The sequence below is a fragment of the Alnus glutinosa genome, chromosome 6, assembly GCF_958979055.1.
Source record: "Alnus glutinosa chromosome 6, dhAlnGlut1.1, whole genome shotgun sequence".
NCBI classification, from domain to species: Eukaryota; Viridiplantae; Streptophyta; class Magnoliopsida; order Fagales; family Betulaceae; genus Alnus; species Alnus glutinosa.
The window spans coordinates 21,178,039-21,250,127 of record NC_084891.1 but is presented as its reverse complement, the minus strand read 5'-3'; the positions used below and the strand labels follow the sequence as shown (position 1 = coordinate 21,250,127).

At 35.4% G+C, this 72,089-nt stretch overlaps 3 protein-coding genes and 1 non-coding gene across 4 annotated transcripts in view; 1 reads left to right on the top strand and 3 right to left on the bottom strand.

The window, feature by feature from the left end:
• LOC133871605 (uncharacterized) overlaps nucleotides 1-719 on the bottom strand; it is a 5,121-nt gene extending 4,402 nt beyond the window's left edge. The window contains exon 1 of the mRNA XM_062309031.1: nucleotides 654-719. Within this exon, the coding sequence (XP_062165015.1) occupies nucleotides 654-719 (66 nt within the window). The remainder of the gene's footprint in view (nucleotides 1-653) is intronic.
• Nucleotides 720-2,618: 1,899 nt separating this feature from the next.
• On the bottom strand, nucleotides 2,619-7,264 carry LOC133870103 (probable 1-deoxy-D-xylulose-5-phosphate synthase 2, chloroplastic). The gene is made up of 10 exons (XM_062307152.1): nucleotides 7,005-7,264; nucleotides 6,570-6,758; nucleotides 6,138-6,302; nucleotides 5,767-5,917; nucleotides 5,393-5,664; nucleotides 4,811-5,084; nucleotides 4,412-4,719; nucleotides 3,736-4,017; nucleotides 3,045-3,329; nucleotides 2,619-2,935 (listed from the first exon to the last, which is right to left on the bottom strand). The coding sequence occupies exons 1-10, from the start codon at nucleotides 7,119-7,121 to the stop codon at nucleotides 2,783-2,785; spliced, it is 2,196 nt and encodes a 731-aa protein (XP_062163136.1). The 5' UTR covers nucleotides 7,122-7,264; the 3' UTR covers nucleotides 2,619-2,782.
• Nucleotides 7,265-12,350: 5,086 nt separating this feature from the next.
• Nucleotides 12,351-12,429, top strand: LOC133872106 (small nucleolar RNA Z199). Its single transcript, XR_009900955.1, has one exon. It is a non-coding gene; the product is annotated as a small nucleolar RNA Z199 (small nucleolar RNA).
• A 40,000-nt stretch (nucleotides 12,430-52,429) lies between these two features.
• On the bottom strand, nucleotides 52,430-69,847 carry LOC133870383 (ADP-ribosylation factor 1). Its single transcript, XM_062307493.1, has 8 exons — nucleotides 69,297-69,847; nucleotides 69,150-69,188; nucleotides 68,928-68,990; nucleotides 68,356-68,374; nucleotides 62,762-62,873; nucleotides 61,943-61,990; nucleotides 61,511-61,641; nucleotides 52,430-52,687 (listed from the first exon to the last, which is right to left on the bottom strand). The coding sequence occupies exons 1-8, from the start codon at nucleotides 69,397-69,399 to the stop codon at nucleotides 52,654-52,656; spliced, it is 549 nt and encodes a 182-aa protein (XP_062163477.1). The 5' UTR covers nucleotides 69,400-69,847; the 3' UTR covers nucleotides 52,430-52,653.
• Nucleotides 69,848-72,089: the final 2,242 nt, after the last annotated feature.

Genomic DNA, 72,089 nt, shown 5'->3' with positions numbered 1-72,089 from the left:
GGAGATAGGTTCAAGACCTAATTTTTCCTTAACTCAGTAGAGAGAAGGCGGAGAGTCTCTCTCTAGGAGAGCAGGGTGTATTTTAACATTTCTGAGTTCTCTATTGGATCACACAAACAATGGCATAAGCCTCCTTGAAAGTTGTGCATAGCACTCACGTCTGAGTGTTTTAGTTAAATTAAAACGCTAAACAATGTACTTATGATGACGGTGTCCGGACAGTTGAGTGAGCTCATCCGGACCATGCTAGGGTTTCATGGAGTCTTGCTTGGCGGCGTCTTCACTTCCATCGATCGTCCAGGTGAACAGGCAACAATGCCTGAATTTAATGTTTAGTTCGTCCGTACCTACCAACGAACAGGCCAGCAATTGAGCAATTCTCTATGTCAACTACTTTTTAGCTCATTTGGACTTCTATGGAACGAATATGAAAACAAGACATATTGTGTAACAGTAAAACCTGCTCGTCCTGACATCCTTCCAACTGAGGTTACGAACGAGTGCTTCTGCTAAACTTTTCCATTAAGCTCGTCTAGATGTCTATCGAACGAGCTTACCAAATGAGTCATCTTACCATCCAACTCGTCAAGACACTTGATTAGATTCTGAGTACAACCTTCAAGAACCACTTGCCGCCAAGTTCAGCCAATGACCTTCGTGGCCCTGCCAATCGGCAGATCCAGCTTTGAAGATTCCACATCAGCCTTGATCTCTGCCATACGAGGCTCCATACACATCCATACGTGTCCAGAAGGTTCTGTTGCTCCGGTCAATCGTAGCATGCACGCACTTACACGCGCCTCTCTAACCCTCCACGTGCCGACTAAAGTTTTCGTGCATCTATCCCTGTGCCACACGTGCTTCACTCACGCTTCCCGGATCTGATCCAAAACCGGGCCAACTGGATTACAGACCAGTTTGAATCTGGGTTTCAGACCCGCTCGGCCAAGTTCAACCCAATTATTCGGGTCAAACCGTCCCGGTGCACGGGGTTCTTGTACAGTTTGATTGGGTTTTCGGCCGGTTCATCTTGTTTCCAGCCTTATTCAATCAGGTTCACTTGGTTTCAAGCAATTCGGCCCAGCTGAGACCAGGTCAGCCATTTTACATGTTGGTTCAAACCGGTTTAGGCCTCCAAAGACCCGGTTCAGTGGGTTTCAGCTTAGTTCCAAAGCTTCCAATGCCGGTTCACTACCGGTTTAGTTGTTTTCTATCCGGTTCAGTGTGTTTCATGCCGGTTCAGTGGGTTTCAAGGCTGGTTCAGCCCCTTTCATACCGATTCTGGCATTTTCTCAGCTAGTTCAAGCCTTTTTTACACCCGTTCCATCTGGTTCAAGTGTTTGTCAGTTTGGTTTAGGCCATTTTCAGTTAGGTTTCATTTGGTTCAGGCCTTTTTCAATCTGGTTCCATCTGGTTCGAGCCTTTTTCAATATGGTTCAGTCGACCAGACCAACCAACTAAAGTTTCAATAGGCTCGGCCGAATAGGCGAGCCTGTCAACTCGGTCCATCAGATTAGACCCGATTCTTTGGCATAGCTGTCCAAGCCGGCCAAAATAGGCAAAACACTGCCCAATCCTTCAACTCAGCTCAACGTCGGGTTAGCCTATACATGGGCCAAACCTTGTCAACATGGTTCAACGGGGCTCCGGCCCAAGTTTGGCTCCCTTTCCTTTTTTTCAAGCACAAGCTTACACTTTGAATTTGAGGGGGGATGTTAAGAATATTATATATTTTCTAAGTTATTGTTTTTTCTATTTGGGTTTATTTCCTACCTTATGCAGTTTATGATTTCTTGCTCACTACTCATTGCTTCGTTATAAATAGAGACCTATGTAATATCATTCTATACAGTATTTCAATAAAATGTAGTCCATTATATACTCTCGCTCTCTCTCTCTCTCCAATATATTTATAACACCTATAAATAAGAGATCCCTCGAGGCATAGACACAATTCACAACTCAGAAAAATGAGAGATAGAGTTCTCAAGAGTTTATGCAGTCACATACACAATAGAATACTATTAGTGTTGTGAAGAGTTAACACACAATAGGATTCTAGTTTTCTCAAGAGTTGAGAAACAGTTTGAGAGCCGGCCTACTCTTTTGGTAACTTTTAGTTATTGAAGAAAAGACTTGAAGTTCCAAAAGATCCCAGAGCCTAGCCATGTTTCACATAAGCAAGGGAGGAAGAAAGAAAAATCAAAAGCCCTATAGCCAATTAAGCAGTGGCTTACTTGACCATGCATGTAAGTGCACTCTTTGTGTAATTTAATTTTAATGCATGACCTACACCATTTATTCTTGAAGCATGGATCCCTCGGATTATTTCTGCTGCGCATATGATGTGGATGATCCCACGGTCCCACCCAACAAATGAAACACCACTGCTTTGGTTAAGTAATCCAAAACCGTTTTCCTCTTATTTTTCAGGTGGAAGATTCAATTGCATTAGGCCCCGTGGTTTCTTCCTTCTCGTTGGAGGGTTTTTTCACGCAAAAATTACAGTGTCTTGCTTGTAGGTTGCTTAATTTATTTTCTGCAACATCTTGTGAATTGATTTTTTTTTTGGTGGTCGAAGTTGTTGTTGTCTATTTGATTTGCATAAAGAAATTAAATAGAAAAATTCTGCTGTGTATTTGTTATTGATATTCACTCCAACAAGGAATGCATTTATTTGAGAGTACTTTCTATCTTTAATTCACATATATATGCTTTAAGTGGACATATTGCTAATAGATTTGGTTAACATGTATAAGGTACGAGGATACAACTTTTGCATCTATACGTTGAGAAGGTGAAGGCCATCCCTCTTTTCCCCTATCAGTGACGAAACAGTGGCTGCTATATGCTTTGAAGTAAGCCCTGCTGCTTCGATCTGGTCGGTCTGAGAACCATGGTCAATATATCTGTCAGGGAGCGTCATAGCCCTCCACTGCACAATCCGAAAACAATCCAAAATTAAGCACTGATTTTTTGGTCATCTCTAACCAACAGAACTGATACGCATTGAGGGATCACTTAAAACAACATAAGATAATTACCTTGAGATTTCCATCAAGTAATCCGTTCAATCCCAAGAATTGGGAAACATGGGAGCTGAATCCTCCGATAGACCCTTCTTCGACAGTGATGAGGACCTCATGCTCTTGAGCTAAACGTCTGATCAAATCTCCATCAAGAGGCTTGCAGAATCGTGCATCAGCCACAGTTGTTGAGATACCAACCCCTTGAAGCAGCTCTGCTGCTGCCATACAGCTTTGTACTATTGTGCCATAGCCCAAGATAGCCACCCTACTTCCCTCCTTTAGCACCTTTCCCTTACCAACCTGTTTTCCATAGTTTTGAGTTAGCACAGTTCAGAAAAGAATGTTTGAAGCATACACTGTAATTTGCAGATGGGGCAATTTTATTTTCTTTTGTGAGGATTGATATAACCATTTAGTTGGGCCAATTTTTTGTGGATACATGAGAAAGCCTGTACTCTCACCCTATATATAAGTGGAGTTAGCCCATTAGACTTCAGTCTGTCAATTGGTGAAAAATAGGGTTGAGGTACTAGTCTCTCTATACGCACAGAACAATATTTTCTTCTGTACTTGGGGCATCCACTAGAGAAACTTGTACTCTCACAATAGAGGTATGTCATTCTCATACTTGATCTATGCAAACAGAGCATAACTATTTAGTGTACTTCTAACATTAACACATTGGAAGAGACTTATATTTAAGTACCTCCAATGGTGACCCTTTGTTATTTGGTGGAAGAATAGAACCAATGCCACTTCCTCTGGGGTACCTAAAGCAGCTAGGCCTGTCATCAATGGCGGCAGCTGTGGCAACCATGTTCATCAGTTCAGTTTCGTTTGAAGGAGCCATGACCACCATGTTAGGCAAACAAGCCAAGAAAGTTGTGTCAAATGCCCCGCAATGGGTTGGACCATCTGCGCCCACAAGGCCAGCCCTGTCTATGGCAAATCTCACTGGAAGCCTTTGTAGGTCTACGTCATGAGCAATCTGCATTAAACCCACAAACACTAAGTAATTTTTCAATTGAATTTACTTGGTATTTTGAAATTAACCGTCCAAAACTTGAAGTTATAAAATCATATCAATTGCAGAGTCAGTCATGTAGTTTACTGAAAGAACTATACACTACAAGAAATTTGACTTTCAGCGACGACGCCGTCGGAGTTGTTCCGTTGAGAAAGGTTATCAGCAACGACTTTAGTGTCACAGCTGATTGCTAATCGCCGCCGATAGTTTGGTCGCTAATGACCAAATTTCTTGGAGTGATAAGTGGAAACGTTCTAAATGATTCAACTTTTTGAACGTGCATTATATGGCGAATCAGATGAATTATGGCAAAAGCAAGTTAAAATCAAATGTTTGAGGGATAACTATAATTCACCTGATCATAACCCCTTTGTAGAAAAGAAGAGTAGATAGTACAGAAGGGCTTTAGTCCTTCAGCAGCCAGGCCAGCAGCGAAGGTAACAGCATGTTGCTCAGCTATTCCAACATCGAAGCATCTATCCGGGAATTGCTTCTGGAAAAAATTAAGTCCTGTACCTCCTCCCATTGCAGCATGAATGGCGACAATTTTATCATCTCTCTCGGCTTCAGCAATCAAAGACTCTGCAAAGTACTGGGTGTATGAGCGAGTACTCGATTGGGTCTTCAGCTGTTTCCCTGACTTGGGATCAAATTTCACAACACCTAAAGATAAAACAAAAACCCGTTAGACCATGTTCAATTCTAAAAAAGAAACGTGTCACATTTTTGTGTGTGTTCTAAGAATGATATTCACCATGCATTTTATCAGATGCAACTTCAGCTGGAGCATAGCCTTTTCCTTTCTCAGTGATAACATGGATAAGAACAGGTCCTGGAGCTGGCATGGCCTTGACCTTCTTCATGATATGGACAAGGTCTTCTACATTATGACCATCTACTGGACCAATATAGTACAGTCCAAGTTCTTCAAAAAAACATGCCCCAGTGCCACCCACCATTCCTCTCATATAGGTATCAACTTTAGCAGCCATTCCGTGCGCTTGGCCTCCAATTTGCTTTGTGATGCCCTGTTTAAGTAGATCAAAAAAGTTATTAGCTCGTCCTAGATAATGGTGAAGATAGAGGAGAAATAAGTGCTTCTTCCACCGAAGAGAATGGGCATACAAAGAGTTGAACTGTCCAATTTCCAACACACGACACTGGGGTGGACAATTTTTTATGCGACTTGCGAATTCAACACGAAATTAACGGGTTTGAATTAAATAGATCGAATTATGATTGACCTCTACAGCCTCGTACACATATCTAAACACAATCCAAATCTGACGGGTGAATACTAATTGCGACCTGTAAGCGGGAGGTTGAGAGATTATACCTTTGCAACTTCACGCAGTTGGCGAAACTTTCTACTTGCTTGAAGCCTTGTTAGGGATCTGCTTAGAGCTCCAACGGGAGGAGCAGGGCCGTCGAGAGTTGCAGTGGGCAAGGAAACTTGTTCATTGTCGTTCAAAATGATGATAAGATTTGTGTCAAGGTAACCGGCATTGTTCATTGCCTCGTATGCCTGGCCGGCTGTCATGGCCCCATCGCCTATAACCGAAATTACGTGGTTCTTCTTCCCCAGCAAGTCTCGAGCAACTGCCATCCCTGAAAGGCATTGTACATAGACAAGTTGTTAATAAGATTTGTAAATTAATGGAAAAATATAAAAAAAAATAAAAAAAATAAAAAATTGAGAATTTGGTGCACCTAAGCCAGCAGAAATACTAGTTGAACTATGGCCAGCTCCAAAGGCATCATAAACACTCTCATCCCTCTTGGGGAAGCCAGCAAGCCCACAAGTTTGCCTAATTGTATGCATTCTCGATCTCCTGCCGGTTAATATCTTATGCGGGTAGGCCTGCAAATTCCCAAATTAATCCAATTAATAAGCAAGAACTTCTGTTGATCCAAGAGAAATGACATTAATAGAAACACTGATGATGATGGCGTCAAGAGCTTGAAATTACAGACACCTTTTTTTGTTTTTTCATAACTGGAAACTAATTTATATATATATATATATATATATAAGACCAGGAAGAAAAAAGGAGGAGAAAATGAAAAATATTGGTGTTTACCTGATGCCCAACATCCCATATAATCTTATCTTCAGGACTGTTGAATACATGGTGAAGTGCAACTGTTAACTCAGCCACCCCTAGGCTTGAACTTAGGTGTCCCCCTGTCTTTGAAACTGTATAAACAACTTCTTCTCGGATCTCATTGGCTAACACATCGAGTTCCTAAAATAACAATTAATTGCTCAAACATCAATTACGAAGCCTTAAAAAGGATTTGAATTCACAGTAATTATCCGAATTGTTAGCAATTTTGTCAAAGTAATGTGAGAGACTTGGTATTCGGTACGGAACGCATCTATCTGGATAAATGGCTAGACAATCCAAAATTTATTTCAACAGATACGGGTAATTAATGTGAATCCTTATCTTAAAAAGTGTAGTATAGTGTAATAATGATAAATTTCGTTGTCCAATTTTGAAGACTTTTACCTCAAGGGAAAGGTTTTTCATGTGCATAGGGTAGTTTACGGTGTCAAGGATTGGAGTGGAGGGCTTCTCTCCTGAGAAATTAAGGTACTTTGTGGGCTGTCCATTCTGCCTTATTATGTGGCCTCTGTTCACCGGGGTTCTCTGGTCGTCGCTAGCATTATTGTCCTGAGCAACTACCACTCTATTGAACTGAAAAATGAAACATACTGTCAAATCATGCTGATCTACCACTTATGTAAAAAGACAAAACAGGTAAAACTTTGTAAAGGGTATTTTTTTACTTTGGTTTTAACTGCGACACGAAAGTTAATATCTAAACAAAACAAAACTGTCTTAAAAAGTGTTGTCAAACAAAATTCTGGAGAGCGACCATTGTTTCCCATGAAAATCAAATTACAAATTTACTTTGAGAGAGAGAGAGAGAGAGAGAGAGACCTTGCGTTCCCTGGGGAGAGGAGGAGTGGTGGTTAAAGCTAGCGAGCTTGGAAAAGATGGCGCATCCAGAGAATAGAGAGATGGAACAAAACTGGTTCTAAGAACAGAAGAAGCCATGGTTTCTGTGTGTGAGAGAAATGTTGAGGATCGGAGCAAAGACTTGGACGAAAAGGTAATTAAGCAGGGAGAAGCAGTGGTGGTGTGGTCTGACGGACTTTTGTTGTAGTGGGAAAAGGGAGAGATCGAGAGCTTTGGAAATGAGCAAATGCTAAGCGGGTTTTATAGGAAAAGTTGTGTGTGGAAAGTGGGGTCTCATACGTTGGAACGAGGAAATTTCGAGAGCCCATTTCTCGCACTTATAAATATATGTCATGCTCCTCGCTCCTCCCTCACATCAGCTTAATTATTAGTCAGATTTCCCTTCCTATATTTTGCTCATGTATTCACATGGAAGCCCACAATCAATATATATTTGCAAGTCCAATTGTGCAACTTTGACAAGGACGTGGGAATATGGTACAAAAGCAATACAAAATTATGGGGTTGGAGTTGAACGGCCTAAACCGTTTGATTAAATGAATCGAGGTAAGGTTAACATATATAGTCTTATATCCATGAAGAATATGAAAATAACAATAGACATGCAGCGGATAAGTTTCCATTTAGTTGAAGTCAGCATGGGGTTAAGAGTAGGACCTATCACTGATGTCCTAAGAAATCATCTGCTTGACTGCCTTTCATCTTTTATATATATATGGCAAAGATTAGGGATGTAATGGAGTCGAGTCGAATTTTAAGATTTCAAGACTGGCTCGTTTATAAGTCGAGGTTAAATAGTCAATCTCGAATTCGAGCTGAGCTATAAAATGCGTGTTCAAGCTCGGCTCGTTTAAAACTCGGGCAAGCTCGAGCACAAGCTCAAGCCGGGTTACTCGACATACTCAGCTCAACTAGAGCTCGAGGTATGCTATTAAATTTTTTAATGTGTGATCAAAGCGGAGTTCAAGCCCGAGTTTATGAACAACCTCCATACTAACTATTAATAACTTAATATGTTAGTTTAACATACTAAATTCTATTATCAAAGTATTATAATTAATATGTAATACAATATTTACTTAGCTAATATACTATATACTTATTGTGTGTGTGTGTGTGTGTGTATATATATATATATATATAATATATAAAAAAATATCAAGTAACATATAGTTAATTACATTTACTTAGTATATGTTAATAATCTAGATAATATGTTAGTTTATGAACTAACTAGCTAGTATGTTAACTAATATATACACACACATAAATATTAAGTAACATATATTACTTAATTACTAATATACATGCTTAAATTTATATAACTTATTTTTAATAATATATAAGAGATATGAACGAACAAACGAGCCGGGCGAGCGATCCAGTCAGCTGTAAACGAGCTGAGCTTGTTCAGCCGAGCGAGTCGGGTATGTATCACTTACTTATCAAGCGGGTTTCTACAGTAACGAGCGAGTTTTTACAGTATCGAGCTTAAGTTCGGATCGGGCTAAACTGAGTGGATATCGAGCGGGTTGTCGAACGGACCGGTTTATTTACATCCTTAGCATAGATAATATCGATCAAATGAAGTTATGTCACTGGGTTGTGAGTCTCTTGCTGAGCTGAAAACAAAATTTGGTATGTTTCTGCTGCCTTGTTACGTACCTTTGATATTCAGTTTGGATAAATATATACGTTAATTTTTTAACTTTTGATTGGTGAGTGACTCATATTATTGTAAATTCAGTGGCTCATATTATTGTCGTTAATTGCAGATAATGATCATGATGAGAGTGAAGATGCAGGTGCTAACTGAAATAATTAAGTAGCAGCTGAAAATGTGTATTGATATTTCTTATTTGATACTCTACTTTTAATTAACATTTTGTTGTACAATTGCTTGTAATTATTTGGAGACAATTTGTATTGATTACATTTAACATTTTACGAAAGAGATCGAGCTGTAACAGCTGTTACACATCTTTGTCGGCGGTCACACAAAACGTTCTTAAAAATGCAAATTAAAAAGAAATTAAATACAAACTAATATAATAAAGAGGCATGTGTTCTTCGCATGTTTTTTTAATAAAAAAAATGTGAAAAGTAAAGACTATTAAAATAATATGTGCTTCTTCTCGTATGCTTTAAAAATACTTGATAATTTATTAAACTGATTTGTAGGAATTTGTAGCTAACTTCTGTCCAATTAAAAAGTGGTGGCAATTTTTCGCCAGCATTTTTTTGGGTTTTAACCACGTTTTTTGGTCTCCAAAAGGTCCCTATCTTTTCTTTTTAAATCGTGTTTTTTTGGCTCATCTTCGAGCTTGGGGAGCTTAGATTCTGCACGTTTTGCATGAGATTGCCATTTATTAAATGGTTGATTAATTTATCTTGATATTGATTGACCAGGGGACCCATGATATCTTCTAATTATTCTATTATATTATGCCACTCTCTATTAAAGAAATTTAAGTTGGTAATCAAGCTAGTTAAATTTGAATAGTAAATTAATTTTAGGTGAATTCGAATTATTTCATATATACACTACAAAAAAATGGCTTTTTGAGTTGTTTTTGTTGGAGTCGTTTTAACAAAATGGCTCTAATTAGAGTCGGTTTTAACTAAAACGGCTCTAATTTGAGTTAGAGCTGTTTTTTTTAAAAGGGCTCTAAATAATTTTGAACCGTTTTGGTTAAAAGGGCTCTAATTAGAGCCGTTTTACTTAAAACGGCTCAAATTAGAGCCGCTTTGTTAAAATGGCTCTAAATAATTTTGAGCTGTTTTGGTTAGAACGGCTTGAAATAATTTTGAGTCGTTTTGATCAAAACGATCAATCACACATGATCATACCACAATCGATCACATAGATCGTACGATGGAACATGATCATACCACGATGGATCACATAGATCGTACCATGTTCCATCACATAGATTATACCACGACCTATCACATTGATCGTACCACGACCGATCACATAGATCGTACCACAATCGATCACATTGATCGTACCACGATCCATCACATTGATCGTACCACGATCGATCACAATCAAATCGTACCACGATTGATCACACTTAGATTATACCACGATCGATCACATGATCCTACCACAATCGATCGCATAGATCGTACCACGATAGATCACATTGATCGTACCACGATTGATCACACTTAAATCCTACCACAATCGATCACATTGATCGTACCATGATTGATCACACTTAGATTCTTCCCAAACGGCTCCAATTAGTTAGAGTCGTTTTGGTCCAAAACGGCTCAAATCTGTTTGAACCGCTTTTACCAAAACGGCTCAAACTGGTTTGAGCCGTTTTTGACAAAACGTCTCTAACTAATTGGAGCCGTTTTAAAAGAACGGCTTAAACTGGTTTGAGCCTTTTTAATTAAAACGGCTCAAATTAGAGTTGTTTTAATTCAAACCGGCTCAAAACGAGATTTTAATATGCTATATGTTGAGCCATTTTGAAAACGGCTCAAAATGTTTTGAGCCGTCTTAAGGCTTTAAAACGGCTTTAAAAAAAGGGCTCAAAACACCTTTTTTTTTGTAGTGATAATTTAGGAGTGGGCATCGGTTCAGTAGGCGGTTAAGTCGGTTAACCGACTTTTGTCGGAATGCAGTTAGTGAATTTATTTCGGTTAAGCGGTCGGTTAAGTCGGTAAAGCGGTTAATAAGCGGCCGGTTAAGTCAGTAAAGCAATTAATAGGTGGTCGGTTAAGTCGGTTAAATCGATTAATATTCGATTAACATAGATAATGAAACGACGTCGTTTTGATTTTTTTTTTTTTTTTTAAAAAAAAATAGGATCAAATGTTTCATTCTTACTAAAACGACGTCGTTTCATTTTATGTTGGCTCGGTTAATCGGTTCGGAATCAAAGGCGGTTCGGTTCGGTTAGGTTACCGAACTGACTTTCGGAATAAAATTTTATACCGACTACCGAACCGAAAATTAGTCAGTAGAGTCGGTAGGCTGTCGATGGCGGTTCGGTTAGATTCGGTAAGCAGTAGGTGGATAATTTGCCCACCCCTAATATAGTTGGTTCTATTCATTCTTTTCCTTCAATAATTTGTTTATTTAATTAACCGGAAAAAGGCATTTGCTTTTTTACTGCATATTGTTTAATTTAATTCACTTTTTTCTTTATTTGATTACAGCCTGATCTCCTACAAATAAATCCCTAAACTGCGGTGAAAGTTGAGTCTCAAGTGTGGATAATCATCAATTGAGGTTCCTGGGAGTTTAAAGTATATATTATAATTCTCACATGGCCAAACTAATACATAGAAAAGTTATAAATTCAAAGCCCGAGTACATTTTAACGTGGTCCAATATATATTATCTTTTCATATTTGAATCAAATTAAGTATGGTAATACTTTTAGAAATTCTGAAACATATAAAAAGAAATGAAGTAATTTCAAAATATTTGAATAATAAATGCCATAGAAAAGGATAAAAGAAAACGGGAGAAATAAAACAATAAAAAAAAATAAAAAAGTAAAAGACCCCAGAGGAATTATTTGTGTTCAAGCATATACAACAATAGAAAAGGATAGGAATAAAAAAAATAAAGATAAAAGAACCATCCATTCCAAGAAATCCTAAACAAAATAGCAAACACACATAAAAAAGTTGATCTTATCCAATTCACTTACAAGTTTACAAATAATAAAATAAAATAAAGCGGCAGGTAATAATGCAATACAATTAAGATAAAACTCACTTCAAAAGGAGCTTACTAGATAAGAGTGCTCAAGATCAAGTTTATATACATATAATTAAAATTGTACTTCAGTCATATATAACGCTAAAGTCGTAACATCATGGTTAGGCCATCCTTTTGCATCGTACTACTACAACCCATTCGTGTGGAGAGGGCCTTCCTATCCCTCCCAACATCAATTCAAATGCATGAGCTGCTTTTTTTCTTTTTAACACTCTATATATATATATATATATATATATATTTTGGTGGCATAATTCAAATTACACGAGATTTCTGTTAAAAAAAGATTGATAGAAATAGAATAGTCATTGGAAGAGCAAAAGAGCTAATAAATGTTCTATAGGAGTGTAATTCCGAACCGGTTATAATCAGCTAGAAAACGGTAACAAGGCAAGTTCTTGTTCTTCTTCCTCTTCGGCATTTCGGCCATACACGGCATACACGAATTTTGTGAAGTTTTTGCCAGTGATTTTGGTAGACAAGTTCTTGCTTCTTTTTCTTTTTTGTTTTTCAGTTTTTGTTATTATTAATTTTGCTATTGTGACGTGGGGGCAAAGTGAGATTCAGGTGATGAGAGAAAAACTGCAACAAAATGATGGATTAATTTCATGATTATTTGTATTTAAGTCTCTAATGATTTACTTCCATCCCGACCTTTTCCCAATTTTTTTTTTCTTTCTTTTCAATGAGTTTTTGTTGTGTTAGTTTTTGTTCGAAATAGACAGATCCATAACTGAGATATGATGAGAGAAATTTTGGTCTGTGTTTCTCAACAAACGGATCCAATACTAAGATATGATGAGAGAAATTTCTTCTTTTCAATTTTTTTGTTCTATGCAGACAAGATCTGGATAATCAGTTTCATCCGAATTAATCGAGGTACCGGTTTCAGAGCCAATTATTGAATTTTAATAACCGAGAACTCTGGAGCCAGTTCTCAATTATTGGCCAAAAACCGAGAACTAACTTCGGATTTACACCCTTACTAGTGTTCCACATTCTATGGCCCCTTCATATATAGCTTAGTGTTTAAATTTTCTATGCCAAGATTTATAACTTTTTAACTTATCCCAAAAGAAAAAGAGGTTGAAAAATACTATTTCCTCAGTAATAAATTAATAATAGTTCGTTAATTGTCACAGTACTAAAGCACAATTTCAAATACACGTCGCATAACTTCCATATTTTTTCTCATTAGCGATATGGTTAGGCTGAAATGTCAATTACATGTCATGAGTTCAAAAACAATTTTTCCACTACTAAAATTTATTGTTTTTTCAGCTATGGTATGCTCAAAATTCGACTTTTTCGTCTTAATCGATGCATCCAGCAATAATATTTTGCATTGAAGTTGTTGATAAAAGGATTCATATAGGAAGCCAGAGCAGAAAGTTGAAGGCAATAATAATATGAAAAAGATCTGTCTGACTGTCTGCCTTTAGTACTAATTATTGTCTTTTCGTTGATATTAATTTGCAGATGATTAGGAGGAAAAAAGAATCTGAGATAAGAAAACAACGTACTTCTTTCTTATCCCAAGCAAGCAAGTAACACCACGTTGTACGTACTGCGAGTAATTCAGTCTCTTTAGGTAAGTTTAAAAAAAAAAAAAAAAAAACACACGAAACTTAATTAACACGTGGTCATTTTTAGCAAAACTTTTATCACGCGGTGACACAGAATATACAATAATTAATCTTCTTATTAGAAAGGGACATTCTATAATAACTTAACTCACTAATTAATGCTCTTAATCTTTTTTATTTTTTTTTTATTATTATTGGTATATATAGTAACTTATGCACCATTTATTTCGACATAAAATGATTTTCGTCATAAAATATTTTCGTTGAAATCATTTTTAAAAAAAATAATTTTCTCAAAAATATTTTCCAGCGTTTGGTTCGCACGAAAAAATTACGAAAAGTGAAAATACAATTGTTGCCGGAATTCGGCAACGTCTGGTCGTCGTTACCGGATTCCGACCGAACTCCTCCGGATCCGATCAGATTCGGCCGGATCCCGGCCATTTTGGCCAGATCCTGTCAGATCTGGCCGAATTCTGGCCAGCTTCTGACCATGGTCGGATTTCGGCTAGTTTCGGCCGGAATCTGGTCCATCGACATCTGGCGACGGTGGCCGGATGTCGCTGGATTCCGACAATCGGATATCAAACGTGCATAGAAGGACGGAAAGTTTAATTTCGGAAAACGATTTACAGTTTTTAAAACTGTAAATCGTTTTCCAAAAATTAAAGAAGCTTTTACGATCAAACTGAAAATGATATACGTTGACCATTATTTTCGCCCCTATTAAACACAGTAAAATACCGAAATCATTTTACGCCGAAACAAATGGAGCATTAATCATAAACCTTATATTAGAGTCATTCTAATCTATAATGGACTTGGTTTGGGTTGGATTTGTAATTTTAAAATAATGATTTGAGTTAATTACTTGTCTTAAAAGGTTAAGCTTACAAAAAAATAATAATTTTAATAATTTTTAATCAATAGATAGTTTAACACTCTCCTTCACGTATGAGTTTAAACTTTATTTTTAATAGATGAGCTCAACATGTGCAATATTTAATTGAATATGGGAGGTAAATGACGGAGTCATAAATCGCAGTTTAATCTTTAAAACCGTATGTTTTTAAAAGCGCACCTCATTCCTAACTTTGGATTTGAAAACATAATTTTTTTTTTTTTATATATTTTTTAAATTTTAATTTTTGAAAATTACCTTTGGTATGCAAATTACAATGACAAACACAACTTACTCACTTTATACATATATATATATGGAAAAACTTCATTTATAATCCCTGATCTTTTATCACTTAAACTTAAAAAAAAAAAAAAAAAATGTTAATTTAGAGTATCCATCTTACAATTTTTTTACAATTTCAACCCTCTGTTAGAATTTTCTGTTAAATCTTGTCAAAATCCCAAAATACCCCTCATTTTTAGAGGAAAAAAAGGGGAAAAAATTTCAAAGATTTAAGTATTGGTCAAAATTTTAAAAAAAAAATTGTAAAAATATCAATGCGTGAATCATTGAAACTTTTTATAATTTTTTTTTTTTTTAAAAAAAAGCATGAATATTTTTAAAATTTTGAGAGGATTTAATAGAAAATTTTAACGGATGGTTGAAATTAAAAAAAATAAAAAATAAAAAAATTGAAACATTGATACCTTAAATTGATACTTTTTAAAATTTGATTAATTAATTATAAAAATAATAAAATATCAAAAATTATAAGTTATTTAATTTTTTTTTTCTACATTTATACAGGTGTCTTTCCATGTTGATTGTTGAACCCTTTTTTATCTCGTTCTATCGCGCTTCTAGAGTAAAGCGACTTGACGCAGTGGTCTGCGAAACGACTTGAAAGCAAACGGTAGCCGGGAGTGGAGCGCGCAATTAATTGCGGTCGTATAGAATATCAGTCAAACTGACCATTTGATTGGTTAAGATTTTTTAATATAGTTGTGTAGTCATACGTGGACTCAACCATGATTTTATGTCGCGCGAGCAAAAGGCAAATTTGACCAAAACACATTCATCCACGATTAGTAATTTCAAATCTCATTTCTATTTTATTGGTTTGATAAGGTATTAAAATAAATATATGTTTTGGTGAAATTGGATAGAGCACAACAAGGCTGGCAGGCATTTGATCTAGAGAAGAAGAAGATGAGGAGGAGGAAGAGGAGACGGAGGATGAGTATCCTAATTTTTTATTTTTTTTATTTTTATTTATTTTTTATTTTAGTGTTGTTTAAGTGTTCAAACGACACTAACAGTAAATGACACTAGTTTTACTATTCAAACAACACTAAATAATTAGTATCATTTGAATATAAGCGACTCTAATTAATGTCATTTAGCGTTGTAAATAGCGCTAATCTAGGTTAAAAACACTATGGTTAGCAATACTTAAAAAAATAAAACTATTCAAGTGACACTAAATGAATAGTACTATTCAAGTGACGCTAAATGAATAGTCCATTCAAATGAGAAAGAAAGAGGATTTTAGGGTTTGAAGACAAATGAGTTTTGCAAGAGGAATTCAGAAGAATTTAAATAGACTTTCAATCCATTATGAGAGGGTGGGTTGGTACGTTGGGATTTAAGGAAGTTAGGTTCAAACTGATTTGGACATAAATTATTTTACAATCCAGGGAAAGTGAGTAAAGTAATAGAGGTTTATTTTCAACCCTAAACCTTAGTTTTAAGAAAAAGTAAGAAATGCTAGATGGCGACGAAAAGGAAGATGGAGGATATTCTTGCAAGAAGATCGTGCTCGATTTATCCCTGAGAAAAGTCCTAAGCAAAAGAGGCTGGCGTTCAAGGCAATTGTAGAGAGGGGTTGAGTGGGGCAATCATGCTGAGAGGGGTTGATCGCAAGAAGTACAACCTAAGCTCGAGGGGTTAAATAGAGCACAAAACAGAAAAGGAAAAAGGAAAAATGAAAGGAAAATGAAAATCAAAAGTAAAAGTATAAAGAATAAGACAATGCAAACGTTCTCTCTTTTCTAGAGAGAGAAGTTCTTAACTTTCTAGAGAAAGAGAGCTACTGTTAGAGTCGTGTTCGTCGGGGGAGGGAGGCTTTTCGCCTCCTTCCTCCCGATCTTTTGTCCTCCAAGCTCATGCTTTAGAGGTTTTTGTCCCTCCCTGGCTTCACCAGTGGAGTTTGATTTTTCTCCCTACCATTAGGGTAGGGAGTTTAGTTCCCCCGAACTTGGTTTCGGTGGTGTTGTTGTTCTTCCGACTCTTCGGGGTTGGGAAGTTCTTTTTTTTTTTTTTTTTTTTTTTTTTTCTGCTTTCTTTGGTTTTTCTTTTTTGTTTTCCGGCATGAAACTTCCTGTGTGTTGTTGGTTTGGTTCCGGTTGTTTTCTTGAGTCCTCGGTGGTTTTCGTTTTCTCTGGCTGTGTTTTTTCTGTTTTATTTTGAGTGCCAGATCTGTGCGTTTCCACCGGTGTTATCCTGTCACGCGCTTCGCAGTCGCTTCCGCCGTCATCCTTCGGTCTGATTGTCACAAACGGAGGTCGCGTCGTTATTCCCTGACCGGCGCGTGGCCTGCACGCACTAGGAACTTGGTTCCTGGTTTGGCGCGTGAGGGCTGTGCTTCGCTCCTTCGACCTTCCTTGTGGCTGTTTGGTGGTGGTCCGTGGTGGTTGGGTGTTGTTGGAGTCTCGGGATATGGCGCGTGTGTCGCACGCGCCGACTCAGGCAGTGACTGGCCCTTTCTGGCGATGGCAGTGGAGTTTTTTGTTTGGATTGTATATTCTGTCTTTTCACAGTGTATCTTTGCAATGAGCTAATATTGTATAGGCTTTTAGGTGGCTTTATGCTAGATCAGGCCTCTTATCTTTAGTTGGGTTGTGCTTCATTGTATTGAGAGGTCCATTTTGTATGTTCATATAATATTAGACCGTTGTAATTGATAGCTGCTTTAAGTCGGGGTTTCCCCTGACTTTGTGGGTAGAGATTCTTTATCTCTACTCACTGCCATGGCCTTCGGCCTGTGTTTCCGCCTTTAGGGCGGTGTTAACACCTTCTGTTGTATTTATGTAGACCTTTTGGTCTCTTGTAATCTTGTGTAATCTTTTTTGGGACTTTTATCGAGCAATGAAGGTGAAGTTTACTGTTAAAAAAATAAAATAAAATAAAATAAGAAAGAAAGTAGACCGCATATATAAGCCAACCAGATTTAAAGTTCTACAGTAACATCGATCCAATGTTTTCTAGATTAGTGTTTTTATGAAAAAGATATATATAATATGTCAGATAGAGAATGGTTTTACAATAAAGGAATTTGTTTTCAAAAGAAAGCATGTTACGAAAGAGATTTATGAAAGAAATTTTCGAGACAATAATTTTTCTAGTAAAATGATTTTATGTTTTCAAAAAAATGTTAAAGTAGTGTTCACAAAAAAGAGTTTTCAGAAATTGATGCAAATTAAAGGTTTCCGCAAAGTAGTTCTTATGTATATGGAGGAGGAGTTATAAAATGTTCACTTATAGAGCTGTTGACTCATCATTCCCCAGTAAATGTTGTTTACAAAGAAAAGAAGTACAAGACCAGACAACAGAGATATGGAGCTTGAGCTAATTAAGCAATAGTAAAGTAAAAGGTCTAAAGTATGATGTGATTTTATGTAGATTTGTATAGTTATTAGTTAGGAGGATTGTTATGTAAATAATGATTTGACAAGATGTTTAAATTCTCACAGTAATATACAGTTGATTAAAGCTCTGATGAATTTAATTGTGTGTATAAAACAGAAAAGTTTTAAATTTATTCGTTGCTCAAGTTTTATGGTTTATATACTTGTTGTATTTCCACCGCAAAATGATAGAATAATATACTTAAAAGTCAAAGAAATAGAGTAGCATGTATGTCCAAATAGTGATTTATATTATGCATTATTATCCTGGGTGTTACAATTTTAGGAAATTTAGTTGAAATCTGATTCCATTCCGGTTTGGAAATTTGGTCATTCTTTTGGTGACACATTCCATTCCAATTTTTTGTATTCTTTGTAATATACTCTTTCTTATTCGTAAATCATCATTATTCCGCGCGACATACCAAATGTACCCTAAATAATTTGATACAAGGTGTGAAAAAAGTAATGACTATTAAGTTACATTACATTTGTATGACATTTAAATTTCTGTTTAATTGTTTATTTATTTTAATGAATATATCAATTAACATTTTTTAAATTATTTTTAAGATAATAGTGTAAATAGGACTAACGTTTCTCTATGTATTTTACGTTACATTTAGTCTTCTTGATCACAAAGATTTTGGCTGTATATTAGACAATCGTGAAGGGAAGATGGAGATATAAATTTGACGTTTTAATGTATATATATATATAGTACCATCAAATGGATCTCGATCATGTCCTTATCTTTGATTGCGTGCAAAAACATTTCACATGAACCCTAATTCTTTGAAAGGCTAGCTAGCTCTTGGTCCACAATGGTTTATGGATTGAGACTTAACGTAATATATATATATATATATATATATATATATATATATATATATATATATATATATATATATATATATATATATATATATATATATATATATCCGTTCTATTCACTTGCTGACCTTCAAGTTTTCTCTATTACTAAATCAAATCATAATTATTGATATATCTACATCTTTCTTACATTTTTCTTAAAAAAAAAATTAATTAATTAATTAATTAATTATTGACATGTGTCCTGATTTAGTATTTTTTTTAAGTGATCATGCTCCTTTAAACTTAAAATGGTTAGGCCTAATTAATAAGAGAAATGCTATTTTTAGATATTTTGAAAAATGAAGCTGATTAGACTACTATGTATATAAATGATTGATGTAATATAAAATTTGAAAATATTTTATAGAAAAGTGAAAAATTTTTGTTTTGTAGTGAGTTTTTTTATTTGAATAGTAATAAAAAATTATTGATGTGATGTAAAAAGTATAAAAAAGTTGAAATGTTTTTGATTTGATTTTTTTTGAGAGAAGTGAAATAGAAATTGAAATTGTTTGGATCGGTTAGGAAACAAGCTAATGGACTAATTAAAGCGAATCTTCTTCCCCAAAAGATGCTCGTCTTTAATAGATGGGCCCCAGTGATTCGTACAGTTTATGAATTATGATATTGTAGTTGTGTATCACGTTGTAGTACTAGGTAGCCCACAATGGCCTTTGAATATTCTCGGTTTCCGCTAAATTATTGACATGGGATGAGTCATGTCCGAACAATTAATCCTCTGCACACGTACTCTCTCAAATAAAAAATCATTTTCAAGACATTACGTCACATTAGCTTTAACGTGACGGGAAAAATTAATAGGGCGATTTATAGCATTATTTATAATGTTCATTTGTTTAAGGGGTGTATTGGGTTTGAAATTATTGCTCGGAATAATGAGAATTTTGTTATGGTTACGCGAAGTGTTTCCTAACATCTACGTGTTGATCCGACAGTGGCCGAGTCGTGGGCAGCCCTCCATGCTGTTTTGTTTTGCAATTAAGGACAAATTTAGTTGTCCACTTTCTAGCAAAAGCGCATGTCACAAATTTAACATGGTCGGAAAAGATTCATCCATAACAAGCTACAGTAGACTCAAGGACATCAAAGTCAAAAAGGTTTTGCATCTCTCTTAGTCTAATAGATTTTTAAACTCATCCATTTCGAACCTAGCATTTACGGTAAAAAATACCATAGGCGTGCGGAAGAGGCCATGGGGCCGATGCGCGGCTGAGATCCGTGAAAAAAAACCAGGGTCTGGCTCGGGACGGTCAACTCGGCGGAGGACCCGGCCAAGGCCTATGATGCCGCGGGGGCCCAAGGCGAAGATCAATTTTTCGATGACAGGTACTCAAATGACCGATTTTCGGGTCCGAGGCGAGAGGAGGGTTTCGATTCAACGACATGCGGCAAGGCCGTGGGGTTGATATGCTGCCAAGATTCGAGATCTGTGGAAGAAAACCAGTGTTTGACTCGGGACGTTCGACTCGGTAGAGGACGCGGCCTGGGCCTTACGACGCCGCGGCGTTGTCGCTACGGGGGCCCAAGGCGAAGATCAATTTCTTGATGACTGGCTCTCAAATGGCCGATTTTTGGGTCCGAGACGAGGGCAGGGTTTTGGTTCAGCGATACGCGGCGAGGCCGACGATAACAACGACGGCATTTGAGATAGATGGGTTTAAAAAAATATTAAACTAATAGAGATGCAATTTTAAAAATATAAAACTAAGAGAGATGCAGAACCTTTTTAACTTTGGTGTCCTTGAATCTACTGTAGCTTGATGGGAAAAAAGGCAAATACAAATATGGGAAATGCTTGCCAAACTGGGCACTCTATCTTGTATCTTTGACATTGTTTGTTAAGGAACAAGTTATTCTTTCTCTTTGAAATCAAAGCAGAAAAATTAGTAGTCTTTGTTGTCAGGTATTAGTAAAATATGGATAAATTTCAGAAAGAGGCCTCTCCCAACGGATACAATAATACCTCTTTTAAAATGAGCTATAATAGGAATCTCTATAAAATAATTAAGATGATAGGTGTTTTATAATATGTCATAGTATACAACATAAATATTGTGAAAAAATTGAAATGACTTCTAAAAGTAAAGTGTGTGCATAAGTGTCAACAAAAATTAAAGTACAGAGGAAAGTAAATGACACAGATATTTTTGTTGACGAAGTGAAAACTCAGTTAAGAGAAAAACCACTCCGGGGCAGCCAAACTCAGAAATTCCACTATTCAGAAGACAAAGCTAGATACAAGATAGTAACACTCACATGTACCGATGCAGTGGTCGTACCTTGATCTCTGACGTGTAACCCAACACGAACGCTTCCCAACCAGGTTCACCTACTTGAAGGGGTCTTCAATGAAACTCCTTACCTTAGAGCCGACCTCTAAGATAGACTTCGGTTTACAGCACAACACACTTGAAAAACGGCTTCAGAAGAGATATCACGTCTTTGAGCTCTAATGGAATTCACACCGAATTCTTGCAGCTCTAAGTGCCCAGAGGCCCCTATCTATAGACTGGGGGTCAGAATGGGCGTCAGGGAAAATAAGCCTGTGAGCCGTCCGGACGGTGGACCATGACCGTCTGGACGGACAACTGTGCGACAGGATTTTTTGAAATTTTCACTGAGAAATTTTTCCTGTATAAGAACATCGTCCGGACGGGATGGCTCGATTGTCCAGACGGACGCACGTCCGCTGCAAGTAATTTTCATAACAGGCTTCGCGCGTCCAGACCAAGGGGCAGGAGCGTCCGGACGGCTAAACTTCAACACGCAATTTCCATATCTGATACACGTGCGTTCGGACCATAAGGGGAAAACGTCCGGACGGTTGAAGTCGAATCGTCAGTTACCATATACGATGCACTAGCGTCCGGACCACAGCTGTTAGATGTCCGGACGGTTCATTTTGAACTGCGATTCTTGTCTTATAGAGATACGCGTCCGGACGGGATACCACATCGTCCGGACGGTTGATTGATCTTCCCTTTCTTGAACTTGGAAAGAATCAGTGAACCGTTCGAGAACTGATAGGCGTCTGGACGTGCTGTTGAAACGTCCGGACGGAGCAAGCTGACACAGAAGCTTCTCGATACGATTTAGGTGTCTGGACGAAAGAAACACGTCGTCCGGACAGATGATGCTTGTCTGTCTGACGTCCGGATAGATGGAACAGTAGACAGATGGGCGTCCGGACGGGATGACACATCGTCTGGACGGCTGACAGGGAACTTTGAAATTCTTCTGACTTCCCTCTGAATAGTAGAATCCTTGTTTGCAGCATCCTTACATATAAGTAATTTTGTCCAAACACAAAATTAGGCCAAAATACTAACATATTGTAATTAAATATGATGAAAATTCCTAAAAATATTATATTCCTCACAAATGTCTAACCGTAAAAAAAGTTACATGAGATGAAAACTTATGAGAAGCATATGTGTTTTTATAATAGTAACATAGTTGGATGAAAAATTTATTAAAAAAAATATGTACTTCTCAAATATTATTAAAAAAACAACATATGTATTTCTTATATGTTCAAAAATACAAGACAATTTTATAAATAGATGTTTAAAAAAAAATTATTTCAACCTAGATTCGGTTTAGAGGAATTAAAATTACATCCTTATGATCTATATACTTAATCATGAACAGAAATTTTTTACAAATTAAATTATAAAAACTCCTATATCCAAGCTTCTTAAAATTGACATGTGCTCGATCTTTAAGCAAGTAAAAAATAATTGTTTGTTATTAATGATATTAAAAGAGCATAGAAAAAACGCATGCTTTAAAAATAAAAAATAAAAAAAAAAAAAAAAAAACTTTTATAACACTATTTTAACTACAGAATTTCTACGTTGGAGTTTCTAAAATCCAATTTATAAGGAATTTTTGTCCATATCTAATTATGAAAATGCATGCACGTGAATGTCACAAAATGGACACATCCATGAATACATATGACAGCTAATATGCACGGTTGCGTACTCTTCGACAAAGGATTGGACGCAGACATCACGCGAATCGCGTGCTTTAATCGATTCTTTGAAGCACGTTTTTCACCTTCATCTTCAAATTACTGATAAATTAATAATTGTTCGTATTTTAACTTATCCCAAAAAAAAAAAAAAAAAAAAAAGGTTGAAAACTACTATTTAATTTGCTCAGTAATAAATTAATAATAGTTCGTTAATTTTCACAGTAATAAAGCACAATTTCAAATACACGTCGCATAACTTCCATATTTTTTTCATTATTTTTTCTCTTTAGCAATATGGTTAGGCTGAAATGTCAATTACATGTCATGAGTTCAAAAACAATTTTCCCACTCCTAAAATTTATTGTTTTTTAAGGTTTGGTATGCTCAAAATTCAGCTTTTTCGTCTTGAAAGATTGTTACTCGATTATATATATGTGTTGAGTTTCGCATGCATGCAGCAATAATATTTTACGTTGAAATTGTTGATAAAAGGATTCATATATAGGAAGCCAAAGCAGAAAGTTGAAGGCAGTAATATGAAAAAGATCTGTCTGCCTTTGGTACTAATTATTGTCACATCAAACTAATTAATGCTCTTAATCTTTTTTATTTTTTATTTTTTATTATTATTGGTATATATACAGTAACTCAGTAACTTTTAATGTTTCCACGTGGGATAACGTAAAGCGATCGACTTTGTTGTAAAGCGAAGTGATTTACTCACACGTAAGCAATGGCAGTCGGAAAGAGTAGGGCTTACGAGGCCTACATGGACTATCAATAAAATCTTTACTTTTTATTTTAACAGGCAATATGAGTCATCATATATTATTAAGAGAAATGCTACAATTCCCACCACCATCCCACCCCAATCCCACCAACACTAAAGTGATTTTACTTTTTTATTTAATAAATCAATTTTCAACTTCTTACACTTAGGAGTGGTGGGATTGAGGTGGGATAGTGGTGGGAATTGTAGCATTTCCCTATTATTAAAGAACGCTCGAAAGTAATTATAAAAAATAGAAGTACAAGACTTCATATACCCTAAGCTAGAGAAATCTGACTTAAAACAATTATCTAAACAACACACAAAATTACATGAACAACATTTGAGCCGCTCTTTACATTTAAGCACAATCTGAACAAATAAAAAGAGAGCTAATCTAGTTACTATGCCAACAAATAGTCCAATAACAATTAAGCATTACAAATGCAGACTTTGAACAGAAAAACAAACAAAAAACCCAAACAAAAACCAACGAAACCAGCTTCGGGAAAAAGCTGTCACCGACACCCGCGTGTGTAAACACAGGCCTTCACCGGGGACCTCCTTCTGCAGCAGACGACCACCGAAACCACCGATCTCCAACGATCTCCACCATAAAGAGGAGCGTATCATGAAAGACCCAGCCAAAGAACACAGATCTGGTTCTAAAGAAGACATCAAAAAAGCACAGCTAAAAAAACTCGCCAGAGACACACCAAAAAAAAAAGCAACTCCCCAACACAGACGTACCGCGTAGCCTTCTGCCAGGAAAACCAACAGAAAAAATCACAAGGAAAAACTAAAAAATAACCTTCATAGCCCTAGAAGGACTAGGAGAATATCAACCATCACCGGATCTAGTTCGGAGGAACAAAACTCCCTAGAAGGGATAGAAGGTAAACCAAAGCAAAGAAAACAGGAAAAAGCATAAAGGAAATGAGAGAGGAGAGGAGAGGAGAGAAGATACCCTTCCCTCCTCCCTCACCGACTGCACGAAGAAGAAGGATATCAAGAGAGAGAAGAGAGGTTTTGAGAGAAGAAGGGATAAACAAAATAAAATAGTTATGAGATTATTTCAACTTAATCATAAACCTTATATTAGAGTCATTCTAATTTATAATGGATGTGGGCCTATTTGGATTTATAATTTTAAAAAGTAATTTAAAAATATCGATTTGAAACACAGTTAATTGCTTGTCTTAAAAGTTTAAGCTAATAGAAAAAAATGTAAATTTAGTTATTTTAATCAATATATAGTTTAACAGTATTATTTCTCACATGTAGGCTCAAACTCCGTTTTTAATAGGAGATGCTCAACACGTGCAATATTTAATTAAATATGAGAGGTAAATAACGGAGCCAAAGTTCGAACTTATGACATTTGACTTTGATACCATGTTAAATCACCACTTAACCTAAAATATTAAGCTTTATAGGAAGAAGTAAATTTAATAATTTCGATCAATATTTTAACAAGTGCCAAGTAAAAAATGTTAAAGCATTTTCATAATTATATGTATATATATTTATTTTGTGTCTTGGAAATGTTTTAAAATGAAGGTGTTAAAGAGCATTAAATGAAGATAGTCCCACATGAAAAAAATAAAAAGTGTAGTTAGCATTTATAAGGCACTACACACTTTAAGCATTTAAAGTAATGCTTTGGTGTATGCACTTACGTGCATACTCTAATACGGTCCGAAGCACCGGACGCAAGCGAGTGGCAATGGGACACTAGTAGCACTTTGACGGTGCACTTGGCACAAAACATCGAAACTCGGAGCGATCTAATCATGACTTTTCAATTTTGGATGGTCATGATAAATCGATCCGGTGGTTTGATCTAAACCATATGATGCTTCTTAGGTAGATCCAATAGTTGGATTTATTGGACCATCATTAAAATAAACTGTAAGGTCAAATCACATTTGATCTACCGGTTGAGATTAATTAATAACGATTTAATAGTTATTATTAAATAATCATTGATAGTTATTTAATCTGATGGTCAAAATTAAGTGTCTGTTAAAATAGCAGTTATGACTGTTACTTAAATAGTTATATGCAGTTATAAATATAATACAGAAGTAATTGCTGCTGTCCTGTTATTTAACAAAAGATAACAAAATTTCTTTGATCTTCAGTGTTTTCTGATAACTTCTGTATTTTTAAAATTATAAAAGTCTCTATCTGTCTCTTGATATAATAGAAAAATCTGAAAGTGTTCGGGTTTAATTTTCATTTGTGCAAAAATGAATTAAACAAACAGAGGATTCTGGACTCCATTGTATTCTGGAGAAATATTTGTTGTAACTCTTTGCATACATTTATGGTGGGGGCAAATGATTTCTTAAGGAAAGCGACGTTGTAACGCGCCTTAGGAGCATTTCATTTTTCTGTTTTCTTTTATTTTTTCTAATAAAAAATTTCAATTTAGTCTTTAAAATTAACCGCGCGTCTTTAAAAGCGCACCTCATTCCTAACTTTGAATTTGAAAAACACAAATTTTTTTTTTTATATTTTTTAAAATCACCTTTGGCATGCAAATCACAATGACATGCAAACGCAACTAATTACTCACTGCTTTTTTTTATTATTATTTATTTATCTATATATAAAAAAACTTCATTTATAACTCATAATTTTTTATCACATTTGTAATTAAGAACTTAAACTTTAAAAAGTGTCAATTTAGGATATCCATCTTTCAATTTTTTTCAATTTCAATCATCCGTTAGAATTTTCCGTTAAATCTTGTCAAAATTCTAAAATATCCCTCATTTTTGTAGAAAAAAAAAAGGAAAAAATTGAAAAGATTTAGGTGTTAGTCAAAATTTAAAAAATTTACAAAAATATCAATGCGTGAATCATTTAAACTTTTTATAATTTTTGTTTTTTTTTTTTTTTTTAAAATCATTAGTATTTTGAAAATTTTGAGACGATTTAATGAAAAATTCTAACGGATGGTTGAAATTAAAAAAAATTGAAAGATTGATACCTTAAATTAATATTTTTTAAAATTTGAATACTTAATTATAAAAATAATAAAATATCAAAAATTATAAGTGAATTTTTTTTTTTTTTTTTTTTTTTTTTTTCTACATATATACTGTTGTCTTTCCATTTCCATGTTGAACCCTTTTTTATCTCGTTCTTTCGTGCTTCTAGAGTAAAGCGACTTGACGCAGTGGTCTGCGAAACGACTTAAAAGCAAACGGTAGTCGGGAGTGGACCAATTAATTCCGGTCTTATAAAATATCAGTCAAACTGACCATTTGATTGGTTAAGATTTTTTAAGATAGTTGTGTAGTCATACGTGGACTCAACCATGATTTTATGTCGAAGCAAAAGGCAAATTTGACCAAAACACACTGATTGACGGATAGTAATACGATATGTTTATAATTTTTTTTTTGTATAATTTTAATAATTATTTTAAGATCAATTATTGAATATATGGGACTCAAATGTAGAAAAATAGATCTATCGGTTAATTTTTAAAAAAGTTATTAGAGTTATACAAAAGTTGTGTCAAGAGTTATAAAACAATCATTTCTTATATGCTAATTATCTCATCTATGAGAAATGATCCCTACACTCATTTCTCACAACAGCCCCACAACAAACTGATGTGGTTGGTAATATTTTATTATTTTTTTACAAAAAGAAAACAAAAAAAAACAAAAGAAATAATAAAATATTACCAGCCACGTCAGCTTGTACGTTGTGAGGCTGTTGTGAGAAATGAGTGTAGGGATCATTTCTCCTCATCTATTATCTCAATTTTTAGATATGGTAGTGTCATTAGTCTTTGGATCAGTCTTTATTAAAAGAATAAACAGAATTTAAAGATTGATGGTCATTGTCACATCAATCCAATAATGAGAAATGAATATTTAGAATTACTCATAGCTGTTAATATTTATCGTAAAAAGTTGCAAATTCGTCTGACCGAAAAGTTTGGATAAACTTCAGGAGCATTTTAGGAAGAGTGGTAGGATTATTTTTTATGTAACCCATACCAAATTGAACTGAATTCATATTCAAGCAAGTTTGACATGGATTATGAGAAGAAAAAAAAAATAAACACATTAAAGGACGAGAATTAGTTTTTGTAGGAGTTCTTTTAGTGCCAAATAGGGGGTGCAAAGTTATAATTGAACTGAATTCCAGAATTTTCAAGATTGCAAATGGGCTTTAACCCAGAAAATTTAGTTATGGTATTGACTATTGAGAATAAAAATATGTTTTCTGGTAAGTTGCTGGTTAGAGTTTGTATGCGCATAGTTATATACGATAGCTATTTCTTATGTATACGGATTATGATTTTTTCACAATCACTTATCTGAATTCTTTTAAATTCAAGCAGACAATTTGAGAGTATAATATATATCTACAATAGTTCTACATTGGTTTATTCATACTTTTAGCAATGAGAAATCGATAATTCAGTTTCCTTGGTTTTATCCACGGAATTTTGCAGTAGCTGTAGTTCAAGTCATGCCCTCTAGAAAAGAAACCCTCAAAAAGATTTGACACCTAGCTTGCTGAAAAGACATATAGATTTTTTATTTTTATTTTTTTTTTAAAAAAATGTTTTATATGAATTGATTTACTCATTGGTAACATTAGTTTTGATCCTAGATGCTACTTGTGATCCTAGATGCTACTTGTAAAAAATTCTGTTAAAAAGGCTTCTTTCTTTTTCTTTTCTCTTTTTTTTAGGCTTCTTTCTTCTTTTTTTTTTTTTTTTTTTTAAAACAAATTGAAAATCGTTCGATGAATGATTGCTATATTGAGAAAGATACATTCAATACCGTGTGTGATGAATGATTGCTATATTGAGAAAGATACATTCAATACCGTGTGTGTGTGTTTCAATCGTTCGATGAATGATTGCTATATTGAGAAAGATACATTCAATACATACACATACATTCAATACCGTGTGTGTGTGTTTTCAAAATATGAAAAATCATTGAGGAGAACTAAGAGCACGTTTAGTTTGTAAGAATAGACTCAGAAATAGAATATGTTGGTTTATTTTTATTGGCTACATTTTGATCGATAAAACTACTTCCATATCAGGGACTTCTATTTTAGGGACTGTTATAACAGGGACACCGTAGTTCCAGAAGTTTTATTGCAGAATATATTTTCCATTATGAAAAGCTCGGCTGAATAAGAAAGTATATGCGCAGAATAATCACTGAGAAGGCAATATTCTGAAAATCTCAAAATTTTGGAGATTTTGCAGCTTAGAAAGTTGGTTTTCCCTTCAGCCCGTCTAGACTCCAAGATGCCAGACTCCGAACGCTCAACACCGAGAGCAAAAGTCTTATGAAGGTTCGGACGGCCCAGCAGACGCGAGCCATAGAGAGCATCTGTCTGCTGGGCCGTCCGGACACAAATGCAATGAGTGCGGACGTTGGAAGTACTTTGCGCAACTGTCTAATCATGCTTCTGTTTTTGCTTGAAGTTTTAGTTGCAGATCCGGACTCTAGAGATTAGGTTCAGATGTTGCCTAGAGAAATCAGATTTTATGTAAAATTAGGTTTTTCATAGCCTATTTAAAGGGGCTCCTAGGCTGTTGTTTTGTAAGAAATTCAGTGTAGAATTATGAGTGTGCTAAGAGAGGGTGTTTAGACAGAAATTGTAATATTTGCTAACTCTCTTAGAGTTTTGTGTGTGATTTGATCAACAATTTAAGTCTACCTTAGGGAGGAGTTCTAAGTTAAAAGAGTTTATTAAAGAACCCTTCAGACAGATGGTCTGGTTGGGAGACGCTTAAGTATAAGTATGTGTTAGAGTTTAAGGTACGACTACTACAATGAAATTTGTGAGTATGACTGTCTTATAACTAGCTATTTCTTCTTAATAGTAGATTTCTTGTGTTTGGCTGCCCTAGAACGATTTTTCTCTTTGTTTAAAGCGTTTCCACTTCGTCACAAAAATATCTATGTTTTCTTATTTTTCGCACTTTAAATTTTGGTTGCATGTTTGGTTAATGACACACACACACACACATTAGGAGTAATATTTATTTTTCCAAATAACGATTAGTTATTTAGTTGCGCCATCATTATTGAGAATAACTACTCTTTAGGAATAGCTATTACCCTAAAATGAGGAATAACTATTCCTCTAAAAAAATCATACTGAATAGGTATTCCTCCATGAGTGAAATAGCTTTAAAAATAATACCCCAAAAAACAATTAGGTTTTTTTTTCATAAAAAAAGCTCCCATTTATATATTGCATAAAACACTTCCCAACTTTTTTTCTTTATACATATATTTCTCGAAATGTTTTACAAACTAATTTTATATCAATCTTATAATATTCTCTAAGTAGCTAATAGTGTTTAATGAAACCCCAACAATATATTATTTCATTAGAGAAAAGAAGATGGTTTACCAAAAGTTCAATAAAAAGCGTTAGAGTGATTAAAGAAAATACAAACACCGATTCCCAAAAGACCAAGCAAGTCTCTCCTATTTATTTATAATTTTTTACAAAAAATAAAAATAAAAATTGACAAGCATGTAAGTGCCATTTTCAAAAAATTTCATATAAATAATTTTTTTTAAAAGGCTTGTGGCGGCCACAGCCTCCGGTGGCCCTAATGCGGCTTCGCCACTGTATAGTCGACTATCATTAGCTTGCTAGCTTGATTATTAAGTTGTTGACTCATCATTCCACTCGTAAATGTTGTTTACAAAAAAACAGAAGTTTGAGGCCAAACAACAAAGATAGCTTGAGCTAAGCAATAGTAAAGCAAATGGTCTAAAGTATGATGTGATTTTATGTAGATTTTATGTAGTATGTAAAGTTAGTAGTTAGGAGGATTGTTATGTAAATAATGATTTGACAATATGTTTAAATGCTTAAAGTTGATTAAAGCTCTGGTGAATTTGTATGTAGGAAATAGAAAAAAGTTTTAAATTTACCCGCACTTCAAGTTTAATGGTTTATATACTTACTCTATTTTCGCTGCAAAATGATAAAATAATATACTTAAAGGTCAAAGAAATAGAGTAGCCTGTCCAAATGGTGATTTATATATATTATGCATTAATTAATATCGGGGGTGTTACAATTTTAGAAAATTTGGTTGAAATCTGATTCCATTCCGGTCAGAAAATTTGGTTATTCATTTGGTGACACATACTATTCCAGTTTTTTGTATTCTTGGTAATATACTATTTCCTATTCGTAAATCATCATTATTCCAGTGTACTAAATGTATCTTAAGTAATTTGATAAAAAAAGAAAAAAGTAATTTGATACAAGGTGTGAAAAAATTAATGACTATTAAGTTACATTACATTTGTATGACATTTAAATTTCTGTTTAATTATTTATTTATTTATTTATTTTATTAAATCTATCAATTAACATTTTCTAGATTACTTTTGCTTTCAACCTGGCATACTAAAATTACCAGTAGGACATAAAAATTACTAGTAAGATACGTACTAAGATTGCATTTATTTATTTATTTTTCACTTTCTTTGGTTTTCCATCCTTAAACTAAACACATTGAAAAATAAATGAAATCCAATGCCTATAATTTTAGTGTAACACTTCGGTCCCATATTGAAAACAAATAAATAACTCACATGAAATGAGTGGTTTATAAAAATTCTTATGTGATGTTACATTTAGTCTTCTTGATCACAAAGTTTTTGGCTGTATAGTAGACAATCGTGAAGGGAAGATGGAGATATAAATTTGACGTTTTAATGTATATATATATATAGTACCATCAAATGGATCTCGGTCACGTCCTTATCTTTGATTGCGTGCAAAAACATTTCACATGAACCTTAATTCTTTGAAAGGCTAGCTCTTGGACCAGCATGATTTATGGATTGAGACTTCGCGTAATTTTTTTTCTTTTTTTCTTTTTAGAATGGTAGTATTTTCAAAATGAACGGTATATATGGATTCAGCCGTCTAAAACACAAAATAATGAAAAATAAAAAATAATGAGTAAGAGTGGTTTAGTCTCTCACTCCCAAAAAGATTGGTCATCCACCCAAAGATATTATTAGCGTATGCTGACCATTTTCTCAATTTTTGAGAGAGGTGGTCGACTATGTACCCAAAGAATAAGATTGGGTTAAGTCGACCACTCTTTAAAACGGGGTGATCAGCCTACCCAACTATCGTTAGGAGGTGGCCGATCGTTCCTTTAAAGAGATGGCTAGCTTAGTCGTCAAAAGATAATGCAACTAATCTTTTATTTTTTTGAAAAATAATAATAATAATAATAAGTGGATGAGGATCGATCAATACAGACCATTGATTATAAATTATAAATAAATGGCTGGAATCTTCTTGCAATTTTTGGGATCCGAGTATCCATGATCTCAATCCATGATGTAAAAGTTACCCAACCACGCCAACCATCTCATAATACTGTACGTTGGATCCTACCATCCGGACCGACCTCGTTGAAACTCAACCGCGCAAACCCAAGGGTACAAAACAAACTCTGACGCCTCTTTTTGTCTTTAGGTTCGGCATATCTAATCAAAATGCTTAACAATTAGTCTCATTTTCGCCGAGCCACAGTGAACAATTTTGTCCTGTCGTTTTTCCTTGTTTTATTGAGGTTACGATATTCAACAATTATTTAATTGAATTTGAAAGAATTTTTTAACAATTGTTTAACTATTTATTCAGTCAAATAAAATTTATAAATAGTCTTTTACGGTTATTTATTTGAATTTTTTCAAATTCAATTAAATAATTATAAAAAATCCAAAAGGATTTTATTGGCTTGCCGACCTTCAAGTTATCTCTATTAGTAAATCAAATCATAATTATTGATGTGTCTACAAGTGTCGTGATTTTTTTAGTATAAAAAAAGTGATCATTTTCCTTTAAAACCCTAATTAAGGCGAATCTTCTTCCCAAAAGATGCTCGTCTTTAATAGATGGGCCCCAGTGATTCGTACAGTTTCTGATAGTAGTTATGTATCACGTAGCCTACAATGCATGGCCTTTGAATATTCTCGGTGTCCGCTATATTATTGACACATGTCCGAACAATTAATCCTCTGTACACGTACTCTCAAATGAAAAATCATTTTCAAGACATTTCTTTTCATTAGCTTTAACGGTAAAAATTATTTCAATTTTTATTTCACTTCTTTAAAAAAATAAAATAAAAAATATTCTAATTTTTTTACACTTTTTATATCACATCAATAATTTTTTATTACTATTTAAATAAAAAAACTCACTACAAAACAAAATTTTTTCACTTTTCTATAAAACATTCTCAAATTCTATATCACATTAATCATTTATTACTACTATTCAAATAAAACATCCTGTTTTCCACAACTTACCAAACAAGTCCAATGTATACCATTATTTATCATGTTCATTCGTTTAAGGAGTGTAATGGGTTTGAAATTATTGCTTGGGATAATGAGAGTTTTGTTATGGCTACGTGAAGTTTTTTTCCAACATCTACGTGTTGATCCGGCAGTGGCCGAGTCGTGGGCAGCCCTCCATGCTGTTTTGTTTTACAGAGAGATCTGATTGTTTGATGTTGTTTTAAGCAGCGTTCTTAAATCTCAAAATAAAACCCGTTAAAAAAAAATCAGTTACCTTATTTATAAAATTATCATATATTCTTTAAGCAAGCGAAAATCATATAATTTTTTAAATATAACTCTCTTTTAATTACAGAATTGTACGTTGGAGTTTCTAAAATCCAATTCGTAAGGGATTTTTGTCCATATCTAATTATGAAAATGCATGCAAGTGAATGTCACATGATTTATAATTGACAAATGGACACATCCATGAATAAAGAAAACGACACGTACATATGAAAGCTAATTATATGATTTCGTACTCCTCGACAATGGATCGGACGCAGACATCACGCGAATCGCGTGCTTTAATCGATTCTGTGAGCACGTGTTTCACCTTCATCTTCAAATTACCGATACATATTCTCAAATTACGGATTATCATTCAAATTGTAAATTTATAAATTAAAGAATTTTGGTCCTTTTTTACATCAAAATTCTTGAAAAATATTATCAATTAAAACTGTGGCATATTATCAAGGCAACCAGAAAGCAGAGACGGAGGAGAAAGGTGGCCGGTATAAGCCATGGCCCTCCCAAATTTTTAAGAACAAAAATTGTTCTTATTTTTTTTAGCCTAGTAGCCCCTAGTAACAAATTAAAATTGTTTAGCCTCATGCTTCTGCTCATTATGGTTTCTGGTTCCGTTCCTGCCAGAAAGATTTTTTCTCCAAAAATGTTTTTATTTTTACTTTTACAAATACCCTTCTTCTTAAAAAACTAAAACACAACTTTTTGTTAGAGTTTTTTTACAACATAGAGAGTAAAAATTTAATAAAAATATATTCAATTTTTAACTGTAACATGCTACCATTTTAATAAGCGATGTTTTTTCAAGCAATCCTAATCATGAATTTATACAACTTCCATGGCACGTGGCACAAGCTGAGCCATGCTTTTCGTTGTAGTCGTGTAACACGTACATTGTTAAACCTTGACTAGCCTTCCAAGATTCGGAGTCGGCTAAAATGACATAGGATCAGGATGGGTCATATATACTCGGTGGCTTTCACTAAACTACAACCAAAACATAAATATAAGAGAAATGATCCCTACACTCATTTTTTACAACAGCCCCACAACAAACTGACGTAGCTGGTAATATTTTATTATTTTTTTTTGTTTTGTTTTCATTTCTTTTTGTAAAAAAATAATAAAATATTACCAGCCACGTCAGCTTGTTGTGGGGCTGTTGTGAGAAATGAGTGTAGGGATCATTTCTCTAAATATAAACCTCTCCCAATTAATCAGCATTCATTTTTTTTTTTTTTTAAACAGATCTTTTTTCCATACAAAATAAATCCCTTTGCATAAAGAGGTCAATATTCCTAATTCCTAAACATGTGGTTCGGATAGTTTAAAAATAAATTAGCAATTGATTGTAAGGGAAAATGGTACAATCATGATCAACATGAAACTCATAAACTAGTAAAATTATATTTTAAAAAAAAATTATGGATCAATACTAATAATAATAAAAAAATAATCGATAGCTTATTTCTAGTGTTACATTATCCCAATAATTTGACAGTCATATAATAGTGTACCAAATAGTATTACTTTTAAGTAGAAAGTCTGGTTTTGGTGCTTTACAAAACAATTGAGTAGTGTAAATCTATCAAATAATTAGGGTGTTATCATTCCCAAAGCCCATACAAGCCAACGATAGGGCCTGTGGGCCCATCCGGTCCATTAAGCCTAATAAGAAGTCACATTTCGTCAAAGACCCATAAAGGCTCGAGCAGTCATAAATGCTTCGGATAGTAGACATCTCGAACACTCCTTAGAGAAATTTATAAATATCCCTCGATTGCCAGGACCGAAAATAAACGCAATTGACTTCGAGTCTCGGGATATCACTAACCTAGGAATACGAGAAGAATCCGTACAGAATGTCCATATCCAAATGGTCCCGTGACCAATTTTCTCAGAACTATCACAAATTAATTGTGATGGAATATGTGGGAATCCTTATCCCAAAATTATTGCACGAAATTATTGGAAGATCTTATCATTTATCCCTGAAAATGCGGAGGAAGGTCTCCTGTGATATATTATAAATTACAACTGCATTTAGTTATTGTAAAAATGGAGTAAATTTTGTTTAAAAAAATAATTAACGAATATCTAGTACTATATATACATACAATCTTTTATTCTTGGCCACAAATTTCTGTCTTGTCCATTTGCTATGAAAAAATGCATGCATGTGGATGCAAAGGGTCTTTTTATTGGGAGATGAACATCAATCAATTACCTAATATAATTGCATACGTTTCCTGCTAAAGGATTAGACAAAGAGATCACGCGAATCACGTAGCTCAGGATGAGGATCCCTCTCCATCTCGTTGTCTTGAAAAATGCATGCCTACTCGTGCTACATGGTTAGATGAAATAAAATAAACAATTTGACATGCATTAAAGTGCAAGTTTATTTATTGGATGAGGGAATTTAATTATTTAATCAATATTTTAATAATTATGAAACTTATTTAATGTGTTTATTAAAAATATCTCTCACAGAATAGATAAATAATTTATAATAGTTAAATTTAATTATTATGAATTATTTTTTGTGTCCAGAAAAATAACTATTTTAACATTTTATTTTTCTCATAGGATGAATAGTGTATAGGTTGAACAGCCTATTGATCACTATTCATTGTAGAAGGAATAAACAATTAAGAGAAAATATCACATTTATTTGTTTATTGGTTTCTCTCTTCTTTTTTTTCATTAATTGATCACACTTGTGGCTTTATTTTTTTCAGTTTAACGAGGTTATTTGTTATATATGCTTCATTGATCACACGTATGCTTAAAGATGCTTGAGAATAACTGAATGATTTCAATGGCAATTAAGCGAATAATTTCAATGAATTTCCACCCTATTGTGCAGCGAAAAGAATGTGAAATCCACTCTCCGTTAATGTAAAAATCTAGTATTTTCCCTTTAATTGAGTATTGGTAAGAACATAATAAAAAACGAATGAAAAATAATAATATTTAAAAGCAAATAAAGAATCTATAGGAGATGGTCTAGAAAAAGTAGTAACTGGAGTATAGAGTTTAGGGGTGAAAAGACGGTTACAGTTAGCGGTTATTGGCTAAAACCGTTAACCCTAAAACCGCTAACCGCAACAGCCTAGGCGGTTAGTGAAAAATGCCAACCGCCTCTAGGAGGTTGGTAGTTTATAACCAAGTGGTTGGCGGTTATTCGATAACCGCCAACCGCGAACTAGAAACCGGTTTTTTTTTTATTATTATTTTATGAATATTTTTCTGTTCTTATTCTTAGAATCAAACAACCAAACACAAAACAAGCTAGATCCATCTAAAGCATTATACAAGCATAACCCTAGCAGAATAATTATAGTAAGTAACCGTCCATATTTGCAATTACCTGCAGTAATTAGGACTTGGTCGACTAGACAAGCTTTTGTTTGTTTGTTGAGAGGAACTTTCTAGTCCAAGGAAAAAGGGTTGGGCAAAAAAGCGAACACGGCTAATTTTTTTCTTTATACATACATTTCTTGAAATTTTCTACATACTAATTTTTTTATCAATCTTATAATATTCTCTAAGTAGCAAATAGTGTTTGATGAAACCCAAACAATATATTATTTTTGCCTTATCTACTCATTCGAGAAAAGAAGATGGTTATCGGGGTTGTTACAATTTTAAAAAATTTGGTTGAAATCTGATTTCATTCCGGTCAGGAAATTTTGTCATTCATTTGGTGACACATACCATTCCAGTTTTTTGTATTCTTGGTAATTAATATACTCTTTCCTATTCGTAAATCATCATTATTCCAGTGTACTAATGTACCCTATAAGTAATTTGATACAAGGTGTGAAAAAATTAAAGACTATTAAGTTACATTACATTTGTATGACATTTAAATTTCTGTTTAATTATTTATTTTATTGAATATATGAATTAACATTTTCTAGATTACTTTTGCTTTCAACCTGGCATACTAAAATTACCAGTAGGACATAAAAATTAGCAGTAAGATAACAATTTTTTTTTTTTCACTTTCTTTGGTTTTCCATCCTTCAACTAAACACACCGAAAAATAAATGAAATTCAATGTTTATAGTTTTAGTGTAACATCCTGGTCCCATATTGAAAAAATAAAATAAAATGAATAGCTCACATAGAGTGAGTGATTTACAAAGATGCTTAGTTGTAAGAAAGTTTCAAATTGACCAACCTCTTTAAAGTGATAGTGCAAATATAACTAACATTTTTCCGTATGTTATTACATTCAGTACTCTTCTTGATCACAAAGTTTTTGGCTGTATAGTAGACAATCGTGACGGGGAGATGGAGATATAAATTTGACGTTTTAATGTAGGTACCATGCATGAATGGGACCTCATGTCCTTATCTTTGATTGCGTGCAAAAACATTTCACATGAACCCTAATTCTTTGAAAGGCTAGCTCTTGGACCAAAAACGAGGTAGTTGTTAACACACCAAGCATCTTGGGCGGGCACAAAAATACCTCTCATAATACTGTACGTTGGATCCTACCATCCGGATTCCGGACCGACCTCGTTGAAACTCAACCGCGCAAACCCAAGGGTACGAAACAAACTCTGACACCTCTTTTTGTCTTTAGGTTCGGCATATCTAATCAAAATGCTTAACAATTATTCTCATTTTCGCCGAGCCACAGTGAACAATTTTAACAATTTTGTCCTGTTGTTTTTTCTTGTATTATTGGGATTAGGATACCCAACCATGATATAATTAAATTTGAAAATTTTTTATACAAGTGATTGTGAGAGAACACTTGTAAGATTTATTTAACTAAATAAAAATTAGGTTGTCCAATCACTTATTCGGTCAGAGGAAGTTTATAAGTAATTTTTCAAAATTATCTGTCTAAATTCTTTCACATTCAAACAAATAATTATAAAGGTTATGATGGATTTTATTCACTTGCGTAACTTCAAGTTTTCTCTATTAGTAAATCAAATCATAATTATTGATATATCTACATGTGTCGTGATCTAGTGATTTTTTTAGTATAAAAAAAAGTGATCATGTTCCTTTAAATACCTAATATGGTTAGGCCTAGAGCAAAAGCCGAAAAAGAAAAAAGAAGTGAGAGCAAAAATCGGATGCTTTGTTTCGCCCGGCCGGGGTTTTTTCTTTTTTTTTTTTGTTGTCTTGTTGCTTTTGTTTTTTAGATGCAGTTTTTCTGGCCATCTTCATTGGCAGGGTGTTTTTTTGGCTGTGTTTCTCTTCACATGCTCTGTTGATGTCAACAGAGACATGCTCTGTTGATGTCAAATCTGTTGTCGGATTTTGTGTTCTTTAGTTAGATCTACAGGCTGCTTGATAGATGCTCGGATATTATTGAACTTTTTTGCTTTATAGCGTAAATCAGCCATCTTTTATTTTTAGTAGTGGTACTTATTTGTTTAGAGTGGCTTCTAATGTTTATTCTTGTAATCTTTGGATGTTTTTAGGTAGTTTGCTCTCAAATCAAAAATTAGTTCTAATTTTATGTCTAAGAAATTTTTGTATTCATTAATGATGTAATTGGACCTTTGAGTCTTTTAATGAAAGCATGTACTCTTTGTTTAAAAAAAAAAAAGTAAAATAAAAAGGTTAGGCCTAATTAATAAGATAAATGCTAATTTTAGATATTTTGAAAAATGAAGCTGATTAGACTACTATTGTCTATGTACTAAGGCTAGTCTTCTTCCAAAAATTAAGCCTTCGTTATGCGGGGCCCAGTGATTCGTAGAGGTTATGAATATGAATAATATTGAGAATAGTTGTGTACCACATTGTACTAGCCTACAATAGCCTTTGAATTTTCTCGGTGTCCTCTAAATTAATGATGGACATGGATGAGTGACGTTCGAATAATGCTCTACATAGTACACACTCTCAAATGAAAAATCAATTTACAAGAGATTAAGTCACATTAACTTAACTTTAATGTGATGAGAAAAATTAATAGAGTGTATAACATTATTTATCATGTTCGCTCGCTTAAACGGTGTATTGGATTTGGGATTATTGCTTGGGATAACGAGAGTTTTGTTATGATTACGTGAAGTTTTTTCCAACAGACAGTGGCCAAGTTGTGGGCAGCCCTCTATGCCGTTTTGTTTTGCAAGAAAATCGGGGTGTTTGATGTTATTTTAAGCGGCATTCTTAATTCTCAAATAAAATCAGTTAAAAAAAAAAATCATTCACTTTATTTATAAAATTATCATATTTTCTTTAAGCATGTGAAAAATATATAATTTTTTTTAAATATAATACTCTTTTAATTACAGAATTGTACGTTGGAGTTTCTAAAATTTAATTTATAAGAAATTTAAATTTTTGTCCATATCTAATTATGAAAATGCATGCACCTGAATGTCACATGATTTTATAATTGACAAATGGACACATCCATGAATACATATGAAAGCTAATATGCATGGTTGCGTACTATTCGACAAAGGATTGGACGCAGACATCACGCGAATCGAGTGCTTTAATCGATTCTTTGAAGCACGTGTTTCACCTTCATCTTCAAATTATCGATACATATTCTCAAATTATGGATTATCATTCAAATTGTAAATTTATAAATTAAACAATTTTGGCCTTTTTTTTTTTTTACATCAAAATTCTTAAAAAATATCGTCCATTTAAATTGGGACATATTATCGAGACAACCAGAAAGTAGAGACGGAGGAAGAGGGTGGCCGGTATAAGCCATGGCCCCTAGTGACAAAATTGTTAGGCTCCTCGCTCCGGCCCATTATAGTTTTTAACTCCGTTTTTTTTAGAAAGTATTTTTCTCCAAAAATGTTTCTTTTTTACTTTTACAAATACGCTTCTTCTTAAAAAATTCAAAATACAAAAATAAGAATATGATAAAAATATATTTAATTTTTAACTGTAACATGGTACAATTTTAATTATAGGATCCTAATCATGAATTTATACCACTTCCATGGGCCCATGGCACGTGGCACAAGCTGAGCCATGGTTTTCGTTGTAGTCGTGTAACACGTACATTGTAAACCTTGACTACTGAGCCTTTCAAGATTGGGAGTCCGCTAAAATGACATAGGATCTGGATGGGTCAAATTTCTGTCTTGTCCATTTGCTATGAAAAAATGCATGCATGTGGATGCAAAGGGTCTTTTAATTGAGAGATGAACATCAGCCAACCCAATATAGGCCCCGTTTAGTAACTCCCTCATCTTTCCTTTCCTTCCCTTCCCTTCCCTCCCCCTTACTTTCACCTTTTCTAAAAAACATCAAATTTAAAACATTCTTTACTTTTTAACTTTTTATATCACATCAATAATTTTTTATTATTATTTAAATAAAAAAATTCACTACAATACAATTTTTTTTTTTACTTTTTCATATAAATTCTCTCTACTTTATATCACATCAATCACTTTTTATTTTCACTAACCAAAAAGATTCTCCCATAAGAAAAGGGGAGGGGAGGGGAGGGGAGGGGGAGGGGGAGGGGATTACTACGTTCCCTGCTGAAGGATTAGACAAAGAGATCACGTGAATCACGTAGCTCAGGGTGAGGATCCCTCTCCATCTCGCTGTCTTGAAAAATGCATGCCTACTCGTGCTACATGGTTGGTTAGATGTAATAAAATAAAGATTTTGACATTAAAATGCAAGTTTATTTATTGGATGAGGTAATTTAATCATTTAATTAATATTTTAACACTCGTAGAACTTATTTAATGTATTTATTAAAAACATTTCCTACAAAAGAGACAAATAATTTATAATAGCTGAATTTAACTGTTATGAGCTATTTTTTTTGTGTCCAGCAAAATAGCTATTTTAACATTTTATTTTTCTCATAGAATGAATAGTGTATAGGTTGAACAGTCTATTGATCACTATTCATTGTAGAAGGAATAAACAATTAAGAGAAAATATCACATTTATTTGTTTATTGGTTTCTTTTTCTTTTTTACCCATTGAGGGAAAACGGTTGTTTTTTGGTTCCTTCTTGTTTTTATTTTTTAAAATGATAATTCATTGATCACACTTATGGCTTTATGTTTGTCAGTTTAACGAGGTTATTTGTTATGTATGCTTCATTGATCACACGTATGCTTAAAGATGCTTGAGAATAACTGAATGATTTCAATGGCAATTAAGTGAATAATTTCAATGAATTTCCACTCTATTGTGCAGCGAAAAGAATGTGAAATCCACTCTTCGTTAATGTAAAAATCTAGTATTTTCCCTTTAATTGAGTGTTGGTAAGAACATAACAAAAGACGAATGAGAAATAATAATATTTAAAAGCAAATAGAGAATTTATTGGAGATGGTCTAGCAAAAGTAGTAGTTGGAGTATAGAATTGTATTTTTTCGGTTGTCATTTTGACTATTACTATTGGAGATGCTCTAACATAAATGCAAGAGCTTACTCAAAGTGATAAGACACCAATTCTTAGCACCACAAGTTTATGAAAAATATTGATAGGACACGGTGGTTTTTTTAACTTATCTATTTATTTTTTTTTAATGTAAAGCCCTCCATGCTTTAGGATACAGTTTTTTGGGTTAGGGCGGTAATTGAGCCGAGTATTAAATGTTCAAGCTTTATTCAATTAATTTTATTGTGAACACGAGTTGATGTCGATCGAACTTATCACTTACCTAAATAATTTGTTCATGCTTTGCTTATTTATTTTTTGAGTGAACTCAAACTTTTTCATGAGCTGCTTGTTTAATTATTCATTCCTTATATAAAGTAAATATCATGATTTTTTTTTTTCATAAATCCATACTACTTATTAGTTAATTAATTATTGTTAAGGTTTTATAATTTGAGTTAATTAAACAAATTAACTTAAATATTAAATCATCCAATATTGAGTTTATGTGCATATTTTATAAATTCATTATGTACACATACACATAAACACATTATGTACATACAAACACATACATATCTATATCAAGACTCACAATAATAATAATTGAAGCTATATCTATTGTATTAGGAAAATAATATCTCTTTACTTAAGATGTTTTAATTATGAAATTAAATTAATACTACCAAAAATGAGAAAAATAAAGTTATACGAGTTGAACCGAGTTATATGAGTATAAATAATTTAATAATCGAATTTAATTTTGTGATCATGATCTGCTCATTTATTAAACAAATTAAATTCGAATCAAATTTATACGAGCGGGTTTTCGAACAGTCTTCGATCCTATTTTGGGCTATGTTGGGTAGCCATGAAACAATACCATTAATATTCCTCAGATGAAGATTAATGGAAATGACATGGATGCATTGACGGTAGAGAAAGAACATAAGTCAAACTCATCCATAAAGACTCGATGGAAGAAAGTTGAGAACAGTTTGGTAGAGAAGGAAACGAAAAGATGAGTGCACCAACAAAGTTAAGATTTAGATTCCAGTTGGAAGTCTATACAAAAAAAGTAGAATGGGAGTAAACGGTGAGATAACTAGTCAGGTGATACAAATAAACAATGGTAGGACAACCAATGATTTTATGATATCGTGATATATATATATATATATATGGTAGCTGTTCATTAGTGTCAAGGGAAGAAATCACTACCATAATTTCCTGTCTCAATCTCATAATTTCCCTATAAACAGTGGATAATTATTGTTAATTTAATTGCATGTTTGTTTATCAAACGAATGTGATGAACGATGTATTACAAATTATATAAATTTATAATATATCACATTTTGATTTCAACATGTGATATATTATAAATTACAACTTCATTTAATTATTGCAAAAATGGAGTAAATTTTGGTAAAAATAAAAAAGGCAGTACTGAAATAATTAACAAATATCTAGTACAATCATTTATTCTTGGCCACAAATTTCTATCTTGTCCATTCGCTATGAAAAATCCATGCATGTGGATGCACAGGGTCTTTTAACAGAGAGATGTACATAGATCAACCTAGCTAATATAATTGCTTACTTTTCTACTGAGGAATATCAAAGAGATCACGCGAATCACGTGCTAGCTTGCTTGTGCCCCATGATTTCCGAGCCTCATAATTGGGATGAGGATCCTGATCTTCGTTAGATATTAAGATCTAATGGTGTATATGTTGTTACACATATACATTGTTATACATAAATATATATATATTTTACGATTTCCTTTAAATTGGGTTAGAGGACTTCCTTCAACTCGATCTATAAAGATGTCATGTGTCTATTTTGCACGTGAGAAGAATATGCTTTTTAAATAGCAATGATAAGTTAGAAAAGACACATGCTTTTTAGATAAAATTTCATTCAACTTTGTTATTACTATTGAAAAAGTATGTACTTCTCACATGTAAAAGACACAGATTACAATTTTATACACTAAATTAAAACAAGTTTCTTGAACTCGGTTAGGAGGAAAACTCTATCCCTAAGAAATACATGATAATTTGCAATACTCTCGTTATAAAGCTCAAGAAAAAATTGTGACCACCAGATTGGTCCCTATATTTGCCACTTTTTTTTTTTTTTTTTTTTTTTGCCCTATATTTGCCACTTGCAAGGTATATAGGGATAAATAAATAGATCAGATCTAGAACCAGTAATTGTTCAACATAAATAAAGGAAAAATAATAATAAATAAACGAAGAGAAAAGATCGGATTTTAATGCCATGCCAATCTACTACATGTTCAAGAACTATTTGCTGAGTAATTATATATATATATATATATATATATATATATATATATATATATATACATATTAAGTGTCAATCAAAAATTAAGGTGGCTTTTTAAAATGATCACAATTTGATCAATCACACGCCCAATGATGATTTTAAAAGCCACCTCATTTTTTTTTATGGACACTTAATGTACATGTAAAATTACTCTTATTTGCTCTTTTCCTGAGTAATTCTACATGTACATTAAGTGTCCATCAAACATTTATCAAAAAATGAGATGGCTTTTAAAATCACAATTGGGCATGTGATTGATCAAATGTTAATTTTAAAAGTTACCTCATTTTTTTATAGACACTTAATGTACATGTAGAATTACTCTATTTTCCTACCTCTCTTTAGTTATAAAAATTGGACTTAGAATTTGGGGTGGGTGCGTTTCATGATAGAGACGTTTGAGTCTCTCTTTGAATGAAGAGTGAACTGTAAATGTAGAAAATAGGAGATTGGTAAGATTATGGGTTACAATTAGTGTTGGTATGTTAGGTTTGAATCGTGTCAAATCATGTACATAAAATTATATAGATCAATGACTATAGCTTAAAAGTGTCTATTTGTCCTATTAAAACAAGCATTATCTTACTCTATTATGTTCTAATTCATGCATTTTTTACTTAATTGTGAAATATTGTTTAAATATTAATCTTGAGGGATTCGGCTTGTGTGCTGTACTTTAAAACGGTGACATTTTTACTTTAAAAAAACAAAACGGTAACATTTTAAGCCATGAAGAAAATTAAACAAAACGTGTTGTTTGACGCCGTTTAAGAAAATAAACTCTTCTCTCTCACATTTCTCTCCCTTTCGTCTCTCTCTCTCTCTCTCTCTCTCTCTCTCTCTCTCTCTCTCTCTCTCTCTCTCTCGAATCTGCATCAATGTTGCAATCAGGGTACTGGGGATTGCTGCTCCGTCCTTGGCAACCATGGGAGGTGGGACCCATTTCACTCTTTCAGGACCATCCCCATCCGTTGATCTCCTTCACCTCAGCAAAGGCAAGAACTTTCTAGTTTTCTTTTGGGTTTGATTACTGTAAACCATGGCAGGTGGGACCCATTTCGCTGTTTCAGGACCATCCCCTTCCGTTGATCTCCTTCACCTGAGAAAAGGCAAGAACTTTCTAGTTTTCTTTTGGGTTTGATACTGTAAACCATGGCAGGTGGGACCCATTTCGCTGTTTCAGGACCATCCCCATCCGTTGATCTTCTTCACCTCAGTCAAAGGCAAAAACTTTCTGGTTTTCTTCTGGGTTTGATTACTGTAATAACTGTTCCACTAAATTTATTCGGAGCTTTACTGTAAATTAATATTTATCAACAATCATCCTCCGCAAGAATAGCACTCCCAATCAGCCAAACCAGAAAATTAAACAAAACTAAAACTCCCAAATCCCTTCTTCTATCATTCGGCCATAGCAGACCAACTAGCCATTTGACATCCTCAACCAAACCAACAGAGAATCGTACCAACAAAATCAACCATAAAATTTACCACAATCGGTTACTTCAATAACCCAATCAGAAATTACAATCAAGTTTCCTTCAACCCAGAATTTCAGCAAACTTCAACCAATCAATTTTAATATTTAAGATTTACCAAATTTCAGTTAAACCAACTAATGGGTATAACAAAAGCAACAAATAATTAATTTAATTTCAATCCATGTCAGAACCCAAAATCTCATAGGAAGAAAATTTGAGAGAGAGAGAGAGTGACAAGAAAGGGAGAGGCAGATTCGAGAGAGAGAGAGAGAGAGAGAGAGAGAGAGACGAAAGGGAGAGAATCGTGACAGAGAAGAGTTAATTTTCTTAAACGGCGTCAAACGGCTATTTTGGTTTAAATTTCTTTTGGCTTAAAACGTCACCGTTTTAAAGTATAGCATCTGGACTGTACTTTTCAAGTACAGCACCGAAGCCGGATCCAATCTTGAGCTTAAATGCTATATTAATGCAATGGATTATGTTTTTGTAGGAATTAAAGAATTGGATGAAAAAAAAAAACAAAAGAAATGAAGAATTGTTACTACCCAATTTCATACGTGACGAAGAAATAATAATACATGACATATGTACAAGTGGCCCCCAAGTTGAAAAGTTGAAGAAGAAGAAAAGTTGCTATTCAACTAAAAGAATAAAACAAAGGAATAAAAGCAACGTGAAATACAATGATACCAGAATTTCAGGAAACTTCAACCAATCAATTTCAATATTTAAGATTTACCAAATTTCAGTTAAACCAACTAATGGGTATAACAAAAGCAACACATAATTAATTTAATTTCAATCCATGTCAGAACCCAAAATCTCATAGGAAGAAAATTTGAGAGAGAGAGAGAGAGAGAGAGAGACGAAAGGGAGAGAAACGTGAGAGAGAAGAGTTAATTTTCTTAAACGGCGTCAAACGGCTATTTTGGTTTAAATTTCTTTTGGCTTAAAACGTCACCGTTTTAAAGTATAGCATCTGAGCTGTACTTTTCAAGTACAGCACCGAAGCCGGATCCAATCTTGAGCTTAAATGCTATATTAATGCAATGGATTATGTTTTTGTAGGAATTAAAGAATTGGATGAAAAAAAAAAACAAAAGAAATGAAGAATTGTTACTACCCAATTTCATACGTGACGAAGAAATAATAATACATGACATATGTACAAGTGGCCCCCAAGTTGAAAAGTTGAAGAAGAAGAAAAGTTGCTATTCAACTAAAAGAATAAAACAAAGGAATAAAAGCAACGTGAAATACAATGATACCAGAATTTCAACAAACTTCAACCAATCAATTTCAATATTTAAGATTTACCAAATTTCAGTTAAACCAACTAATGGGTATAACAAAAGCAACAAATAATTAATTGAATTTCAATCCATGTCAGAACCCAAAATCTCATAGGAAGAAAATTTGAGAGAGAGAGAGAGTGACAAGAAAGGGAGAGGCAGATTCGAGAGCGAGAGAGAGAGAGAGAGAGAGAGAGAGAGAGAGAGAGAGAGAGAGAGACGAAAGGGAGAGAATCGTGAGAGAGAAGAGTTAATTTTCTTAAACGGCGTCAAACGGCTATTTTGGTTTAAATTTCTTCTGGCTTAAAACGTCACCGTTTTAAAGTATAGCATCTGGACTGTACTTTTCAAGTACAGCACCGAAGCCGGATCCAATCTTGAGCTTAAATGCTATATTAATGCAATGGATTATGTTTTTGTAGGAATTAAAGAATTGGATGAAAAAAAAAAAACAAAAGAAATGAAGAATTGTTACTACCCAATTTCATACGTGACGAAGAAATAATAATACATGACATATGTACAAGTGGCCCCCAAGTTGAAAAGTTGAAGAAGAAGAAAAGTTGCTATTCAACTAAAAGAATAAAACAAAGGAATAAAAGCAACGTGAAATACAATGATACCAGAATTTCAGGAAACTTCAACCAATCAATTTCAATATTTAAGATTTACCAAATTTCAGTTAAACCAACTAATGGGTATAACAAAAGCAACAAATAATTAATTTAATTTCAATCCATGTCAGAACCCAAAATCTCATAGGAAGAAAATTTGAGAGAGAGAGAGAGAGAGAGAGAGAGAGAGAGACGAAAACGAGAGAGACGTGAGAGAGCAGAATTCGAGAGAGAGAGAGAGAGAGAGAGAGAGACGAAAGGGAGAGAAACGTGAGAGAGAAGAGTTAATTTTCTTAAACGGCGTCAAACGGCTATTTTGGTTTAAATTTCTTTTGGCTTAAAACGTCACCGTTTTAAAGTATAGCATCTGAGCTGTACTTTTCAAGTACAGCACCGAAGCCGGATCCAATCTTGAGCTTAAATGCTATATTAATGCAATGGATTATGTTTTTGTAGGAATTAAAGAATTGGATGAAAAAAAAAAAAACAAAAGAAATGAAGAATTGTTACTACCCAATTTCATACGTGACGAAGAAATAATAATACATGACATATGTACAAGTGGCCCCCAAGTTGAAAAGTTGAAGAAGAAGAAAAGTTGCTATTCAACTAAAAGAATAAAACAAAGGAATAAAAGCAACGTGAAATACAATGATACCAGAATTTCAACAAACTTCAACCAATCAATTTCAATATTTAAGATTTACCAAATTTCAGTTAAACCAACTAATGGGTATAACAAAAGCAACAAATAATTAATTTAATTTCAATCCATGTCAGAACCCAAAATCTCATAGGAATAAAATTTGAGAGAGAGAGAGAGAGAGAGAGAGAGACGAAAAGGAGAGAGACGTGAGAGAGCAGAATTCGAGAGAGAGAGAGAGAGAGAGAGAGAGAGAGAGAGAGAGAGAGAGAGAGAGAGAGAGAGAGAGAGAGAGAGAGAGACGAAAGGGAGAGAAACGTGAGAGAGAAGAGTTAATTTTCTTAAACGCTATTTTGGTTTAAATTTCTTCTGGCTTAAAACGTCACCGTTTTAAAGTATAGCATCTGGGCTGTACTTTTCAAGTACAGCACCGAAGCCGGATCCAATCTTGAGCTTAAATGCTATATTAATGCAATGGATTATGTTTTTGTAGGAATTAAAGAATTGGATGAAAAAAAAAAAACAAAAGAAATGAAGAATTGTTACTACCCAATTTCATACGTGACCAAGAAATAATAATACATGACATATGTACAAGTGGCCCCCAAGTTGAAAAGTTGAAGAAGAAGAAAAGTTGCTATTCAACTAAAAGAATAAAACAAAGGAATAAAAGCAACGTGAAATACAATGATACCAGAATTTCAGGAAACTTCAACCAATCAATTTCAATATTTAAGATTTACCAAATTTCAGTTAAACCAACTAATGGGTATAACAAAAGCAACAAATAATTAATTTAATTTCAATCCATGTCAGAACCCAAAATCTCATAGGAAGAAAATTTGAGAGAGAGAGAGAGAGAGAGAGAGACGAAAAGGAGAAAGACGTGAGAGAGCAGAATTCGAGAGAGAGAGAGAGAGAGAGAGAGAGACGAAAGGGAGAGAAACGTGAGAGAGAAGAGTTAATTTTCTTAAACGGCGTCAAACGGCTATTTTGGTTTAAATTTCTTCTGGCTTAAAACGTCACCGTTTTAAAGTATAGCATCTGGGCTGTACTTTCAAGTACAGCACCGAAGCCGGATCCAATCTTGAGCTTAAATGCTATATTAATGCAATGGATTATGTTTTTGTAGGAATTAAAGAATTGGAAGAAAAAAAAAAAAGAAAAAGAAATGAAGAATTGTTAATACCCAATTTCATACGTGACCAAGAAATAATAATACATGACATGTGTACAAGTGGCCCCAAGTTGAAAAGTTGAAGAAGAAGAAAAGTTGCTATTCAACTAAACGAATAAAACAAAAGAATAAAAGCAACGTGGGATACAATGATACATGAATTGAAGCAAAAAAAAAAAAAAAAAAGCCAAAAAGGTGGGGGCCATCTGCTTGTTTGTTTGTGAAAGACAAATGAAACTCAAAGAAGTTGAATAGAAAGGGACTACCGGTCGTTTCTCGTCATTGGTTATTTTTCTGTACGAGCCAAACACAAAAGAATATTTTTCGATGGAAAATATTTTTCGTCGAAACAAATGAAATATTAGAATTTCATATTATGGTAAGAGTAGATCAAGGGGGCAGCAAAAATGATCATCCATAGATATCCAAAAGGTTATTATTTTCCTCACGATAGTCCATTTTTTTTTTATAATACTAGAGCAATGTTTAATGAAATACATGATTAGAAGTGCTATGTAATTGTAGTATTGACAATCAAAATACAGAAATATGTATATATGGGAATTTTCCTTTGAAGTTCTTGTCAAAGTTAAGGAATCATGAATGACTAAAAGTTGCATTTTGGTATCCAGGCATCAATATAATCATGATAACTATAGGGTATTGTGTGACCCTTGAAGAGTTTTAGGAGTATGCGAATGGAATCCCACTCTTCTTGGTTGATCATTTTGAATATAGAGGGAGTGATAGATGACTCGGCTTTGATCATTCCTGTCGGTGAGATATATATATAATAATCAAATGTAAAACTAGTGGTAGGTAGGATCCGATCCAGTTGGGTCAAATTTTCACCCTTTTTCAATTACCAACCCAAATAAAATATATATATATATTACCAACCCAACCGGGGCCTATAATGGCGTTTTGTTTCTAACCTTGAACTCGGATTCGAACTGAGCCAAAATTGTTGACAGTTGACTTGGTATTGGCCTGGTGCTAAAAAAATTGAACAAGTAGCAGCAAAGGTTCAAGTTCTCCAATCCCACAGCCCTAATCGCTAGATCTGGTGGATTTTTCAGATCTGACAGGTCAGTTCGGGTTTCCGACCCAACCTTTGCTAGTCATTACCCGAAAATTCGGGTCAGCTTAGGGTAGAGATGACATGGATGCATTGACGGAAGAGATAGAATGTTTAAGTCAAACGCATCCACAAGGACTCGATGAAAAAAAGTTTACAACATTTTGGTAACGAATGAAACGAAAAGATGAGTGCACCAACAAAATTATTTGTTAGATTCTAGTCGGAAGTCTATACAATAAAGAATGGGAGTAAATGGTGAGATAATTAGTGAAGTAAAGGGAGTAAAGGGCATCGCAACCGATGCTTTTCTCATGTCGCATTTAAGAGTGTTTGGCATTGTGATTTTGCAAACCAAAATGTCTAAAAGTATGATTTGATTTCTTAAACCAAATCGGGAAAAAAATATATTGTTTATGCATTTTTTGCGATTTGAAAACATAAAAAAATGTGTTTTCAAATCGCAGGAAAATGAGTGCATTTTTAAAAACACGCAATTTAAAAGTTGAACTGCAATTTTAACAAACGCTTAACTGCATATTTAAAAATTGCATTCTCAAATCACACATTTAAATCGCGCATTTTGAAATCACAAACCCAAATAGACCTTAAGGCCTCGTTTGGTTCGCGAAATGTCTATTTCATTAGAAAAATGATTAACTATTCCTAAGAATAAATGAATGTGGAATAGAATAACTATTCATATTCTTTTGTTTGGTTGTAACGGTAGAATAAAACATTGCATATGTATTCTTTTGTTTGGTACAATGCAATATATTAGTGAATAGAATCATATTATAATCAAATTTCCTAAAACACCCTTATAATACAAATATAATTTATATTCTTAAGGACATTTTTTTCTTTATTTTACAAACATAAACAGTCATATTATGACTTTTTTTTTTCTTTTTTTAATTTTAGTGTTCATGGCTTTATTTTATTTATTTTTTTTTTCATATACAATTACTCTACAAAATGATTTATAAGAAAAAAAAAACACACACACACACATAATCATCATATCACCATCATAAAAAAATAAAAAGAAAAAAATAGATCTGCAAAGCCCTTTTTATTTTATTCTTTTTTATTTGTTTTCCTGCAACAAACATTCGTTTTTTTTGCTTACAAAGTAAAATAATTTATAAGTAAAAAAAAAATAATCATCATATCACCATCATAAAAAAATAGATCTGCAAAACCCTTTTTATTTTATTCTTTTTTATTTGTTTTCCAGCAACAAACATCCGTTCTTTGCTTACAAAGTTTTTCCAAGCCTCCGCAAGGCAATTGGAGTCCCTCCCGATATCAAGAGGTACTCGTTTTACTACATCTAAGTACATTCTATAGGCTACATCACAGGAAAAAAAAAAAATGTAACCCACAACAAATTAAGTTGGGTTGAAAATCAGAGAGAGGGGGATAAGAATATAATTGCAAAGATGGAGAGAGATACTGATGGTGTATTTGAGTATTGAATTTTTGAAATCAGAATTAAATTCTTATTCTGTTTGCGAATTTTGAGGTTTGATTTTTTTGAAAAAGTTGAATAAAATATGATATGTTTATAAAAAGTTGAATAAAATATGATTTATTTTTGAAAAAGTTAAATAAAATATGATTTATTTTTGAAAAAAGTAGAATCAGAATTATATTTTATTTTCAAAATTTCGTATTCAAACACACTATGAGTTGAAAAATAGAGAGAGAGGTATAAGAGACTTGGGTGTTGAGAGGGTTAGGACTTTTGGGCAAAAAATGAATTTTATTTTTTCCACAAGAAAGGAATAGGTATTCCACTCCTTTTTGAGTGGAATACTTATTTCTCTTCGTAAAGAAATAGTTATTCCGTGAAAATAACTATTCCCTTAAATAATATACAACCAAACAAAAAAATAGCTATTCCGTAAGAATAACTATTCATTTCTATGGGTCTAATTCGCGAACCAAACGAGGTCTAAGAGTTCAAATTCTTTCTTCAGAACTAACATAGCAAATGAATGTGCAATGAGGTAGATGGTCGATTAATGAAAGTCAGCTTGAACCCCAAGAACACAAAAATTAACGCATCAAAGTAAAAAAGAAAGATTAAAAAAATTAATAGGATAGAAGAAAGTATCCAAAAAAAAAAAAACAGAGAGAGAGAGAGAGAGAACAGAAACAAGCTGAAAACAAAATGTAAGCAATTAACAAAGAAAATAAAGAAAAGTGACACAGCAAAAAAACACAGCCAAATGGTGATATCTATGATGACAAATTTTACATGTATATTAATCAGAAAAGTCCATGTGACATGAATAAAATCTCTATGACTAATCATTAAGTGGTGACGCCCCTTCTTGGTTCTGCTCATCAGGCCATGCTTCTGTTGTTTACCGGAACTGAAAGAGTTAGGCACCTCCAGACTTGAGTGTGTTACTCAACCTACATCAACAAGTTGTTTATTTCCACTGAAGGACTCTCAAAAAGAAATGTTAAACAGGAACTGGTTTTCATTATGAGTTTTACTAATTTTGTTGCTACTTTCTACTTTGCCAAACAGTATAACAGGTGAAACAGGAAATGAACTTTCTATAAAATTTCAAAAAATGAAGAAACAAAGCACTACAAAACAAACAAACAAATGCCAAAAAAGAAAGAAAGAATTGGAGTAATCACGTGGCTGCGGAGGAGTAGATTCAGAATTCTGTAACATCTACGAGTGAGCTGTTACGGGTAGTCTCTAGGGGACGGAATGGGCTATCTTGACTATTGCTACGTGGACTCGAAGTCCTTTGAATTCCGATCAGAGGTTAGAGGCAGGGTTAGACTGGCAAAGAGGAGTAGACGCTTGTTCCGGGCAGTTATTTTAGGCTGGTCCAGCTTGGTTTGGCTAATGCAAGTAGTGGAACGATTCTCCAAGGTAGAAGAAGATAATGACAAGTGGAGAACGATCAAGATGGATAGTACTGTCTACGTGGTACTGCGCAGAAAAAAACAAGCATGGCCAGTTCATTGAATTGTCAGAATATGATGGAGGAGGACGGCGAAGTTACGTGGTGCTTCCGGAAGGTAGCGATGGGAAGGGGTGGCTGGATGTCTGGGTGCAACTCCAAAAGTTGACAAACTACCATGCAAAGCAACAGGCCAATGGGACAGTTGGTGGAAGGAAAACCGGGGCAGCACCGAAAGCAATACCGGAAGCCACTGGTTTACGTCAGGAAGGCAAGACATATGCGGCGGTGTTAGGAGGACAGTTGCCGGAAGGAGTTCCAGCTGAAGGCAGGGGCAGTAAGGTCATTCAAACGGAGCCAGAAAAGGAAGAATCTTTACTTGGGGCTGGCAATCACCCAGAAGGAAGGGGAGTTACAATTTCAAATCGGCCAGCTGGTTCTATTATGGGAAACGACTTGAAGCAGACTCTGGACGAGGCGAAGAATCAGGATGAATTGAAGACTTTCCTTCGAAACTTTAAGGAAGAAGCTGAGAGATGGTTGGGCCTATTGGAGTTGGGCTGCGGGAATGGAAAAATGGGTTTAAGTGGGCTAGAAGTTGGGGGGCAGTGGAATAAAGCCCATGGCGACCATTTTAAATCCAAGGATCCTGTTATCACAGACAGACGCGATGGCGAGTTCACGTGCGTATATTCTAGACATTCGCCACGCAAGGTGACAACACAGTGGCAGCAAGTGTCCAGGCAACCGCTACCATCGACTCCTAAGCCGGACAGGGGGGTGTTGACAGAGAAGGTCGGTTGTTCACCTGGTGTCAAGAAGGATAAGCTTGCTGGAAGGGTGCTCTTGGCTGGGTTGTGTTCCACAAGTTTGCCGGAGATGTGTATTGGAACAGAACACGCGTCCCGACAATCTCTGGCGCTAAAGCTCCAGCCGGACAGGGTGGCGTGGATAGAGTCGGAGGTTCTGGCACCTGGGAAGGTCGGGCTTGATGAAGAGCTAGTGACAGGGTCAAGTTCACCCGCTGGCCAGGAAACATACACTGTTATAGGGTCTGAGCTGGAAGCGGAGAGGAAAGAGATAGATTATGTGGTGGAGGAACCTAGCTGTGAGGAGGATACGTCTACTGGTCCTGTGGCAGAGAATGGGGGATCGGGTCTACTCAGCCAAGGCACAGGGGAAGAAATGAGTCGGGTGGATGTGGAAAAAGTTTTAGGAGAATTGGGGAGCAGAGAAGGTACTGCCGAAGAACCTGAGGGGGAAAAGGATAGCTTCTATCCGAATATTTCAGACCCGGTGTTCCAGATTGAGCCTAGTCAGAGGTTTGAACTTAAGTTGAGAGGAAGGAAAGGCCTTGGATTTTTTTTTGGGGGGGGGGGGGGGGGAGGAAGTTTCTCATGTATGTAATTCTAGAGAGCCGAAGGGTTTAAAGGAGTTGTCATTTGCTATTATCCAATCCGATCTCAGTTCTGAAATTGTGGAAGGTGGTGTAGGCGATGAATTGGAAGGTATTGGCCCGATATCAGTTATGCCTTTGGCAGTGGAAATGGATAAGGACTCCAGTTCGAATGTGTCTCCTAGATGGGTGTTGGAGAGGGTTAAGGGCTACTACAAATTAGTAGGGAGTGTCATGTGATTAGCATGAAGATTAGTTGTTGGCATTGGTTTTTTTTTTTTTTTTTTTTTGGAACAAATTGAGGCCAGGAGGGTCCAATCTTTGGCTATGGTCACCACAGTTTCAGGGGTGAAGGGTCAGAGGGAGATTAAGCGACTGAATTGTTCCATTAATTATGACAAGAAGGGGGAGAAATCTAATAGAAGGAGATGGAAGGATAGGGCGTGACGTGTGTTAATGAAACTTAAAATACTATCTTGGAATGTAAGGGGGATAAATGAGATGGACAAAAGATTGTGTATTAAAGGGTTCATTAGAGACTGGAATGTTGATTTGGTATGTTTGATGGAGACAAAAATATAAGTCATTACTAGGGCGGTGGTTCGCAGTTTGTAGGGTTCCCAACAATTGGTGTTATATGGGGGCTAATGGGGCGTCAGGTGGAATTTTGATTATGTGGGATAGGAGGGTGGTGGAGAAGGTGGACGAATATGTGGGTCGCTATACCTTAGCTCTCTCATTACGTAACGCTGAGGATAATTTTACATGGGCGTTTGGGAGTGTGTATGGGTCTAATGATGATAGGGAGAGGAGGGTGTTGTTGGATGAGATGGCTGGATTGATAAGTTGGTGAGATAGGCCGTGGTGCTTTGGGGGTGACTTCAATGTGGTGCAGTTTCCGAGTGAGCGATCGGGAGCAGGTGATTTTTCTGCGGCCATGGAAGACTTCTCGGAGTTTATTCGTGTGCAAAGCTTGGTAGATATTCCTATGCATGAAGGGCAGTTTACTTGGTCCAATAATTGGGTATGGTCTAAAATTGATAGGCTTTTGCTTTCTCCAGAGTGGGAAGAACATTACCCAGATCTGTCTCAACAACGTTTGCCTAGACTTTTATCGGACCACTTCCCTTTGCTGTTGGATTGTGGTACACATAGAGAAGCAAAAGACATTTTAAATTTGAAAACATGTGGCTCAAATCCGATGGTTTTGTGGAACAAGTGCAACGGTGGTGGGAGTCTTATGATTTTCAAGGCCTGCCAAGTTATGTACTGACGAAAAAATTAAAAGCTTTAAAAGCGGATTTGAAGAAGTGGAATGAAGTGGTTTTCGGTGATGTGGGGAAGGAGGAGGAGTAGTTATTGGAAGGTATTAAAGAGTTGGAGGGATTAGAGGAGTCTCGAGGGCTAGTGGTGAAGGAGCAGGTACGGAAGTTCGATATGATAAGGGAGATGGAAAAGACACTCCCGTTTGAGGAGGTTAATTGGAGGCAAAAATCTCGGGCTTTGTGGTTGAAGGGGATAATAACACAAATTTATTTCATAGGGTGGTAAATTCGCATCGGAAATACAATCATGTGGGAGCTCTGAGGATTCATGGGGCTATGTCTACTGATCCGGTGGAGATTAAGGAGCACATTGTCAATTATTATAATACTTTGTACACCGAGCAAAGTTCGTGGAGGCCTAGGGTGGATGGACTTTCTTTCTCTTCCATTGATGCGAATGAGCGTTTCTGGTTGGAACGTGTCTTTAAGGAGCAGGAGGTATGGGAGGTGGTGAGGGAGATGAATGGGAATAAGGCTCCGGGACCAGACAGTTTCTCTAGGACTTTCTTTCAGAAATGTTAGGCGGTTCTCAAACAAGATATTATGGCGGTTTTCTCAAAATTTCATAATAGTTGTCAATTCGAGAGGAGCTTGAATGCAACTTTCGTCTCCCTTATCCCTAAGAAGGCAGATGCAGAGGAGATTAAGGATTTTAGGCCTATCAGTTTGGTGAGAAGGGTCTACAAAATGATTTCTAAGGTCCTTGCTAATAGGCTCAAATCGGTGTTGGGGAAAATAATTTCAAGCTCTCAGAATGCCTTCATTGGTGGTTGGCAAATGTTGGACTCAATTCTTATTGCCAATGAATGCCTGGATAGTCAGTTGCGGTCGGGGGAGGTGGGGTTACTATGCAAGTTGGATTTGGAGAAAGCATATGATCACGTGAACTGGGATTTCTTACTTTATATGCTTCAGAGGTGTGGGTTTGGGGAGAGGTGGAGAAAATGGATTAAGTTTTGTGTTTCTACTGTAAAATTCTCCATTTTGGTTAATGGTGCGCTAACGGGTTTTTTTCAGAGTTCGAGGGGATTAGACAAGGCGATCCTCTTTCTCCTTTGCTGTTTGTGGTGGTTATGGAAGCGCTTAGTAAGATGTTGAATGAGTCTATGCTCCAAGGCTTCTTGTCTGGTTTTTCAGTGGGTATCAAAGACAATGAAGCTCTAGTGGTGAATCATTTGTTGTTTGCTGATGATACATTAATTTTCTGTGGGGCACAAGCTGAACATGTTCGAAATTTGAGATGTACTTTTTTATGTTTTGAAGCGGTGTTAGGGTTGAGGATTAATTTAGGAAAATCCGAATTGGTCCCTATTGGTGAGGTGAGCGATGTGGAGTCTTTGGCACATATTTTGGGTTGTAGAATAGGATCTCTGCCGATGACATATTTGGGTCTGCCGTTAGGGGCGTCGTTTATATCTCGTTCTATTTGGAATGGGGTTATTGAGAAGGTTGAACGAAGGTTGGCTAGTTGGAAAAAGCTTTATTTATCCAAAGGTGGTAGGGTGACGTTGATTCATAGTACACTGTCCAGCATTCCTACTTATTATTTATCTCTGTTTCCCATTCTTGTGAGTGTAGCCAAGAAATTGGAGCGGCTTCAAAGGGAGTTTCTGTGGAATGGTATGGGGATGAGACTAAATTTCATTTAGTCAATTGGCATCGGGTTTGTTCTCCAATCAAGGTTGGTGGTTTGGGAGTTCGCAATATTATTAAGTTTAACCAAGCCTTATTGGGGAAGTGGATATGGAGGTTTTCGCAAGAATGGGATGCGTTATGGCGATCGGTGATTGAGGTGAAGTATAGGAGTGTGAGGGGAGGTTAGAGTTCATTACCGGTGACGAGGTCTTATGGTGTGAGTGTTTAAAAGTTTATCCGAAGGGGGTGGGATACTATAACCAAGTACTTGCGTTTTGAGATGGGCGAGGGGTCTCATATTTGCTTTTGGCATTAATTATGGTGTAGGAACAGGCCTCTCAAGCTATGCTATCCAGATTTGTACTCTATTGTTCGTTTTCTAGATGCTTGGGTGGTGGATAATTTGTCTGTGGTAGGAGGTGTGGCTCATTAGAATGTACTCTTTACGCACTATGCTCAGGATTGGGAGGTAGAGATGGTGATTGTCTTCTATGAACAGTTATACTCTAGTCGAATTCGGCATGGAGAAGTTGATAGGGTGGTGTGGAATCTTTCTAAGAAGAGAAATTTTGAAGTGAAGACTTTTTATAAAGCTTTAGTTTGTCATGAGGCGGTTAATTTTCCTTGGAATGGTGTATGACGTGTTAAAGCTCCGAAGCGGGGTGGCGTTTTTTGTTTGGACAACTGCTTTAGGAAAGATTTTAACTCACGACAATTTACGTAGGCGTGGTATTGTGGTAGTAGAGTGGTGTGTTATGTGCAAGAAGCATGGGGAATCTGTTGATCACCTTCTTCTACATTGTGACGTGGCAAGGGCTGTTTGGAGTTATTTTTATAGCTTATTCGGGGTGGAGTGGGTTATGCCTAGTAGTGTTTTGGATTTATTGAGTGCTTGGGGCACCTTGCTGGGTCGTGGTTCTGCTATCTGTATTTGGAAGCAGGTTCCTTTATGTATTTTGTGGAGTTTGTGGCATGAGAGAAATACTAGGCTTTTTGAGGATGTGGAGGTTACGGTTGGGACTCTTTGTAGAAATGTGCTTAATATGTTATATTTGTGGGTGTCGACACATAGCTCGAGTCGTTTGTTGTTTGCTGATTTTCTACTTTCATGTTTGTTTATCTCCTCTGAGTAGAGGCTCTTTTGTATACTTCCTGTTTACTAGGGTTGCACCCCTTTGCGCTGTTCAATGAAATTATTTATCAAAAAAGAAGTAATCATGTGGCCTTTAATCTTACATAAATGAATCTAAGCAATTATTAAAGCCTTCTAGTGATAAAAACCAGCTCTTTAAGAACTTATTTCTCTCCATCTAAACCGCCCACATCCAACATGAAATTGCATTTTTCCAACCCAAAAGTCTCTCCAAAGCTCCCAAATCCGCCCTCTCATTCGATTCAATCTTTCAGACTAATTTTGGCAACATGCAAACGAGCCTGATCAAAAGAGAGAGATGGCACAAAAGCTACCTCACCAATCAAGAATAACCAACCACTATTAGATAGTTTTGTTCACATTTTCAATTTCCATTGCATAAAAGTGGCGCCTTTTCCTAAATTTTTTAGCCACACCTGAGGCATGTAATGCAGAAAAGAGAGAGGAAAGAGTTTTGGAGGATGGGGGCTACATCTTACGTAATAAGAATACAATGTATATGTTTCTGTTAGAGAGAAACCTTTTAGGGCCTTCAAATGTTAACAGCCAAAAAGGACACCAGAATGTATGTTTTTTTTTCAATAAGCCAATCTCAGAAAAAGCGTAACGCGCTCCTTAGTACCAGAATATATGTATAGACATGAAAGGCTTCCTCCCTGCCTTTAAGAGGACACCGTTGCCCTCATACTCTTCATTTGATCACAAAACAAAATGGGTCCCTTGGGAATTAGATATCCTTCTTGTCCAAGCCCGCCCTTGCACCAGATTACTGTGTGTCACAATTCACTCAGTCGCTCTCTCTCTTGCCAGTCCACCAGATCACTGCCAGCACTCTATTGCTGCCTTCATTGAATGTCTACATCCAATCTAAATCTTCACTCCCACAAACCACTGCCCTCACAATCAATCCAAGCCAGGTGGCTAAGTGAGCCCATCCACCACGGTTGGGCATGACCAAGCAACGACCATGGCTTGGTCTTTTTTTCTTCTTTTTTTTCTCCTCTTCTCTTTTGTTTTTATATCTTTTTCAAATTTTTTAAAGGGGCATAATTGAATTTTTCATATCATTTTTTGTTATTAATTTGACGGAAAAGTGGATGAACCTCTCGGATTTAAAATTATTGTAAACCTAGATCTTAAATTTGTAAAATTGAAAATTGGAGTCTGAAAGTGAAAATCAGGTAAAGCACAGGAAGGTTCTATCATATTTTCCCATATTATTAACCTATATAGGGTCCGAAAACCTATTCCCCAAATAGCCAATATCAAGATCCAGCCCATATGCTATAATGCATTCACATCTTTGCCACAACCATCTGTACTTATACACAACATGGTTTAGCAGAAAAAAACAATCTCAAAATAGGACCAATAATGAGCTGCACCCTGATGAGGTAACATCATCATAGTTGGAATATGTAAAGTTGTACCCACCTCTTTTATGAAATTGGATACATGAAAAGCTCAAACGATAAGCACAAATATGCCAAGTATGAAAAGGAAGTAAACAAGTTTGTAGAGCCATTGTGGTGCAGATATCAAGTAGGGCCTACCACACAGCATACAAAGTTGAAACCAATGACTTGTATCAATGCACTTGCATGCCCAAGCACCTTCCTCCAACAACATTTTAGCAAAAAAAAAGACTTTAAACGTCTGAAAACATATCTATGGTACTGAAAGAGTTGATTGATCATGACAGCGAAGTCCTTTCATCCTTACATATGTTTCACAAACACTACCTTTTAACTTCAGTAGGAAGAAAAGTTGGAAAGAAAGGAGCAAGGAGAGGGAAAATGACACTTTCCTTTTACTTAATCAGAAAGAAAATGAGTTGGAAGAAAGAGTGGCAGAAGGGCTTTTCCCCAGAAGGCACACCTCAAAAGTGGGGATAAAGGTGGAAAGAGAAGCGAGTCAATAGACTATTATAAGGAGCGATTTTCTATGAATACAAACTTTTGCTAGGCCAACTTTTTTCTTTTTTTTTTTGCTTTGCGGGGGTGTTCCACTTGGATGGGAGCTAGTGCTACTTCAATATGTGGAATAAACCAGGAACAATAACAAAGACTAGCAAATGATATACACAAATAATTCCTCATCAAAAAAGAAAAGAAAAAAAAAAAATAGAGAGGAAGATAGGCAGGCAGAATAATTATTATCATCGTTGCTCTTGTCAAAGTGAATTTCCTACTTGAATCAGGCTTTCTGTAAAACATTGTTCACCCAACCTTGAATAGCCACCTAATGTCATTTGGTCTGACCTTCCACTTATTATGATTGGAGATGGAATCCATACTAAAGACATCCCAAATTGGGGTGTTATAACCAGCACTGTACTATAAAGGTTCTGCAGTCATCTAACTTACCTTATAGCCCAATCAACATCCAAGCATAGATTTTAGCTAACCACTCGCTGCATAAATATTCCTTTAACTACAAATCTTTGGGCAACTTCATCCCTAAAAATATAAGGGATCCATCCTTCAAACCAATAGAAAACTAAATACTCCAGTCAATATCATACAACATAGGATCCAGGTCAACTTGTCTGATTCCCACTCCATATCAGGCTCTAAAATGCATTCCTACTCATCTAAAAAGCAAGTGCACTGAAAATGGATTGAAGCAAAATAACTTTGAAGCTCTTGTTAATTCGCTCCACATTACTAGAGCCATGGAGAAGTGTGGACCTAGTATGATGCAATGTGTGTAAATTTGAAGTCCGTGGAAAGTCTAGAAGCAATAAAATGTGATAATTTCTGACCAAGACCAAAACTTATACCACTTAACTGTAACTTAACTTACCAGTCCAATCCCTCAAAGAGGCCTTCTCCCTTTATAGCAGAAGTTTTGAAAATAGCCCATTGACGGTTTTTTATCTTGTGCAACTCCAAAGCCTCAGTAACAGCAGCATCATCAAGTGCACCTGGAAGATCCTGCAAAGACCAAAAGGATATATCAAACAAAACAAAACAAAAAGGAAAGAGAAAGTAAAAACCTAGAAGTTTAGAAAACATTAGTATGCAGAAGGCATATAGAGACATGAAGATATAATAAAATGACCTTAACTCCTTGACCAAAAGATAAAAAAGGCATCCCATTTCTTTTTGGCACATGCAATAATGGATTATAACACATTGCTTTTCTTTAAGATTTTATTTACAACCTAGTTAAACACGAGATCTTTTCCTGTACAGACAAAACCTTCAGAATAAATAATACGGCAGCAGCACAAACCTGCTTGTTTGCAAAAATGAGGACAACAGCCCCTCTTAATTCTTCTTCCTGCCAAAAGGTTAAAAGTGTAAACTGACATTGTAAGATCTCCAATAAATGCATAAAAACTGCATCACTACAAGTAAACCATAATGCAATAGCAGCGTAGGCAAAGGGGTTGAGAGGCACTGGTAATTCATTTCTCATTGATAGTATAAAGGAAAGAGAAGACGAAAAAAAAAAAAAAAGTACCCCCAAAATCTTTGATAATTTTTTTTAAGAGAAGGCAGAAGAAGATTTTTTATATTTCATTATGATACCATATAATTTTCAAAAAACAAATTCTCTTAGAGAACAGAATTGAGGGGATGAATCCAGGTACAGCATCAATGGCTGTGTTTGGTAAAGATTGTTGAGTTGAGTAGTAGTAAGAAGTGATTAATGTGATATAAAGTAGAAAGAATTTGTATGAAAAAGTGAAAAAGTATTGGATTGGATTTTTTTATTTGAATAGTAATAAAAAATTATTGATGTGATATAAAAAGTGCAAAATGTTAGAATGTTTTAAAGTTGATTATTGTTGGGAAAAGTGAAAATAAATGAAGGGAATGGTATGTTGCTTACCAAACACCCCTAATACCTTTTCTAATGTCAAATTTCGATGTTAACAAAGTTATAAAATCTACTGAGCTCAAGCTTCATATAAACAGCTAATCAATATATCTGATATTTAGAATAAATAAGCAAATGGAAGTCATAGATAGAGCACTAAAATTTTATCCATCAACTTTGTCAAATTAACCCTATAGTCCTGTCAGCATAGATCCAAAATAAGTGTACCTCCAAGATTGCATGAAACTCCTCTTTGGCGATGACCAGTCTGTCCGTGTCACTTGAATCAACGACATAAATTATGGCTTGCGTATTTGGAAAATAGCATCTCCAATATGGCCTGTGGCATAAAGCCAAATAATTGGGGGTGGGTGAGCATGTAACATTAATCAATCAATTAGAGGAAAATTATACATGTCCTGTGCACCAAATTGGCAGAATGTGCAACATAAAGTCAACCAAAAAATAAAAAATAAAATCCATGCATATTCTTAAGATTACAAAAAGATGAACAAGCAACATCATGTTAAATAAGGATATTTTACGGCACAAATTTATTAAACATTCTACTAATCGCTAAAAGAAGCTCCATTTAGAAAAAACTTAGAAGTCATTAAACTTTCACTCGTAAGGCAATCTTTCAAACAAAGTAGAAAAAGTCGGTGCTATTTTCTGTATAACTCATTAATTGAACGTAACATTTATATAAATGAATCACAAATACTTAAACACTTTATTCATAATAAATAAATAAAAAATACTTAAACATTAATTGAACATAACATTTATATAAATGCATCACAAATACTTAAAACACTTTATTCATAAAAAAAAAAAAATATATACTTTTTTTTGATAGGTAAGAAAAGATTTATTAAAAAAGCGTAAAGACGCCCCTTGGTACACAGGAAATATACACAAGAAACACCAAAAGCTAACCCGCAACAACTGACAGAAAACGAAAAAAGAACCCCAGAACCCAAGAAAGAAAGCCCAATATATATATATATACACACACTTTTCTTTATATCACCATATGGATTGTTATTCATTTCTTTTTAGGATAATGCATTAAATTTTTGTGATAAGTAATCGAAATATAATTAAAAAAGCGCAAAGGTGCAACTCAGGCACACAAGAATACAAGAGACACACCTAGCCAGAAAGAGAAATAAGATAAAAATAAATAAATATGATGAAAATTAGGCAAATTAAGATAGACTAACGCAGTTGTCCAGTGGTAAAGAGTATTAAAGAATAAAGACTTTAATTCCACTATCGTCCTCTCACGATTTTCAAAATTTCTATTATTTCTTTCCCTCCAAAGACACCATATTAGGTAGGACATAACCATCTTCCACACTACTGAACTCTAAAGACTGCCACCCAACCCTCTCCAACAAGCAAAAAAGTCTTAACACTCGTCTAGGCAAAACCCAAGCTAACCCAACATGACTGAAAAATAGCATTTCATAAGGCCCCACCAATCTCAGTAGTAGAAGATAATCCACACTCCCCACCAATTAACGACTAAGACGTGCTGCTTCCTTAAGTTATCTGTGGTGTCAGAATCTTTCCTAGGAGTAGCAGGGTTCTCGAACACCTGAGAAGATTGACCTATGTCCTCTACCGCCGACACCATGAAGGTATCTTTTGTGGCCACCAAAGCAGAATCACACCTATCTTTTGCCAAACATCCTCCCCTGATCCTTTGTTTGCTGCTGTTGGGTTCTCTGCTACGGCAAAGGAGATGTTGTCTTCAGCATCACTGGAAGGTTCCTTCAGGTTTGAGGGGCCATCTCCAGCACCGGTTAGCAATGGTGTTGGGTCTCTTGAGCTCCGGATTCAACCCACCTCCACCAAGCAGAACTCGCTTTTATTCGGTGACTTATACTCAAGGGCGACAGAGTTGGGAGAAAGGATACGTCTCTCTATTCCAGCGCCGTCGGTATAGGAAGGCTAGAGAAGGCAGAGCAGTGCATTTGGATGAGAGTTTAGTTGCAGAGTCTATGGCAGCAATGAGGATATATATTGACAGTGAGACTAAAACTTAGCAGCGCTCGAAGGGGGTGGATCCTATGCCTATCGAGGAATCCTTGGTGGCTATGGCGCAGCCATTGCTGGATTCTAGTGGAGTGGCAGCTTCTTTGAAGGTTGTTAAGCAATCTGATCCAGCGAGGGGAATCCTTCGAAGGGGGTTCCTCAATCCGAGTATGTCTGTGCAACCCCTTCTCTTACCTAAAGTGTCGACCGCGTCGTCATCTTCTCTTGTTGCTAAGGAAGTTGGGGTGGAAGGGATTCCAACCCTTTTGGGTGGTTGCAACACTCCAAATGATGAAAAGGGTGAGGAATCCAAGATTAATGGCATGATACAGTCTCAAAAGTGGCCGGTAGGCGTTGGCCCGGATGGTGAGATTGTCGTGTGCGATCATGGTGACGAGATTTGGAATGGGGAGGATGGAGAATCCCCTTTCCCTTTGGGTATTTTACATCTCGACATGCCCTTGGATTGGGCGATGGATGGCGTTCATGGCGAGGTTTCGTCCTTGGCAATCCTGGATGCCATTGAAGAGGAGTTTCATCGGAAAAAAATGATAGCGCACCAAAAGACCAAAGGTAGGAGGGAGCTGTTAAACTTGAAAAGCTCCATTAACTACGGTGATGCAAGCACACCCTCAAGGCATTGGAAAGGCAAGGCTCACATGACGTAATGTGTGAGCCTTTTGTGGGTCTTGAGGTTTTAAGGTTTGGTGGGTTTGTGGGTTTCTTTTTTCTTTTTCTTTTTTTGCGGCTCGTTTGGTGGTTTCTGTGTATATTTCATGTGTACTTAGGGGCGCCTTACACTTTGTTTTAATAAAAGTTTTATTACTTATCAAAAAAAGAAAAAATGATCTTTCCTAGGGTGGCCGACCAAGGGAAAGGAGTGTTAAGGTTGGGTGACTTGAAAATCAAGTCGGTGGACCCACCTATTTGCTCTTTCCTTCTCAAGTGTTTGAAAATCCTGTACAAGTTACTTTTTTGGATTTGGTCATTTATGTGTTGACCAATTACTTGTAGGAGAGGGAAAGATTACACCTCCTATTGATTACTTTTCCAAGTTGGGGATTTCTTTCCTTCCTTGGTTGATTCCTTTTCAAGGAAGAAAAGGAAAAGGTGTGGTCCTCAACCACTATAAAAGGAGAAGTGTGCAAACAAGGATATTAGAGAACAAAAGGAGAAGAGCCACACGGTGAAGTGAGGGCTACTGTGTTCTCAAGAGGAGTGAGCAAAAATTTGAGAGAAAAGGAAAAGGTGAGAGCTCCATAAAAAGAGAGGTTTTTCTTTTTTGTTATTATTCTCCTTTTGGGTTGAAGTGGAGAATTGGGTGTATTGGGGCTTTGGGTTTGAGTGGTTTTCTCACCCTGTTATTTCCTTGTACTCACCTTTTGATAGTTGATTTTCTCCGGGATTGCCTCCGCCAGTGGACGTACCTCAATTTGAGGGAACCACTTAAATCTGGTGTCGTGTGTGATTGCTTATCTTTGTTATTTCGCTTTCTTCTTATTTTTCGCCTCTCACGTTCTGGGGAAATAGGACAAAATTTCCCAACAAGGAGTACTATCATGGGGAACAAGGACATTGTGGAAAGATCTAATGTCAAACAGCCCTCTCTTGGAAGGGACCCAACAAAGCTTGTCTTTACCTACCCGTCTCAATCTAAAGGAATAGAAAAAATTGAAAAACAAAATAAAGACATCCCCCTCTCAATCATGTGTCACTCTGATAAAGCTTACATTCCACTTATGAGAGCCACAAGATAACTCCAAATGATCGACCACGAAAGCATCCTTTACGCGAGCACTATTGTACAAATTTGGGAAAGCTTCCTTAAGGGCATAATCCCCACACCACTTGTTATGCCAGAATCTAATCTTGGAGCCATCACCTCAAATCTTGTATGACTAGAAAACTCCCCCCATCCTCTCCTAATATTTTTCCATAACTCCACCCCATACGACCCATGAAACTCATTTGAACACCACCCACCCTACGAGCTGCCATATTTAGAATCCAAAAAGCCTCTCCCTCATGCAAAGAGCGCCATAGTCACTTCCCCAAAAGAGCACGGTTGAACTAAAGCAAGTTTTGGACTCCCAATCCTCCCTCAGAGAGCGAAGAACAAACCTTAGACCAGCTTACCAAGTAAAACTTGAACTCTTCATCGAACCCAATCCATAAGAAATCCCATTATAACTTCTTTATGCGATTGGCACCACCAAGAAGCAGGGAAAAAAGAGATATGAAATACGTAGACAAATTGGGAGTCCCAACGGAAAACCAAGATATTTCAAACACAAAGAAGAAATCAGGTAAAGGAACCCGCTTCCCCCATTTAACAACAATGCCCACTCTGAACACGAAGGAACTGTGATGACACCTAAAGAGTCCAGATTGAGAACAGGGATCATCTAACTCTACAAGAACTAACTTGGCCTTCAAATCATCATTTCTCAAGCAAACAGTATCGACCACATTACCATTGTTAGAAACAACTTAGGCAATCCTCTAGACCTGCAAACGATACCACCAATGTCCAAACCAGAGAGCTCAAGGTTCGGGGGGACCATTGCAGCCTCATCACCAGCAAATTATGAAGGGGGAGAGATAGGTGTTGCGACTGGACATCTGGAGGCTCCATTGTGGACAGATGTCCTCTGGCGAGCATAAACACAGCGCCTGCACCCCTAAAAGATTGTGAGCATCTCCGGCTCCAACATCTGTGACATGGAGGGTTGCCAACAAGTCCATCAAAGGACCATTGAGCTAGGTGGAGCTAGCCACCGCTTGACACGCATCTGTGGCCTCTTGACACTCCAAATAAAGAATATATAATGCACCAAAATTCCTAAGCCACCGGTTGAAAGAATGCCCTTCCTTTTTATCAGATTATCAGTACTTAAAAATCTTATGATGAGTAGCTCTCTAGGAAAAATTACAAAGCCACTTTGATGGAACCAAGAACACCAAATCTTTTTCTGGAAAGAAAACCTAATACAAACTAACTTTGATTAGGAAAACGGGTATATTTAATCAAATATTAAATCTGCAACAGCCATTGTTTACTAGAATCACATCTAAGAAAATCTAAACATTGAACAGTAAAGCTACAGTAGAAGGGCAATACTAACAAATGATCCTCACAGATCTCAGTACATATAGCATTGAGCTGTAAATATTATATTGGTCTAATTGACTCAGACCAAGCCCTAAGGTGTGGCTAAAGTCCTAACAAAAAAAAAAAAGGTACAGAAAAAATACATGCTCAAGCTAAAATCACAATTATAACTGTTCAGAAAAAACATATAAATGGATCCTACAAAACCTTCAAATTCCACAATAATAATAATTCTTTTAGAATATACATTCCAAGCATCATGTTGTCCAGATTTAGACACTTTTGAGTCGAATTGAGTTCAGAAATTATTTAAAACTTGAATTCTCACAACAGGTCAAAGCATGCACATAAAGAAGTCATTTTTGAAATTACTGCATCATTTCACAAGTTCTATGGCAAGATTAAGCTGATTTTTTTTTTTTTTTTTTTAAAAAAAAGAGAGAATATATTAACAACATAGAGTCACAGAACCTCTCCAAAGCTCCAACTACTCTAAGAGCTAAATTTAATAATTTACAAGTGCATAATTGTTTTCTCATGATTCACATTGCACAACATCAGAATGCCGTATATTTTAGATCTCTCTTACCAATAAAAATCAACTAATAAATAATTTTAAAAAATAAAAAATAAAAAAAGATTACAAGAAAGAGCAAAAACTGCGTACCTGATACTTGTTTGTCCACCTGCACAAACAAAGGGCAGACATGCCATCAGAACAAGCAATTCACGACTTGTAATTCCTAAAACTTTTAATAACATTAGATCATGCAGTCCTAATTTTCAAATATGTGCCTATTTGTGTGTGCATATTTTATATTAGCATTTACAAAATGATTGATAACTGCTGACCATTAAACTTTCCACATTGCGTATACATATAATATTTCAAACACATAGTTCTTTAATTAGGTATAAATGATGAAGCTCAAACAAGTTCAAGACAGCAGCTCCTTTACATATATCAACAGCCCAATTCATGACCCCACGCATAGACACCATAAATCTATCACCACATCCACCAAATATCCAAAATCTATAAAATAAATAAAAATGCATACAAATTACAGATTAAGCTATTCTCTATTCAATGTTGGTCACATAATTAGCTGTCGCTTCAAACTCAATACTATTTCTAGTTAGCAAATCTCAACAACTCTTTTTTTTCGGGTTCCAGTTGACAAATTGTGTTGATGGTAAATTTAAAGATACAGATCAAGGGGAGAAGAGATAGCATACCCAGATCCCATACTTGGAATTTGATGTTATTATACTGCACCGTTTCGACATTAAATCCAATTGCTGCACCCAAAAAAATGAACAGATTTAACTGCAGAAACTCTACCATACTTGAAGACTTAGGAAAAGCATAATAAAACCACAATTTGCCACCAGCTAAACAATGAATAAACTGGGGGGAAAAAAGAACCATAAATGTTAGTACTGGGAAAGAATACCAACTTGGAATCGTAGACACAACCTCCCCCATCTGAAGCCGATCTGCACAAAACACATACCAAAACCGTTGAATTACCCAAATTGGCCACAAACCCATCACTCAAAAGCGAAAAATAAGAAATGGGTAATAGTGAAATTAGAGAAACTTACAGAGGATTGTGGTCTTTCCGGCATTGTCGAGGCCGAGGACGAGGATCCGAGCTTCTCTGTTGCCAAAGAGGGACGAGAACATTTTCGTAAACAATATACCCATCTCGAGAGACTCACTCTCAGAGCAAGCAAATTGAGAACAGATCACAAGTGATTTAATTCGGTCTCGTTCGGTTTAGTTTTGGCCCTTCGAGTGGGATGGAGATTTAAGATCTCAAAGCAGAGCCCTCTGGTTCTAAAAGGAGAGGGTCTGCTTCAAAAGAATTTTGAGAGTTCGGGGACGAACTGAGAATTTGGAGAAAGTAGGGGCTGTGGAGGGGACAGAGTTGATCTCTCTCGGTCTCAGTCTTCCCTTCTCTTCGGTTTCTCAGGATTGGAAGCGATTCGCAAGAAGCAGCATAGAAGAGGGCTCCGAGGGCTCCTGAGGTGATTGATTCCCTCAGGATAGATATAGTTTGATTATGCAATGTCTGTGGGGATCGAGGTCCCCGGACCGGGATGAGGTGCAGTAGCTGCCCGCTTTGCAAACGGGTATCTAACGGGGCAGCTAATTACACCAGATCTAGTTGCTCTAATATAAGAATATATAACTTAAAAATAAAAAATAATAATAATAAATAAAAAATAGCTCTAATATATGTCACATCATTAAAATGTATTAAAAATTAATAAATTTTTTTTTTTTTTTTGACATGTCTATACAAAAAAGGAAAGAGTATTCGAACTAGTGACCTTCGCTTCATAACGCATGATTCCCAGCCGATTGACCTCCTCTTTTGGGAGAATAGAATATTTGTTTATGTCTTCTAGAAGTGTTTTATATTTTTTAACAAGAAAATAAAATACCCTCGGCTTGAGCCAGGCAGCTCATTTCTGGTGTTGACCAGCCCAGACCTTAATTGATCCAACAATATCATTTCGGTAGCTACAAAAGAATCACACCAAGTTCCGAAGTACCTAACCACTGCCTTTACTTTAAAAGGTTCAAACCTTGATGTGTTAGCAGGTTTCTTGGAGAACCCACGTTGGAGCTTTGGAGGCGGTATAGAAGCACAACTTTCCTCACTTCACGGGGACAGTTGGCATTTTACGCCACCGGACCTGCGATAGATGAGTGATTACCAGGACCACCCTTTGTAAGAATTTGTGAACTAAAATCATGGACAAACTACACACAACCCAGTTGAAAAGGCAACATGGGGCAAGTCGTACGAGGAAGGAATGACCTTTGTGTAACATTTCAGTCTCATATTGGGAAGAGAAGAATAGTTCACATAGAATGAGTGGTTTATAAAAATACTCATAGATACTAAGTCTCACATTGCCGGTAAAATTAGGCTTTATAAGTGATTATAGGAAAAACTCCAAATCAACTAGTTCTTTTGGGGTGATAGCGCAGATGTGGCTAACACTTTTTCTTGGGTCGTTACAAATGGTATCAGAGCTACCTAGTAACGCCAAGTCATGTGGTACTGAAGCACTACATGACGTAGCCCTGACGAGGACATCAGGGGTTTAAGGAGGGGAGTTTGTAACACTCCTCCCACATTGGGAAGAGATGAATAGCTCACATAGAGTGAGTGATTTATAAAGATACTCATGGGTACTAAGTCTCACATTGCTTAGTTATTAGGTGAAACTGGGCTTTATAAGGGATTCTAGGAAAGCTCCAAATTGACTAGTCATTTTGGGGTGATAGCGCAAATGTGGTTTATAAAGATACTCATGGATGCTAAGTCTCACATTATCTAGTGACTAGGTGAAACTAGGCTTTATAAATTATTCTAAGAAAGCTCCAAATTAACTAGTCATTTTGGGGTGATAGCGTAAATGTTGCTAGTGCTTTTCCCTGGGTCATTACACTTTGACTGGAGGGAATGTGATTCAAAAGGACAGGTAAGCTCTTTGTTCATCCACTAATTCAAAACACACATTTATTCCATAACTTCTTCCTCTCATGGGAGAAGGATTTTTATAAGTGTTTTACTGGCTTAGACATCAGAAGTATCTCTCACCGGCTCACCCTAGTGGGCCTTTAAGTTAGTCTTCTCAATGATTACAGGTCCACCTTGACGTCGAGTTGGCCATGCAGATTTCAAAATCATCAATTGGCATCGTCTATGGGAATAAGATTGTGTGATATTCATCCCTTTCCTTTTTTCTCTCTAAGATCACATGCCAACCATCAGGTTGAGGAGTGCAAGGAGGAATACAGAGAACCCGCCGCGGGGGAGGGGGGGGGGGGGGGGGGGGGGGGTTTGGTCAATCCCCTAGGACCAATGCATTTCCACCATGGAAATCCAACTCCAAAAAATGGCCCAAAACATGGACCAGATGATGCAGCAGAACTAACTTATTATGAGTCAACTTCTGCAGATAAACCTATTATGAGAGAAGAGACAAAGAAAGTAATGAAGGAAACCGAGATTGGGAAAGCCAACGGGCCCCGTGGGGAGGGAGTCCACCCAGCCCATGCAATGAGTCTGGTTTAGTTGGAAATAAATAATAAGATCGGGCCTTTTAGAAACGTTATGAGGTTTGAGTAAACTTGTAACGCCCTTAAAATTAATCGATTAAAACAATTAATTTAGAGTGTTACTCATAGTGCTTCCACACTGACAAATTTGTAATTAGCTGGATTTATTATACTTAACATTCCTATGAGATTAAATTATAGAAGAAATCGGAAAAGAAGGATGTGATACAAAACTAAATATCTTTAAATATTGCATTAACTAGCATTAATACAAATGCAAAGCTTCCAAAAATTATAACTACACAGTAATACAACTA

Bases quoted from the DNA above. Each gene is read 5' to 3' on its own strand.
- LOC133870103 (XM_062307152.1), bottom strand. From the start codon at position 7,121: ATGGCTTCTTCTGTTCTTAGAACCAGTTTTGTTCCATCTCTCTATTCT. The intron at 6,759-7,004 runs GTCTCTCTCTCT...TTCATTTTTCAG, and splicing joins CTCTCCCCAGGGAACGCAAG to TTCAATAGAGTGGTAGTTGC. The intron at 4,018-4,411 runs GTGAATTATAGT...GGTTTAATGCAG, and splicing joins TACAAAGGGGTTATGATCAG to ATTGCTCATGACGTAGACCT.
- LOC133870383 (XM_062307493.1), bottom strand. From the start codon at position 69,399: ATGGGTATATTGTTTACGAAAATGTTCTCGTCCCTCTTTGGCAACAGA. The intron at 69,189-69,296 runs GTAAGTTTCTCT...TGTTTTGTGCAG, and splicing joins CGGAAAGACCACAATCCTCT to ATCGGCTTCAGATGGGGGAG. The intron at 61,991-62,761 runs GTACACTTATTT...ACCTTTTGGCAG, and splicing joins AGTTTCATGCAATCTTGGAG to GAAGAAGAATTAAGAGGGGC.